General features: G+C 42.6%; 1 protein-coding gene across 1 annotated transcript; it reads left to right on the top strand.

Annotated features, from left to right (window-relative positions):
- Positions 1–15,515: 15,515 nt before the first annotated feature.
- On the top strand, positions 15,516–63,406 carry LOC115162158 (uncharacterized protein C15orf41 homolog). Its single transcript, XM_029713186.1, is given in 6 exon segments — positions 15,516–15,839; positions 17,439–17,488; positions 19,816–19,880; positions 21,663–21,726; positions 22,184–22,291; positions 62,081–63,406. Coding segments are annotated over 6 exon segments (573 nt in total). The 5' UTR covers positions 15,516–15,698; the 3' UTR covers positions 62,226–63,406.
- The last annotated feature ends 8,683 nt before the right edge of the window (positions 63,407–72,089 follow it).

The following is a 72,089-nucleotide window of genomic DNA, read 5'->3' as shown; positions in this document are numbered from 1 at the left end:
GTGAACTCAGGGGATGTGCCTGTAAAGGGTTGATGAGTAGGGGAGACTGGGGTAAGTTGAGCCAAAGGGGTAAGTTGAGCGACCCTTGTTTCAAGGGAACCACACACAAAATGTGTCAGTTTACCAAATATTTAGCGAGAGATCATCATTTCATGGAGTCTGTGAAGAAAAAAACCACATGGTAAAAGTGGTAACCAAGTTAAGTTTCTATGTTTTGTAGTAAAAAGATAAGTGTTTCCAATTACATCAACCATTTAGTAGGCAATGCCTGCTAATAATTGGTTAAAATCACAATGCACAACCGAGGATGTTATTGGAAACACTTATATCCCTCAATCTTTTTTTCCACAAAATGCTCCATTTTCACATATGCTGTCGTTGGGATGGTGCTGGAGATGCTTCATTTTCCCTTTAAGCCTGTGTTAAAGGTCCTTAAAATGATTAAAAGACAAAATAAATGATGTTTGGGAAATAAAGACATGCATGGTTTTAAAAAGGTTGTGATATTATTTCATTCAGTACAGACATTTGTAATTGGCTTAACTTACCCTGTCCTGCTGTTCAACTTACCCCATTCCCAGGGTAAGTTGTGCCGAGAGACCACTATTTTTGGACAAACATGAATTCAGATTATTTCAAGTGATACACAACATCCTAAAATAAATTCAGCAAAAAAAGAAACGTCCTCTCACTGTCAACTGCGTTTATTTTCATCAAATTTAACATGCGTAGATATTTGTATGAACATAAGATTCAACAACTGACACATGAACTAAACAAGTTCCACAGACATGTGACTAACAGAAATGGAATAATGTGTCCCTGAACCAAGGGGGGGGGGTCAAAAAGTAACAGTCAGTATCTGGTGTGACCAGCTGCATTAAGTACTGCAGTGCATCTCCTCCTCATGGACTGCACCAGATTTGCCAGTTCTTGCTGTGAGATGTTACCCCACTCTTCCACCAAGGCACCTGTAAGTTCTCTGACATTTCTGGGGGGAATGGCCCAAGCCCTCACCCTCCGATCCAACAGGTGCTCAATGGGATTGAGATCCGGGCTCTTCGCTGGCCATGGCAGAACACTGACATTCCTGTCTTGCAGGAAATCACGCACAGAACGAGCAGTATGCCTGGTGGCATTGTCATGCTGGAGGGTCATGTCAGGATGAACCTGCAGGAAGGGTACCAAATGAGGGAGGAGGATGTCTTCCCTGTAACGCACAGTGTTGAGATTGCCTGCAATGACAACAAGCTCAGTCCGATCATGCTGTGACACACCGCCCCAGACCATGACGGACTCTCCACCTCCAAATCGATCAATCCCGCTCCAGAGTACAGGCCTCGGTGTAACGCTCATTCCTTCGACGATAAACGCGAATCCGACAATCACCACTGGAGAGACAAAACCGCGACTAGTCAGTGAACAGCACTTTTTGCCAATCCTGTCTGGTCCAGCGACGGTGGGTTTGTGCCCATAGGCGACGTTGTTGCCGGTGATGTCTGTTTAGGACCTGCCTTACAACAGGCCTACAAGCCCTCAGTCCAGCCTCTCTCAGCCTATTGCGGACCGTCTGAGCACTGATGGAGGGATTGTGCGTTCCTGGAGTAACTCAGGCAGTTGTGGTTGCCATCCTGTACCTGTCCTGCAGCTGTGATGTTCGGATGTACCGATCCTGTGCAGGTGTTGTTACACGTGGTCTGCCACTGCGAGGACGATCAGCTGTCCGTCCTGTCTCCCTGTAGCGCTGTTTTAGGCATCTCACAGTAATGACATTGCAATTTATTGCCCTGGCCACATTAGTAAACTTTGGTGTCCTAAGTTTTCATAACTGTGACCTTAATTGCCTACCGTCTGTAAGCTGTTAGTGTCTTAACGACCGTTCCACAGGTGCATGTTCATTAATTGTTTATAATTCATTGAACAAGCATGGGAAACAGTGTTTAAACCCTTTACAATGAAGATCTGTGAAGTTATTTGGATTTTTACGAATTATCTTTGAAAGACAGGGTCCTGAAAAAGGGATGTTTAGATGTAGATATCTTTGTTAGAAAGAATACTATATTTCCCTTGACGGAGTGATGCTTAATGTAAAAAAGGGCTCAACTTACCCCACACTCCCCTAATATTCACCGAAATGAGTGAGCCGTGAACACCACAGTAATTGCTCTCCGTCCATCTCTGCTCCACCAAGCGCAACACAGCAACCCAGCACAGCAACCCAACACAGCCAGACCTCTGTATATTTGCGTTGTTATTTTGAGGATAGGGTCAAATATGGCTGTCTGTATTTCATCGTTTTTCACTACTTCACCCCCTGTGTAATGTTTACCTTTGCTGGCTGACAGTCTGCAAAAAAATCTCCCTTTCATTGATGCAGAGGAAAACACGACCTGCAATGCAAAACATTCAGGACATACTGTAGCCTACGTGTTTAGCAGGGTTATTTTTCTGGAGTATATCTACTTTCTCGTGTGGTTTGATGGTATTTTTCCCACTGTTTGATTCTGCGATCCTTTCCCTCACCTAATTCATTCAGATGAGTGTTCGGTGTTCATTTCCTTCTCATTTCTGTCATTGACTCTCTCTCTTTTTCTCTCTCTCTCTCTTCTCTCTATGTCACACACGCACTCTTACACAGACACTCATACAAATCACATACACACACAGAGAGAGAGAGATCCCATATCATTTCAATTGAAGCATCCTGGAAAGCATGTGCAAGTGGGATGCTTTATGAGTGAATCACATGGTGTCAAAACGCAGCGCCTTAAATTTAATCAAGAAAGAGATTAAAGTGGATGTGTGTTATTTTCAACTTCTCCACAGCACAGCCATTTGTCAAAGTCAAGTCTGTTATTGCTTTGGACCCACCGTTATCCGCTCCCTTTCAAAATAGTAGTCAGAGCATTGTGTTGAACAAGGCAGTCTTCCAGCAGACAGAGGCAGTCTCTCTCTGAGATGCTGCCTGGGAGACTGTCTGCAAAACCCACACACTGGAACTATCTGAGATTAACTTCTTGAAGGCTATACAGTACTAGGGAGGGTCATTTGAAATTATTTCACTTTTCAAATAATATCATATCATTTTTTCAGATATCCAACATAGTTGAAAATGCATACTCACACACGTGATCAAATACTAACGTCCGTTCGAATATTCAAAAACAGTAGCCATCCCTAGTGTACAGTATACACTGAGGGTACAAATCATTAGGAACACCTTCCTAATATTGTGTTGCACCCCCTTTTGCACTCAGAACAGCTTCAATTCTTCAGGGTATGGACTCTACAAGGTGCCGAAAGTGTTCCACAGGGACGCTGGCCCATGTTGACTCCAACTGTTCCCACAGTTGTGTCAAGTTGGCTGGATGTCCTTTGGGTGGTGGACCATTCTTTATACACACGGGAAACTGTTGAGTGTGAAAAACCCAGCAGCGTTGCAGTTTTTGACACACTCGAACCGGTGCGCCTGGCACCTACTACCATACCCCGTTCAAAGGCACTTCAATCTTTTGTCTTGCCCATTCACCCTCTGAATTGTCTCAAGGCTTAAAAGTACTTCTCTAACCTGTCTTCTTCTCTTTCATCTACACTGATTTGGATTTAACAGGTGACATCAACAAGGGATCATAGCATTCACCTGGTCAATCTGTCATGGAAAGAAAAACTATTTAATACATTTTAGAATAACGCTGTAACGTAACAAAATGTGGGAAAAATGAAGGGGTCTGAATACTTCCCAAATGCTCGGTACATACTTACACTACATAACCAAAAAGTATGTGGACACCTGCTCATCGAACGTGTCATTCTAAAATCATGGGCATTAATAGGGAGTTGGTCCCCCCTTTGCTGCTATTACAGCCTCCAGTCTTCTTTCCACTAAACGTTGGAACATTGCTGCCGGACTATGGCTTCCATTCAGCCCTAACAGCATGGGCTCCCAAGTGGTGCAGCGGTCTAAGAGGTGTCACTACAGTCCCTGGTTCAAATCCAGGCTGTATCACATGTGACTGAGAGTCCCATAGGGTGGCACACAATTGGCTGGGGTAGGCAGTCATTGTAAATAAGAATTTGTTCTTAACTGACTTGCCTAGTTAAATACAATTTTTAGTGAGGGCAGGCACTGATGTTGGACAATTAAGCCTGCCGCACAGTCAGCATTCCAATTCATCCCAAAGGTGTTCGATGGGGTTGAGGTCAGGGCTCTGCGCAGGCCAGTTAAGTTCTTCCACACCGGTCTGGACAAACAATTTCAATATTTATTTGCACATGAAATATGTAGCTTTGTGATTGAGGCCACAACAACAACAAAATCCAAATAGTAATGACAAAGACAAATTATTTGAAAATGAAAATGTGGATTTTTTTCAATCTATAGATCATAAAATTCTGAATGATGTGTTGGCTACACAAAATGTATACATGCACGCAGTTATAGCCTGTCTTCAAGCACAATATAGTTAGGCTGTAGCATCTATGCAGCTTTCCCATGCAGATAGATGGTTGTCTGCTGCTAGCCAGCTAGCCAACCTGTGTGAGGGTGACTTATTTGACACAGCCTCTCTCTCTCCTTCGCCTCCCCTCTCAGCAGTGACCTGCCTGGCCTTTGGCAATGAAGCGCTGCACACACAGGCTCCATGGTCAAATCCTGGAATCTCTCTGTGTGTATATTAGACGTCTTTAATGTGTTTCCATTATGAAACAATGCTAGTATAATTGTCTTTGCTGGCATTTAGCTAACAGGTTTGTTCAGGGCTATTGGCAGGCGTATCCATCATTGCCCCCCCCCCCCCCCCCCCCCCCCCCCCCGCCGGACACACTGTGAGCGTGTGGCAGGAGAGCGAGCGGTCTGCAAAGATCAATATACTTCTATATAAGGGACATTACCCCCAACTGGGTGAGAGACTTGCCTTTGCCTATCACCATCCTTTTTTAAAATTCCCATTCTCCCCTCTTTCCTTTGCATTTAAGAGACACAGAAATGGGGCCTTTGGGACTGTGGAATATATGTACATATTACTACAGCCAGATCGATGCAGACTTAAATAGTTCTCTTTACTTTTCATTGTTTTACTGGTGGTTTGTCCTCTTCCTCCTCTACCTCCCCTCCTCCTCTTCCTCATCTTCTCCTTCCTCTTCCTGTTAAAGGATTGGAAGGAGTATCACTCAGGCAGGACCATAGCAAGGCTATTTGGTGGCGCATGTAAATAAATCAATAGATTCAAAGCAGTGTCATCACGTATTGAATATGACATCAACATCCAAAATGCTTCTCATCTCATGAAGACAGACTGGCTGGTGGGGAGGGACAGGTAATACTGTTGTAGCCACACCTTTATTCCTAGAGAGACACCAGCACTTTGAGACAATAATATTCCCCTGTAATTATCTTTTTCCCCAATACATTTCTTCATCATGTTTTGAAGATGTCTGTATTTATGTAGTTTTACAAACCTACATCCATGCACACTAATATAAAAATATAGATTTTTTTTATTGGTCACCTTCAGAATTTCATAGATATTACTTTTTCGACCTGTATGTATGAGAGTGTCCCAGAGCCAATTGATGATGATAATGATCCTCTTAGCAGTCGCTTACTTGGAGATTAAAAAGGGACACTGAGGAAGTTCCTCCTCTTTCCATCTCTCTCTTCATCCCTTCTTTCTATTCAGCCTTTTTGTTTTGAATAGTAAGAGTCACGGCACTTCATTAGTAAGGAAGAAGTAAGGAGAGGAGGAGGCAGAGGAGGGGGGGGGTTGTGGGTGAGGTAAGCAGGCACGTGGCACTTCGCTTGACAAGTATACTAATTACTCCTGTTCAGCAGAGGATCTGGAGTCAGACCCTGCTGCAGTCTAATGGGCTGACCCATGGAGATCTCGGTATGGTAGAGCCAGCCTAGCCCTAATACACACACTTTCACACACACACTTTCACACACACACACTTTCACACACACACACACACACACACACACACTTTCACACACACACACACACACACACACACACACACACACACACACACACACACACACACACACACACACACACACACACACACACACACTCATTTCACTGCTATCAGGTGGAAGCGGATCAGTTCTGCCCCAGTAACCCCTTTTGGAGCTCTGCTCCTCACCACACAGCACCACCATACTTATAGCAGGAGGAAAGAAACAATTTAAGAAAAAAACAGATTTTTCTCTCTCTCTCTCCCTCTCTCTCTCTGTCTCTAGTCTTATTTTTAAAGCGGGAGGATAAATTTAAAAGGAGTAAATTGGAAAATCAAATGAGGGCTTTAGGCAACCGTGGAGATTTGCAGAGCTGTCCGCCGGTGTCTAGGAGGCTCATCCATCATGTCCCACAAGTAGTCAATTCCTCTAGTATCTGTAAATGTTTTCAGATATTAGCCAATTTATATGCTCCGAGATTCATCATGGAAAATCAGCTTTAGCAGTGCACATTATCAGGACCCGTCTCTCCCCTGCTCCATGAAGTTTGATAAATGAGAGCCCCTCCACAGCTCAATGGCTTGTGCATGGGAACGATGAAGGGGGGCTTGGATGAAGGTGGGGGGATATGCAGGGCTGGGTCGTCATGCGTCTCCCATCTCCCATGGAAAAAAAAATAAAAATTCATTAATAAACAAACTTACCGAGGAACTCATCAGTGTCGGGGGCAATAACGATCGTCATTGGTTATTGTGTATTACGGTCCTCCCTCAACAAATGTTGCCTTCTAATGAGCTTTACTGCAATTAATGACTTTTTCACCCTACTGGAAACAAGGGGGAGCGACGATACAATGACATGAGAGTAAGGAAAGAGAAATCAAGCAAGGTTACGTTGTTGTGTTTACAGCACCGATCTACTTTCCTGGTAGCGTTGAGCTTTTTGTTGTGTGTTTGAAGCTCTATTAAAAGGGATGGTGTGTTGTTTGTTAACACTAGCTGTTTTCTTTAGCAAATCCCAATGGGAGGTGAAGCGTTTGCTTCTAAATTCTCTTCTTCTCTCCTGCTCCTCAGATGTTGACAATATGATACCTCAGTCAGAATGTATGCCAACATGGGACAATTACAATACATTTGGTGTATATTTACATGGTGCAAAGGCATGCTGCAGGGCTTTGTTCTCTGCATGTGAGGCTGGAACATTGTGTTTGAGAGTGTGTAGTGTATGAATTTGTGTGTGTCTCTCTCGCTCGCTCGTCCAGTGCAGCGCACAGTGGAGTGCATTGTGAGGCAGGGGCGTCTTTAATAGCATGCTGATGTTAGAGGAAGGCTGCAGCGACGCGAGGCAGAGAGCCAGGGATGCTGTGCCATGTTGTTATTTACTGCCGTGTGGCAGGCGATTCCCGGCCTACAAATGGCATTAGGGCCTGTGATGAATGAGCATTAGGGTAAAGTCATTTTAAAGGCAGCCTGATTTATTAGCGGCCTGGTCTTCCATTTTCATCAGGTCAATGATTGGCTAAACTCCACAATGTCAGCTCCAAGGTCACGTGAGAAAAGGCCAAGAAAAAAACCTTTGCGCTTATCATGGCGACTCTAAATAATATAGAATAAACAACAAGATGGAGGGAGAGAGCGTACTAGTCCGTTCAGGGCTCAAGCTAAACTGTACACGTGTTAGTGTCGTGTTATGTGAGAGACCAGAATGTGGTGGTAGTCAACCTCCAATTATGAGCGCTAGTAAGACAAGCTTAATTGACGCTGCTTAATGTCAGCTTTATTACACACTACTGTTTGCAGAAGCAAACTCAAATCTATAAAACGACCATCAAATCTATAAAACTACCATCAAATCAATAAAACTTCCATCAAATCAATACAACTACCATGTAATCTAAAAGACCACAATCAAATCTAAAACAAAATACCATTAGAAGCAGCATCAAATCAATAAAACTACCATTACATCTTTAAAACTACCATAATCTAAAAACAACCATCAAATCTATAAAACTACCACCAAATCTGCAAAACTACCATTAGAAGCAGCATCAAATCTATAAGACTACCATCAAATATATACAAATAACATAAAATCTGTAAAACTACCATTAGAAGCAGCATCAAATCTATAAAACTACCATCAAATCTATAAAACTACCATTAAATCTATAAAACGACCATAAAATGTATAAAATTACAATCAAATCTATAAAACTAACATCAGAATGATTGTAAAATCTATAAAACTACCATTATAAGCAGCATCAAATCAATAAAACTACCATCAAATCTTAAAGATTACCATTAGAAGCAGCATAAAAAGTAGAAAACTACCATCAAATCAATAAAACTACCATCAAATCTTTAAAACTAACAACAAATCTATAAAACTACCATAAAATCTATAAAACTACCATTATAAGCAGCATCAAATCTATAAAACTACCATCAAATCTTTAAAACTACCATTAGAATCAGCATGAAATATAAAACTACCATTAAATCTATGAAACTACCATTACATCTATAAATCCAATATTAGAAGTAGCATCAAATCAATAAAACTACCATCAAATTTATACAACTACAATTAAATCTATTAAACTACCATCAAATCTAGAAAACCACCATTATATCTATAAAACTACCATTATATCCGTAAAACTACCATAAAATATATTAAAACTACCATCAATCTATAAAACTACCATCAAATATATAAAACTACCATTAAATCTATAAAACTACCATCAAATCTATTAAACTACCATCAAATCTACAAAACGAACATTAGATGCAGCATCAAATCTATAAGCAACCATTAGAAGCACCATCAAATGTACAAAACTACAATCAAATCTATAAAACTAGCATCAAATCTATAAAACTACCATTAAATCTATAAAACTACCATTACATCTATAAAACTACAATTAGAAGCAGCATCAAATCTATAAATCTACATTACATCTATAAAACAACCATTAGAAGCAGCATCAAATCTATAAAACTACCATTAAATCTATAAAACTACCATCACATCTATTAAACTACCATTACATATTGTAAAACTACCATCAAATCCATTCCACTACCATTACTAATATAAAACTAACATTGCGTCTATCAAATCTATAAAACTACCAACAAATCTATAAAACTACCGTTACATCTATAAAACCATCATCTAATCTATTAAACTACCATCAAATCTATAAAACTACAATTAGAAGCAGCATCAAATCTATAACACTACCATGAAATCTATACAACTACCATCAAATCTACAAAACGACCATCAAATCTATAAAACTACCATCAAATCTGTAAAACTACCATCAAATCTATAAAATGACCATTAGAAGCAGAATAAATCTATTAAACTACAATTAGAAGCAGCATCAAATCTATAAAACTACCATCAAATCTATAAAACTACAATTAGAAGCAGCATCAAATCTATAAAACGACCATGAAATCTATAAAACTACCATCAAATCTATAAAACTACCATTACATCTACAAAACAACCATCAGAAGTAGCATCAAATCTATAAAACTACCATTAAATCTATAAAACTACCATTACATATATTAAACTACAATTAGAAGCAGCATCAAATCTATAAATCTACATTACATCTATAAAACAACCATTAGAAGCAGCATCAAATCTATAAAACTACCATTAAATCTATAAAACTACCATCACATCTATTAAACTACCATTACATCTGTAAAACTACCATCAAATCCATTCCACTACCATTACTAATATAAAACTAACATTGCGTCTATAAAACTACCATCAAATCTATAAAACTACCAACAAATCTATAAAACTACCGTTACATCTATAAAACCATCATCTAATCTATTAAACTACCATCAAATCTATAAAACTACAATTAGAAGCAGCATCAAATCTATAACACTACCATGAAATCTATACAACTACCATCAAATCTACAAAACGACCATCAAATCTATAAAACTACCATCAAATCTACAAAACGACCATCAAATCTGTAAAACTACCATCAAATCTATAAAATGACCATTAGAAGCAGAATAAATCTATTAAAATACAATTAGAAGCAGCATCAAATCTATAAAACTACCATCAAATCTATAAAACTACAATTAGAAGCAGCATCAAATCTATAAAACGACCATGAAATCTACAAAACTACCATCAAATCTATAAAACTACCATTACATCTACAAAACAACCATCAGAAGTAGCATCAAATCTATAAAACTACCATTAAATCTATAAAACTACCATTACATATATTAAACTACAATTAGAAGCAGCATCAAATATATAAAATTACCATCAAATCTTTAAAACTAATATCAAATCTATAAAACAACTATTACATCAGTAAAACTACCATCAAATCTATAAAACTACCATGAAATCTATAAAACTACCATCAAATTGAAAAAATGACCATTACATCTGTAAAACTAACATCAAATCTATAAAACTAACATCAAATCAATAAAACTACAATTAAACCTGTAAAACTACCAACAAATCTATAAAACTACCGTTAAATCTATAAAACTACAATTACAAGCAGCATCAAATCTATAAATCTACCATCAAATCTATAAAACTAATATTAAATCTATATTACTACCATAAAATCTATAAATCTACAATCAAATCTATAAATGACCATTAGATGCATCATAATTCTATAATACTACCATTAGAAGCAGCATCAAATCTTTAAAACTACCATCAGAAGCAGCATCAAATCTATAAAACTACCATTAAACCTTTAAAACTACCATTAGAAGCAGCATCAAATCTGTAAAACAACCAACAAATCTCTAAAACTACCATTTCATCTATAAAACTACCATGAAATCTATAAAACTACCATTACATCTGTAAAACTACCATCAAATCTCTTAAACTACAATTAGAAGCAGCATCAAATCTATAAACTACCATTTGAATCACCATCATATTTATGAAACTACCATTAAATCTTTAAAACAACCATCAAATCTATAAAACTACTATAACATCTATAAAACTACCATCAAATCATTAAAACTAACAACAAATCTATAAAACTACTATTAAATCTATAAAACTACCATTACATCTGTAAAACTACCATCAAATCTATAAAACTACCATCAAATCTTTAAAACTACCATCAATCTATAAAACTACCATCAAATTTATAGAACTAACATTAGATGCAGAACCAAATCTATAAAACTACCATTATATCTATACAACTGCCATTAGAAGCAGCATCAAATCTATAAAACTACCATTATATCTATACAACTACCATCAAATCTATAAAACTAGCATCAAATATATAAAACTAGAATCAAATCTATAAAACTACCATTACATCTATAAAACTACCATTAGAAGCAGCATCAAATCTATAAATCTACCATTAAATCTATAAAACTACCATTACATCTATAAAACTACCAATAGAAGCAGCGTCAAATCTATAAAACTACCACTACATCTGTAAAACTACCATCAAATCTATAAAGCTACCATTGCACCTATAAAACGACCATCAATTCTATAAAACTACCAACAAATAAAAAAAACTACCGTTAAATCTATAATACTATCATCTAATCTATTAAACTACCATCAAATCTATAAATCTACAATCAAATCTATAAATGACCATTAGATGCATCATAATTCTATAATACTACCATTAGAAGCAGCATCAAATCTTTAAAACTACCATCAGAAGCAGCATCAAATCTATAAAACTACCATTAAACCTTTAAAACTACCATTAGAAGCAGCATCAAATCTGTAAAACAACCAACAAATCTCTAAAACTACCATTTCATCTATAAAACTACCATGAAATCTATAAAACTACCATTACATCTGTAAAACTACCATCAAATCTCTTAAACTACAATTAGAAGCAGCATCAAATCTATAAACTACCATTTGAATCACCATCATATTTATGAAACTACCATTAAATCTTTAAAACAACCATCAAATCTATAAAACTACTATAACATCTATAAAACTACCATCAAATCATTAAAACTAACAACAAATCTATAAAACTACTATTAAATCTATAAAACTACCATTACATCTGTAAAACTACCATCAAATCTATAAAACTACCATCAAATCTTTAAAACTACCATCAATCTATAAAACTACCATCAAATTTATAGAACTAACATTAGATGCAGAACCAAATCTATAAAACTACCATTATATCTATACAACTGCCATTAGAAGCAGCATCAAATCTATAAAACTACCATTATATCTATACAACTACCATCAAATCTATAAAACTAGCATCAAATATATAAAACTAGAATCAAATCTATAAAACTACCATTACATCTATAAAACTACCATTAGAAGCAGCATCAAATCTATAAATCTACCATTAAATCTATAAAACTACCATTACATCTATAAAACTACCAATAGAAGCAGCGTCAAATCTATAAAACTACCACTACATCTGTAAAACTACCATCAAATCTATAAAGCTACCATTGCACCTATAAAACGACCATCAATTCTATAAAACTACCAACAAATAAAAAAAACTACCGTTAAATCTATAATACTATCATCTAATCTATTAATTAAACTACCATCAAATCAATAAAACTACCATTATATCTATACAACTACCATCAAATCTATAAAACTAGCATCAAATATATAAAACTAGAATCAAATCTATAAAACTACCATTACATCTATATAACTACCATTAGAAGCAGCATCAAATCTATAAATCTACCATTAAATCTATAAAACTACCATTACATCTATAAAACTACCAATAGAAGCAGCGCCAAATCTATAAACTACCACTACATCTGTAAAACTACCATCAAATCTATAAAGCTACCATTGCACCTATAAAACGACCATCAATTCTATAAAACTACCAACAAATAAAAAAAACTACCGTTAAATCTATAATACTATTATTTATTCTATTAAACTACCATCAAATCTATAAAACTACAATTAGAAGCAACATCAAATCTATAAAACTACCATCAAATCTATAAAAATACCATAAAATCTATATTACTACCATAAAATCTATAAATCTACAATCAAATCTATAAATGACCATTAGAAGCATCATAATTCTATAAAACTACCACTAGAAGCAGCATAAAATCTTTAAACCTACCATTAGAAGCAGCATCAAATCTATAAAACTACCACTAAGTCTATAAAACTACCATTACATCTTTAAAACTACCATTAGAAGCAGCATCAAATCTGTAAAACTACCAACAAATCTTTAAAACTACCATTACATCTATAAAACTACCATGAAATCTATAAAACTACCATTACATCTGTAAAACTACCATCAAATCTCTTAATCTGCCAGTAGAAGCAGCATCAAATCTATAAACTACCATTTGAAGCAACATCAGCTCAATAAAACTACCATTAAATCTTTAAAACTACCATTAGAAGCAATATCAAATCTATGAAACTACCATTAAATCTATGAAACTACAATTAGAAGCAGCATCAAATCTATAAAACTACCATTAGAAGCAGCATCAAATCTATAAAACTTCCATTAGAAGCAGCATCAAATCTATAAAACTACCATTAGAAGCAGCATCAAATCTATAAAACTTCCATTAGAAGCAGCATCAAATCTATAAAACTACCATTAGAAGCAGCATCCAATCTATAAAACTTCCATTAGAAGCGGGAAAAATCTATCAAAATGCCATTACAGTGTGATAAGTTCCCAATAATGCCAATGTGGTATTGGGTCCTTTGATTTACCTTCTGATTATTAGGAACAGTCGAGTAGTAACTTTGTTAAGTGAAACAAGTGTTGTTGAGGAGTAATATACCTCCGGGCATCATAAAGTTTGCTGCCTCATATTTCCAGCTTTTTGATTATCCATTATCATTTGTCATGAGGTGTCCTAACTCGAGGAGAGAGAGAGCTCTCTTTTAGCACTGAGAAGAGCAAGCGAGTGCTCGGAGCACCATATTTGTTCTTCCTCTGCCAGGTGTTTGCGGGGAGGGAGGTTCTGGGCTTTTTATGTGTTCTAGCAAAGATCTCTTCATAATGAGTGTTTAGGTTTAATAGAGGCTTATAGTAAGTCAACTCTTAGAAAATAACAGTCCTTTTAAGTTGACTTTATTCCATTGGACACTGTTCACTCTTCTTTTTATAAATCCCTCAAATTAGACATCCTGTCTTCAGCACTATCTATCTAGCTACACATTGATTTATTGATTTATTTTATTTCACCTTTATTTATTAACCAGGTAGGCAAGTTCTCATTTACAATTGCGACCTGGCCAAGATAAAGCAAAGCAGAGTTACACATGGAGTAAAACAAACATACAGTCAATAATATAGTAGAAAAATAAGTCTATATACAAAGTGAGCAAATGAGGTGAGATAAGGGGGTAAAGGCAAAAAAGGCCATGGTGGCAAAGTAAATACAATATAGCAAGTAAAACACTGGAATTGTAGATTTGCAGTGGAAGAAAGTGCAAGTAGAAATATAAATAATGGGTTGCAAAGGAGCAAAATAAATACAGTAGGGGAAGAGGTAGTTGCTTGGGCTAAATTATAGATGGGCTATGTACAGGTGCAGTAATTTGTGAGCTGCTCTGACAGCTGGTGCTTAAAGCTAGTGAGGGAGATGTGTTTCCAGTTTTAGATATTTCTGTAGTTCGTTCCAGTCATTGGCAGCAGAGAACTGGAAGGATGGATGGCCGAAGGAGGAATTGGCTTTGGGGGTGACCAGAGAGATATACCTGCTGGAGCGCGTGCTACAGGTGGGTGCTGCTATGGTGATCAGCGAGCTGAGATAAGGGGGACCTTTACCTAGCAGGGTCTTGTAGATGACCTGGAGCCAGTGGGTTTGGCGACGAGTATGAAGCGAGGGCCAGCCAACGAGAGCGTACAGGTCGCAGTGGTGGGTAGTATACGGGGCTTTGGTGACAAAACGGATGGCACTGTGATAGACTGCATCCAATTTATTGAGTAGGGTATTGGAGGCTATTTTGTAAATGACATCGCCGAAGTCGAGGGTCGGTAGGATGGTCAGTTTTACGAGGGTATGTTTGGCAGCATGAGTGAAAGATGCTTTGTTGCGAAATAGGAAGCACATCTCAGGTAGAGATTCCCCAGCTAGCCATGTTTTTGAAGGGGATCCATAATGCCTGAAATATGAATAGAAATATTCCAAATATTGTCAGTAATGCAGTGAGTCTGTCACAACCGTATATATCATTAGAATGGCGCGCCTCAACCATTTCGTCACACAATGATACAATCCATTTAATCTGAATAAAAAAAATAAAAAAAATATTTAAAGAATTTTTGCTGTTGCAGTAATAGGGAATCAATCTAGCGGCTTACAGCTCACTGATTTATAATGCTAGTGGAGCTTGACTGGAGATGAGAGATGCAAAATAGTCATCATTCATAACGTAAACTACATGGGGCTCCTGTTCTCCAGAGAGAAAAATCTGTGGAAAAACTCAACTAGGCCAGGCAGGCCATGGACTAGGCTAGAAATACTGCAGTAACACTGGCAGCAGCATGGTCATTTATGGCAAACCTGTTCTTGGTGTCTATATACTCTGTTGATCCTCCATCTTTGTATCTCCCCAGTCAATGTTACATTTCTGAAAGGTTTGTGATGGATATTTGGATTGGAGCATTGCTGGGACTGGGATGACTTACCATAGCTTGTGTGTTGTGTTCTGTCCACTCTTTCTCTCTGCCCTACTCACAGCCTCCAAGCATGTCCTCAACAGCATGCTACAGGAGTCATCTTTGATTCCAGACCAGACTTTAGCCACTCACGTCTACCAGGTATTGGGTGAGGTACACGTTTGTATAGCAGATTACAATATAATTACTCACTGTAATATAAAAATGTAAACGCAACAATTTGAAAGAGGAAAAGGAACTCAGCCAATTGAAATAAATTTATTAGGCCCTAATCTATAGATTTAGCATGACTGGGAATACAGATATGCGTCTGTTGGTCACAGATACCTTAAATAAAAGGTATGGCCGTGGATCAGAAAACCAGTTAGTATCTGGTGTGACCACCATTTGCCTCATGCAGCGCGGCACATCTCCTTCGCATAGAGTTGATCAGGCTGTTGATTGTGGCTTGTGAAATGCTGTCCCAGTCCTCTTCAATGGCTGTGCAAAGTTGCTGGATATTGGCGTGAACTGGCACACGCTGTTGTACAAGTAGATCCAGAGCATCCCAAACATGCTCAATGGGTGACATTTCTAGTGAGTATGCAGGCCATGGAAGAACTAGGACATTTTCAGCTTCCAGGAATTGTGTACAGCAGTGGTTCCCAACTCCTGTCCTCAAGTACCCCCAACAGCACACATTTTTGTTGTAGTCCATAACAAACGTATTTGATTCAACTCATTGAGGACTTGTTGTTTAGTTAACAAGTCGAATCAGGTGTGCTTGTCCGGGGCTACGAGCACGCAGATGAGCTTCCCTAAGACGATTTGTGCAGACATTCTTTGGTTATGCAAACCCACATTTTCATCGGTTGTCCTGGTGGCTGGTCACAGACGATCCTGCAAGTGAAGAAGCCGGATGTGGAGGTGTGGTTACACATGGTTTGCAGTTGTGAGGCTGGTTGGACGTACTGCCAAATCCTCTAAAACGTTGGTGGTGGCTTATGGTAATGAAAATAAGCCACCTCTGGTGGACAGCTCTGGTGGACAGCAGGCCAATTGCACGCTCCCTCAACTTGAGACATCTGTGGCATTGTGTTGTGTGACAAAACTGCACATTTTAGTGAGGACTTTTATTGTCCCCAGCACAAAGTGCACCTGTGTAATGATCATGCTGTTTAATCACCTTCTTGATATGCCACACCTGTCAGGTGGATAGATTATCTTGGCAAAGGAGAAATGGTCACTAAAAGAGATGCAAACAAATGTGTGCGTATGAAACGTTTCTGTGATCTTTTATTTCAGCTCATGTAACATGGGACCAACACTTTACATGTTAGGTTTATTTTTGTTCAGTGTAAAAATGTGTTATTGGAAATGAATCCATACAGTACCTTTCTCATGACTACTGAGCTATTGCAGCCAAGTTTTGCATGTGTGGGTAAAAACTTTGAAATATTAAACATGACTCATTATTTGTATTATTTAGTTTGTCCTTGCCTTGTACTCCCAGGTTGTAAGGTGTTCATTCATAGTTGGCTCCTGAATGTTTGCAGTTTACCACTGGCCTGCAGACTAAGCATCAAGCTCACGTTTACTAATAAAGTCACGTCAGAGCCGCCGGTCACGCCTGCCAATCCGCCACTGTGTGTCTCCCGTGTTTTCTCCCCATCCAAGATTCCCCGACACTGTTTAACGGGTGTGTGGGTTTTTTCCCTCCCACTGCCTGCGTGCTGTAATATTTATTCCCCCTCTTTTCAGTGCACAATAAATGACTGCTGTTATGGACCACTGGTAGACTGCATCAAACGGTATCCTTTCCCATAAAATGTTAAGCCTGAAATTGACGAGGAGCTATTGAAGGGGATGAGATGTCTGGCTTCACCTGACATAAAAGTTCTGCTTCTGAGGGGAGGTGTTTCATCCTGCCTGCACCCTGCCATCCTCGTTGCAGGGGGTGGAGGAGAGGATGAGGCTGATGCAAATGTATCTCTCTTGTTCACAGAGTGAATCAGGCCCAATGTTCAATGCCACAGGAAGGGGATAGGCATGTTATTCACAGCCATTTTTATTTTCTTCAGGTGGGTTATGTGGCTCTTAAAATATGGCAACTCCAATCACAATAAAACAAAGGGATAGACAGGGGGTTGCTGTTTTTTTAAGTCTAAGTTTAAGATGCCTTATAAAGGTTTTGTGTAATTTCAGCCAGTAGTTTTGAAAGTACCGCTCACGAGCCAAAACAGGTCCCCAAAAATGATGCACAATTGTGTACAACATCACCCATTTCGTATGATATGTTGCATTCTCCAAACAACAAAGAATTGTATATTATGTTACGAATTCCAATTTGTACAATATGTAACGAATTTGTAAGTGCTTAAGATCCCGTTAAATGTCTTTAAGCAAAGTTAGAATTGTTTTGGTCCCCTGAAAATGTGAATGTATGAGTGAGCAGCAACGGACTACATTTAATATGGTTTAGGAAAATATTACTGTCTGGCATTAGAAAGACGTACTCTACTGCCATTATGCTCAGTTGACCATTTCCCTGTTAGCCTGTCTGCTCAGTGAAGAGACCAGTCTGAGAGTTATCAGCACCATGGAGAGTTCTTGGCATGTCACTGCCACATGAAATACAGCCCTCATAGCTACTACTCTCTCTACTCTTACTCTTTCTCGCTTGGTCACTCTCTTTTCTCGCAGGTCTCTCTCTCTCTCTCTCTCTCTCTCTCTCTCTCTCTCTCTCTCTCTCTCTCTCTCTCTCTCTCTCTCTCTCTCTCTCTTTCGGTCGGTCTAGCAGTGCAGACCTAGTGATCAGAGGGCTGGAGATGGGAAGTCATAGGCTGTCAATGCCAGGTCATCACCACCAGCACTTCTTCTCTCTTTCCCTCTCTCCCAGGTAGGAGAGCTTGGGTTGGGGCAGCAAGCAGCCGGAGCGGGGGTCTATTTGGCTATTTAGGGGCAAGCAGCTGGGGACTGCTATGTTAGCTGGGGGGCATAAATGGGGTTGTGTGAGAAGGGAGGGGTAGTTCTCTGTTCACGGGCAGTCAACCCTGTCCTACCTTGGCCTCCATCCTCATCCCCCTCTTTACCTTTCACAATCCTCCCTCCAGTGTCAACTCACATTCACTCAGTCTGCCACGGCCAGTTCATGAAAACCGCACCACTCCTATGTGCTTTTGGAACGGCTCCATGTGGACATCAGAAGATTGGCTCTGATGTGTGTGCCGCTCAGAGTATGCATGTATTAATCGCTAGTGTTTTTTGAGTGATTTGTGTGTGTGGGGTGGTTTAATGCCTGAAGGAGTTTTATCAGTTTTCCAAAAAGCAAATGATGCATGTTATCTGCCCCTTAATGAATGCAGAATGCTTTCCACGGTGTCTACCACAGTTTCCCTTGATTCACAATGGCATTTATTCACAAGGCACATTATTGTTTTTAGGTTTTTTTCCTTTAGGGAAATTAGCAACACAGTTCAGGGGCTGTATGCATTTTGACAAATTGGCAAAATTAGCATTTGTTCTACATTTTTGTTTTCTCTGAAAGTTCTGTCTCTTGTTGTTGTATTTGAATATGAAGATTTGTTGTTACAGTTGAACTTTGATGAATGATCTTAAAACCCCTGCTCAGATTATGTACTGGCTAATATTGTGATGGCAGGAGCATATGATATGCATATCAAGCACAGAGTTTAGCAGGAGAGACCTGATATTAGCTGTCTGATCTGTCATGTGATGGGTAACTTCCGTTCCTGTACCCCACACAGACACATACACGCGTGCGCTTTCTTAACTCCCGCACACACTCACATTGTTGCCACAGCAACCCTTTAAGCAAGGCTTGCCGTTTCTATAGCAACCCAATTGGCAGGTAAAAAAGTCCCTTTTGCAGTAGAATTTGATAGATTTGGAGGGAAGCTTTATTCACCCTCGAATGCCGTTTCATGTATCATTAATGAGCGGTGAATGCTGTATAAATACAATGTTTCAGGTTGTGAGTCATTCTTCAAAATGAGCTTAAGACTACAACACTATGTGCTTGATTTTATCTAGACTAGAGGGACATCAGTGTTTGTCCTTTGAAAAGTGAATGAAAGTTACTGAGTGTTAGTGGGTTTCCATAACCTTTCACCCATAGTGCTATTGGCCAGGAGGCCGACGTGCTCCAACGTGACAAACTGAAGGAGAGAAACCTGTCCTTAGGTAAAACTACACCTCTCTCACACACAGTCTCTCACACACCACAACAGTTAGCTAAGGTAATCTGTCCTTGCATTGATTCTGTTCTCAGGGGGAGAGTTAGAAAGGAAACGTGGACATGATTGATGTAGTGGGTGGTATCTCCCATTGATTTACTAACAACCAGAAGCTGTGTTATCTAATACCCTGTATGTTTAATTCATGCACTCACCCAGTATGAATATTTGATCAAATAAGAGCTTCAAATATACAGGCCTAATGTTTGATCCTCTCAGGTTTCCCCACTCAACCCTTTTCAATTACAACATTCTACAAAATGGTCCCTTTCTGCCCAGATAGATTTTACGATTGATTACCTTCACCTCCTGCCTCCTGAATGAGAGAGGAGGAACATGGAGATGTATCTGTTATTTTAATATTGATGCTGTTTAAATGGTCATCTGCAGTAGGAAGACATTATAGTCTTAAAAAGTAGTCAGTTGCAGTCTCATGAACAGATTATTAATCTGTTCATAAACACCAACACGTTGCTCAATTCATCTCTTGTAACATGTGGTTTTAATGTTCTAATAGCTAATAAGCTTAGTCAGTTTTTAGCCATAATCACGCGGTTGACCATGAGAATTGGTCATTTCCCCTCCAGCAACACTAGAGGCTTTTCAAACGTGTCTTCTAGGTTAGTGTTGCCCTCCCCCCTTAAACTATTGTCTTGTCCAGAGGCTTTATGTCAAGGTAGTGAGTGTCCAGGTGTGAAATTTCACCCCATCCCCTCGGTCAGATGAGTGATGAAGAAAACAAGTCATTCCCCCGTCATTAAGAAGATATTATTTATTTGGGCCGGCGGTGCTGACCTTTCTCCAGGCCTGCGTGGAGTACTGTTCTAAAACTGTCAGAGTTTGGGGGCCACGGAGGCAGCCCTGCCTCACGACACCCGGCCTGATAAATGGATTGGAAATAAGCTCCCCGACAGTGGGGACGGACCATTAATTTTAATCAAAGGTGGTGTAAAAAGGCGATCAGCCTCGCATGACAATGTCAACAGCCCGGTAGGTGTTAGGAGAGAGACCACACCACACAGCCCCTCCACCACCACTATGGACCTCTGGGTGGAGGCTGCCTGCCACAGACCTTCGCTTCTCCTCTTTCAACCCCCCCCACCCCACACCTTCCCTCTCCCCCTCTCTGGCCCATTAGTCGAGCTTGGCTGGCTACGAAGAGGCAGGCCTCCGGAATTGAATGACCTGGTCAGCCTGAGATTTAATGGAGAAATCAGGTGTTGGGCGGATAATGGCCGAAGCGCGCCAGGAGTCAAGGACAATGGCTGCGGCCCGTGCAGGCAGGGGTCAGGCTCACAGCGGCTATAATGCCAACCCTGTCTGTCCCCTTTATGCTTTATGAAGCTCCACCAAACCATCTACTGCTGAAGCTAGTGGAGAGTGGAGTAACTACCAGGCTTTATAGACATTGTGCAGTGGTTCCGCAGTAAGTGTCAGATATAGTTAATGGTTTCACTGTTTCCTGCTGTCCTAGGCTGTGTCTCGGTGCTTTTGCAACTGAGCTTTTGTTATCACTGCTGTGGTGGTAAAGAAAGGCATCTTGGGTAAAATATGCTGGTGAGTGTGAAATGGCTACTGGAGCTTTGAAGGGTCAATCTGGAGAAATGAGAATCTAAGGTAAAACATGTGAGTGCATAAAACATACACTGTAGGTTGTCACCAAATAAGTGCCCATGTTTCTTTATCTCTATGATATGGTCAAATGCCAAAATGACTGTGATTGCTGTAGATGAAAACCAACTGTAAACCAAAGGTTATGACAAGACGCCTGACATTATCCTGGAGGTGCCAATTGGTACGTATTTATTTACATTATAAATGTCAATGATTTTATTTCATTTTGATGTGTAAACACTATGGTCAGTTGGCTATGATAGCTAGTCTTTTACAGTTCTCTTGGATATTTACAAGGGTGTGAAGCCTTTCTCATAACAGTACACATTTCCTTCCATGCTAGTTGCCATTCTACTTGATATCACTGAAAAGCTTCAAAGTTAATTTAGCACAAAAATGTCACGTCTCCTCCAAATGCTAGTTGTGTGACTTGCCCGACTACACTGTCTGATTGTTGCAGTCTACAATATAATACGTTTATACACTATGCTTGTGTTTTTTATTATAATGGACCGATAGATACTCAAAAGCACTGTTCTCATTTGGAAACATCTTAGGCGTGATTGTAAATGCTAGGTTAGACCAGGGTAAATGCACAGATCTGACTATCCTACGACCTTTGTGTTTTCTTGTTTCTGCTGTGGATGGCCATATCGTCCACTGGATTGAGAGCAAGGCCTTGTTTGGGCATGACCACAGCCATTGCACCTACCCTAACAAGCAGTTCTGGATCTACTGGAAAAGGTGTGTCTTCTCAGTAGAATCCATTATGCATCACCAAACCTGCAGTATACTATGCTTGCAATACACTTTCTAACATCTCCCAAACATTCCCTTTTCATATCATTAGCCGCTCCCCCCTTTTAAAGTCTTCTGAAGGCAGGTCATATAGTTGTGTTTAAGACAACTTCCTTCCAATGCAGGCCATGTCCAGTACAAACCTCCACACAGTGTAACATGACCCACTTCCTCCCAAAAAGGCTCAACATATGAACATACATGTAGTAGGACAACATTACAACACTAGTCACATCCATCCTGGTCCTGGGGTCTGAATGAACATACATGTAGTAGGAAAACATTACAACACTAGTCACATCCATCCTGGTCCTGGGGTCTGAATGAACATACATGTAGTAGGACAACATTACAACACTAGTCACATCCATCCTGGTCCTGGGGTCTGAATGAACATACATGTAGTAGGAAAACATTACAACACTAGTCACATCCATCCTGGTCCTGGGGTCTGAATGAACATACATGTAGTAGGACAACATTACAACACTAGTCACATCCATCCTGGTCCTGAGGTCTTAATAAACATACATGTAGTAGGACTACATTACAACACTAGTCACATCCATCCTGGTCCTGGGGTCTTAATGAACATACATGTAGTAGGAAAACATTACAACACTAGTCACATCCATCCTGGTCCTGGGGTCTGAATGAACATACATGTAGTAGGAAAACATTACAACACTAGTCACATCCATCCTGGTCCTGGGGTCTTAATGAACATACATGTAGTAGGACTACATTACAACACTAGTCACATCCATCCTGGTCCTGGGGTCTGAATGAACATACATGTAGTAGGACTACATTACAACACTAGTCACTTCCATCCTGGTCCTGGGGTCTGAATGAAAATACATGTAGTAGGACAACATTACAACACTAGTCACATCCATCCTGGTCCTGGGGTCTGAATGAACATACATGTAGTAGGACAACATTACAACACTAGTCACTTCCATCCTGGTCCTGGGGTCTGAATGAACATACATGTAGTAGGACTACATTACAACACTAGTCACATCCATCTTGGTCCTGGGGTCTGAATGAACATACATGTATTAGGACAACATTACAACACTAGTCACATCCATCCTGGTCCTGAGGTCTTAATAAACATACATGCAGTAGGACAACATTACAACACTAGTCACATCCATCCTGGTCCTGAGGTCTGAATGAACATACATGTAGTAGGACTACATTACAACACTAGTCACATCCATCCTGGTCCTGGGGTCTGAATGAACATACATGTAGTAGGACTACATTACAACACTAGTCACATCCATCCTGGTCCTGGGGTCTGAATGAACATACATGTAGTAGGACAACATTACAACACTAGTCACATCCATCCTGGTCCTGGGGTCTGAATGAACATACATGTAGTAGGACTACATTACAACACTAGTCACATCCATCCTTGTCCTGAGGTCTTAATGAACATACATGTAGTAGGACTACATTACAACACTAGTCACATCCGTCCTGGTCCTGGGGGTCCTTGAGAACTTCTCAGAGCTGGCTGCCTCGCTGTGGCTGGATTGTTTTTCCAGAGTACACAACACGTTGTTTAAGATTGGAAACAGAGCTACATAAGGGTGATTAATCCCTTACATCTGTTGTCATAAGAACCCCTTGACAGGATCGAGAGACGGGGGGCTGGATGGTCCCACACTGGGGAGGAACAGAGGCGTGCTGCCCGTCTCATGTAATGGCCCCTCTGTCAGACCTCAAATCCAACGCACCATACATGCAGTACAGGACCTCTTGTCATTGTCTCTGAGTAGCACTTGCACTCCAGGCATCTGCCAGGGAGTCTCTGAGAAGGAAGCCAGGCCCACGACATCTCCCTCGAGGAGGATACAAAGTTTGAAAACAAACTGTAGCGGCAGTAAAGGGGAAGGGAAGTGAGGTATGTGGGGGTGTAAACAGCTGTTTGTGGATTCAGCTTTCTCAGAAGTGAAAAGTATTTTCTTATTTTATATAGCAAATGTACAAATGGTGCTCAAGGAGAAATCCTTAGTCCTTGGGTTGTACTGGTGAAATGATTGATGATGTGTACCGGAGCGTCATTCACAGTGTTGTGGCTCATATATCCCATAGCGTCCCTCTGAGTGCCCACTCACTCGCCCTGTGGCCATCAGAGGCTTCTCTTACTCCCTCACCTTGGTGATGGCTTCCGTAGCGCCTGGCACCATGGAGACCTCACCTTGCAGGTTTAGTAACTAGGCGACCGACACAACAACCAAGTGTGCTTGTGTCAGGGCATGGAAGAAGCGAAATGAGGAACCAAAGCGCTCGCGCGTGGCCTCTCTCCCTCTATCCTGTCCTCAACCATAGCTTCCAAACTCACTGAGCCTGAAAGGGCGATCCTACCGCCCCGCTCCTGATGCTGTGGCTGCTACAGCCCCAGCCCCCCTCAGCTGTGACGGCTGGCTGACACATAGTGACATGGCAGGCCAGTGCCGGAAGGTTCCAGATTCTCCATGCTGTGACCAGAGAACAGGCAGAGCCCGGCTGTGTGGGGAGGCTGCAGCAGGGAGAACATAGACACAGTTGTCACTTTGTCATAAGGTCATAATGGCAGAGTAATATGATTGGGCCTATCTGATTGCCAGTAGTGTGATGATGACAGTTATGATTGACAGCACTTTGTCAGTTTTGTACATCTATCACAAATATAATCACTTGGATTATGTTGATGATATTACTGATATTTATATTAAAACGTAAATTAGGCAATTGAGGTGAACGGCATGGATTGTTATACAGCAGGGGGGTGTTAAGCATGTTTATAGACAAATGACTTCCTGATTGACTTAACAGATGCCATTAGCCCAAACATCTGTCTTCCAGGGAGGATGATTCAACAAAGTACTGAGCAGTGAAATTAGAGAGACTAGCAGGATGCCAAGGTCATAACCAACAATGTGTTTTATTTTCTCAGTCTAATATAGTTTAATTTGGAAATGGCATGCAGGGTAGGGGGAAGCACTCTGCTGAGGCATTTGATAATATTGGGGACCCCAGGAACCCACTCACTGGAGTGTGACATTCAAAGGACCATCACCTTTGATGGCTGACATTTTTAATAGGCCACATTAAAGAAGCACCTTTAAGAAGGTTTGTTGACCTGAAAAAAGCTTCGCCCGGGATCCAGAACATTCCTAGACCATGAGGGGGTGACCAGCAATTAATAACAAAACACTTGAATGAGAACTGTCTCAGTCAATCAACTGAGACAGCATCATACACGAGTCAAAGTTGGATTCCTATTAGATCCTATGATTACTACCACAGGCAGCATGACACGGCAGCAATAACAACAGACTGAGACTCTGAGGTCCATGTACCCTAGTCTGTTGTTGTACGGACGAAAATAGCACATCTACCTGCTTCAACGGAAGCACATTGTATTAGACTAGAGTTATGGCATATAGACTGATTGGAAGATGGCTGCTCTAAGCCTAAGAACCTAAGAAATCTGTCCATTCCAATCTTCATTGGTATTCAGTGCAGCGGCCTTGTCGGGCTGCGTTAAGGAACTGACAGTGTAGATCCCATCATGTCAGCCAGAGGCCTGGTCAGATAAACGCTGTCGTGTCAAAAAAATGTCTGTCCCTTCAGACCCCACCTTTCCCAGCACCCTTGTAATTTTTAATTGACATTTACTGCTGACATTTTGTATGCTCTCCCTCGTATTGTTAGGCCTGCATCGTAGAGTCTGGGAAGCATGAGCTGCCCCTGCACTTGTGTGTGTTTGTGTCGAGGGAGGAAGGCAATGAATCTGGGGTCACTGCATTGTTTGCAGTCACAACCATGTCAAGCCACAGAGAGGGAGAGCAAACGAGAGAAGGGGAGGGAGGGAGGGAGGGAGGGAGGGAGGGAGGGAGAATGATGGGGTGACATCATCCTCCCTTCTCTTCTCATTAGCGGTATCATTTCATGTGACGGGTCCTGGAGAGCTCAGGGCCTTTGTTTGTCCATTCCTTCATTCCTTCATTCCTCCAAGACAGGTTCCAGTGGAGCCAGTCCCAGCCCTTTGGTTTCTCATCAACATGACCTTGTAATACCACCACCACATTGTTTATAACTTCACTACTCCTGACTGACGTTTACAGTGATTTGTTTATTTTTTCATGTATTTTACCCCCCTGCCTTTTAACCAAACTCCAGCACACAGAGCTCGCGTTAATTGTTCTTTGTTTGCCCTCCAGTCTTACAAAGTGAGCAACGGCTGTGTGTGTCCTCGAAACTAAAACGACATAACTAATTTTCCCTCCAAAGCCCTCACCAACAGCATTCATCATCCAAACAATAGTCTTGCCAACTCACTAACCTCATATTCAACCTCTCTTTAGTGGAGTGAGGGGTAATGATGCTGAGCCGAGGCTCCGCCTCCAAGAACAGAGAAGGAACTGCCTGGAAATAAAAAAAAGTGTTGTTCAGGCCCAGTGCCTGGATGAGATGGCACGGCATCTCCACGGCAGCCATTGGTCTCCTCTACCCATCAATCTCTGCTGGTGGTGTTTCAGACTCCGAGGCAGACAGAGAGGAAAGGCAGCCCTACTGACAGACGGGCAGATCATTGAGATATCCATCTCCCCCAACTATCAGAGTTGCATAAAAACGATTCACTTGCCGGTGAATATTAAACACATAATGAGCCTGCTGTGTGTTTTAGGAGAGGTGGGTAAGGTTAAACGGAACACGGCATGAAATGAAATATGGGCCCCATGTTGCCCAAGGAACTGCCCCACCTCTGCCCCTCAATGATGATGTAAATCATTTGTTGTCAAAGTTGCCCTAATAAATACTGGGTGGTGGTGATAACAGGAGAGAATATGTCTCTGTTGTGTAATCAATGTGTTTCTTCTAGACGTACAGTCATTTATTATGCAGACGTTGGTTGGCAATTAGCCTTTGTCTATCTGAATTAGGGCTGTAACGATTATGGTATTTTGGGTAACGGTTAAATGTCATGCAAATGGTCACAGTTATTGTCATTTTTGGTGAATTATTTTTTGAGCTTGTAATGTATCATAATGCATCTTTGAAAATGAGCTATGACATACAGTACCTAATGAATACAACACAGCTTTTGTGACACCCCTGTCAAAAAAACAAATGGATTTGACCGCTTGAAGCTTCTCCTCCCGACCGTGCCATTCCGCTTGTAAAATGATTACAAACTTTACCCACTTCCTGTAAAAATGAAATACTGCTATTGGGTGAACTATATCGACTTGCATATGAAGTTGAAACCCCCCTTCAAATAAAACAAATGTATTAAGACAGGTTTGGCAATCATTTTCTTTAGTTGATGGTTATTGTCCATAATTGGAGGGCGGTTTATTATCCTATACAGTGCTGTATTATAGGGGTTGTCATGATTGGGTTTGACTCGTTGATTTAGGCTTGTGCCGACTTGTTTGGTCTCTTTTGAATGAATGTTGTGTATGAGTCATGTCTTGGAGAGGGGAGGGAACAGGGGACTGGGCTGAGTGGCGAATGTCCGTCTGGGATGCCAGTCACTCTCGTCTGATCTGGACATTGGTTTTCCTTAATTGCAGCATTGCTGACTGGAGGATGCACTGTGCTGATACGTGGTTTCCCTCTGCAGTATCTGACTCTTAAGGTTCAGCTGTTCTTTAGGCCTATACAGTATGTTTAAGTACCACAATAAACTCATGCTCGTCAAGTTCACATTTTCCAATCATATTCCAAACACACAAGTAAATCTTAATGTTGCCTGGTTGTAAAAACACATCTCACTTTATCTCTAAATGATAATGCATCAGCTAAACAAATGAAAAAACCCTTCCATTCAGTGATATTGGTACAGATTAAAAGGGCAAGTGTAGAGCTAAATCATTTGTTTCCAGCTTCACCACCCCCTCCACACCACACCATACAGGACGATGGACGGCCTTTGTGGAAATGAGTGTGATCGCAGCCCAGCTCTCTCGCCCCTGCCCAAAGTTAATCAGCTGTGCAATTCTTAAACTGCAAATGTGTCAGAGTTGAAAATGTTAGCGCTCCTAATGGAGACTTGAAAAGGTTAGATCTGATAAAAAGCTGTCAGGCGTACACAAAAATGATTTATGGCATTATAATGGGACAACATGGCTCATTTCTCCCTCACATGAAATGGGGGTTAAGACTTTTGCGTTCGTCATATACATCATCGCACTTGACCACTTGGATGTTGTTTCTGTGGACACACACTCTCTCTTTCTCTCTCTCTCTTGACAGCTTGGCTAACGGACAGCTACAGAGTTGTTTTATGTAATATTTTATATTAGTTGACACAGCTGAAATCAAATCTTGAGTACTTTCAGAACTTTTTCCAATTATTTCAGACACTGTAGTGCATGGTATGGTTTCAACATCAGAAATTACATAATAATTATGTTATAGTCTTAGCCTGGTCAATCTGATTGCCCTGACATCAAATTAAAAGGTTGATGTAAGATATTGCTATAATGTATTAATTTTTAATGGATATGTCCATCATTTTGCGTTACATCCTAAAACACCAAGGCCAGGAATGTCTAATTAATAAATTGTAAGGACTTGCTCTCTTGTGGGCAAGCCTTATTGAGTTCAGCTGATTATACCTTTTTCTCTGTAGGAAGGTGTTCTGGTTGGACATTGTGTGAGATAGGATAAGGTGTGTTTGGTTTGGGAAGTATCCTTTGTGCTTTTGGGTGTGTACAGTATGCAGTGCCCATGCTTAAAATGCTATTATGTGGTGTGCGTATGTATGGTGCATGTGTGCGTGTGTGTGTGTGTGTGTGTGTGTGTGTATGTGTGTGTGTGTGTGTGTGTGTTTGTGTGTGTAGGCAGGTTATGGCTAAAGTGGAGTGTGCTTCTGGCCCAGTGGCAGAATCGAAGTGGGCCATCATAGAGCCAGAGCAGATAGAGGATGTCACCTAAGAATCGGTTGCCCAGGGGCCCCAGCCACAGCAGCCAGGGCTGATCCTATGAGGCCAGACATCACAGTGCCATCCTCAGGGACAGGGCCCCCGCGCCTCTGGGGTGACAGTGTGACAGGGACAAGACCTGTGACATGCTACACCGCACCTCGCCACGAGAGACGTGTGCAGAGAGGACAATGTGGCGATAGTGATGGGGATTCACAGAGGTGCATGGGATTAAATGCATCATTACCTCCAGAACTGGGAGACCATAGAGTAACAAGGCCTGGTGTAGTTTTCGGGGATGATAGACCGACGTTAAGAGGACATACTGAAGTGATTGGGCCACTTTTTTAAGGACAATATTTATGTAAACACCAGGTGTGGATTAGTTCATTTGACCCATTCATTGTGGAAAGTGTTGACATCAGCTTTCTGGGTAGAAGTGTCCGTAGTCCTCCTGACATTGTCTTTTCCTTCAATTCATTATGTTGTTGATACTCCATGTGGAGTTGGAACGTGCCTTCTTTTATTGTTTCCTTTGTTATAACATCCTCCTGGAGAATCTACCACAGCTAGAAAAATAGATCCACAATAGAGGTCCCCCAGGGCTCAGAGAGAGAGAGTGTCTATTTGGCAACAGAGGTAATACATCACACCGAGGTGGAAAGCTACAGCTACTCCCGTGTAACAAATCAAATCAAAAATCTAATTACATCTAATCAAATCAAACATCATTTGTCACATGCGCCGAATACAACAAGTGTAGACGTTACCGTGAAATGCTTACTTACGAGCCCTTAACCAACAGTGCAGTTCAAGAAGAGTTAAGAAAATATTCACAAAATAAACTAAAGTAAAAAATTATAAAAAGTAACACAATAAAATAACAATAACGAGGCTATATACAGGGGGTACCGGTACCGAGTTAGTGTGCGGGGGTACAGGTTAGTTGAGGTAATTTGTCAATGTAGGTAGTGGTGAAGTGACTACCGTAATTTCCGGACTATTAAGCGCACCTGAATATAAGCCGCACCCACTGAATTAAATGTATATATTTTTTTTTTAACATAAATAAGCCGCACATGTCTATAAGCCGCAGGTGCCTACCGGTACATTGAAACAAATGAACTTTACACAGGCTTTAACGAAACACGGCTTGTAACAAAAATAAATAGGCTTTAACGAAACACGGCTTGTAACAAAAATAAATAGGCTTTAACGAAACACGGCTTGTAACAAAAAATAATAAATTAGCAGTAAGCTTTAGTTGTCTTTTTGCACTGAGTCAATTCCTAACGCTGCTGTTTCCAACGTCTTGTCATCGACTCATTAAGACCAAGCTCCCGTGCAGCAGCTCTATTTCCTTTTCCAACAGCCAGATCAATCGCCTTCAACTTGAAAGCTGCATCATATGCATTTCTCTGTGTCTTTGCCATGATGAGGGGGACAAAATGACTACCATAATCAGAATGATGGGAAGTTTGAGAGCGCTCGATTTAATCTAAACAGTAAACAAAAAAGTTGTTTGACCTTAACCCGTTCGGCAATTTCATTGGTCTAATGAAAGCTTCATGCTTCCAAAAAACTGAGCAAGTCACAGAATGTGTTTTTTTGTAGAAAAAAAAATTGAAAGCGGGAAAATCCATATATTAGCTGCGTCATTGTTTAAGCCGCGAGGTTCAAAGCCTGGGAAAAAAGTTGCGGCTTATAGTCCGGAATTTACGGTATGCATAGCTAATAAACAGTGAGTAGCAGCAGTGTACAATCAAATGGGGGGGGGGGGGTGTAAATAGTCCGGTGGCCATTTGATTAATTGTTCAGCAGTCTTATGGCTTGGGGGTGGAAGCTGTTAAGGAGCCTTTTGGTCCTAGACTTGGCGCTCCGGTACCGCTTGCCGTGCGGTAGCAGAAAAAACAGTCTATGACTTGGGTGACTGGAGGCTCTGACAATTTTATGGGCTTTCCTCTGACACCATAGGTCCTGGATGGCAGGAAGCTTGGCCCCAGTGATGTACTGGGCCGTATGCACTACCCTCTGTAGCGCCTTACGGTCAGATGCCGAGCAGTTGCCATACCAGGCGGTGATGCAACCGGTCAGGATGCTCTCGATGGTGCAGCTATAGAATTGTTTTGAGGATCTGGGGACCCATGCCAAATCTATTCAGTCTCCTGAGGGGGAAAAGGTTTTGTCGTGCCCTCTTCACGACTGTCTTGGTGTGTTTGGACCATGATAGTTTGTTGGTGATGTGGACACCAAGGAACTTGATACTCTCGACCTGCTCCACTACAGCCCCTTCGATGTTAATGGGGGCCTGTTCGGCCTGCCTTTTCCTACAGTCCACGATCAGCTCCTTTGTCTTGCTTACATTGAGGGAGAGGTTGTTGTCCTGGCACCACACTGCCAGTTCTCTGACCTCCCTACAGGCTGTCTCATCATTATCAGTGATCAGGCCTACCACTGTTGTGTCGTCAGCAAACTTAATGATGGTGTTGGAGTTGTGTTTGGCCTCGCAGTCATGTGTGAACAGGGAGTACAGGAGGGGACTAAGTACACACCCCTGAGGGGCCCCAGCGTTAAGGATCAGCGTGGCAGATGTGTTGGTGCCTACCCTTACCACCTGGGGGCGGCCCGTCAGGAAGTCCAGGGTCCAGTTGGAGGGAGGTGTTTAGTCCCAGGGCCGTTAGCTTAGTGATGAGCTTTGTGGGCACAAGAGCAACTCAGAAATACTCATGCAAAAGACAAGTAGGCTTGATGTTTTAAAGATTTCATGCTTTAAGGATGCACATTTGGGTGCATTGTTTAAGGAGTCTAAGGTGGAATCCTCAACACTTCAGGTCCCCAGCAGCCTCAGGATTTAGTCGCTCTGCGCTAAGCTAAGCCTCCATGTCACCTATTTATTTTACTGCCTGCACATTTATCCACATCTGTCTCTTAACGTTGAGGGCGGCTGCGTGTGGGGCAACGGCAACAGCAAGCAGGAGGTGTGTACTGTATAAATGAGGAGCGGGACACAAAGAGGCACCCCAGCGTTAGGAGGATATCCTCGGCCTCACCATGTGACAGTCAGTTTAAGATAGAAAAGAAAGCCTTCAGTAGCCTAAATGGAGGAGGCAACGCGAGCTACATGCCTCACCCACAGATTCCTGTTTGGTTGCGGAAACTTCGTCTGAAAATGAGCTTACATATTTTTTGTCAGCCTTCAAGACTTGTAGAGGCACATGCTTGTTTTTCTTTTTTTTCTTCGTGTTCTACCCTTCCTTCTTTTTTCCTTTGGTTGACCTTCCGGGTTTCATTCCAGGCAGGAGTCAGCAGCATTTATCATCCCTGTGAGATCCTGTCTAGGGGCGCAGAACAGAGAGGAGTAGGCCTGGATTAGAATGGCTCTTTGTAAAACCCAATCGTACAGGAGAATTCTGATGGCTGGAATAGTTTTGAGCAGATGTGGGCCCCTGACCCCCCAAAGACATTGGGGCCCGGCCGTATTATAGCCGACATGACGGGAGATGTGCACTGTTATTTTTCTGACACAAAGATAGCCTTGTGACAAAAAGAGTGTTCACGCCGAACAGAACAACCACTCAATCCACTGTATCTCACATCACACAGGCCTGTTAGACATGTCCGCTGTATAAAGCATTACAAAGAGATGGCTGAAGATAGCAGGATAATTACAGGGGTGTGGGGGGACTGAGTGTTATCATTTGATGGCTATGCTATTCTAGCTTGCTGACTCAAGCCATTGTAAAGAAGGGCAAATGTGGTTTGAAGACATTTTATAGACACACACACACACACACACACACTAGGAGAGAGTTGTTGTTATAATGTAATGTATTTCTAAAGGCCCTCAGATAAACCCCCTCTAAGTGTCTCATCTTATGTAGCTCCACAGTGGGCTTTAATAGGAGCCTAAAGTCAGAACCTATTAAACAGCTTAATTATGGTCTCTAGGAGTGCAGAGGAGGGCAGAAAAAGCCCAGAAGTCATCAGATGATCCCTCTATTCAACACAGAGGGCTAAGGAGAGCGCTGGACCATGAGCCTCAAGCCTGTCAAAAGGAAATGAAGGAGGCTGAAAAAAGGGGATCCATACCCTGCCTGCTCCACAGCCTCCGCCACAGCTAAAATATACCCAATTGAACGGAAACAATCTGGGCTTTTGTTCTTCTATCAAGCAACATGCCGTGACATTTGGTTTTAAGGAATTGCATTAGGCGCAGAGGGAGAGGTTTTTCCACCCTCTCAACTCTCTTTCTTTCCGCATGAAATGGAGAGAAGTGGAATGCATATTTTAGTTCTGGTTGCGCTAGCTTCATGACATGGCAAGTGTTTAACAGCCTTTTGGGGAGGATTACTTTCCCCCTGGTATTTTTCTGATTTATTCATCTTTCCGTTGAGGCATTAAATACCCACTGGATATGGGCTCACTGTATATCCTTTTCCTCAAAATAGTACATGACTACTATAGGTCTAGTCAGTGTGCCTGCCCTCTCAAATGTACAGTTGAAGTTGGAAGTTTACATACACCTTAGCAAAATACATTTAAACTCAGTTTTTCACAATTTAATCCTAGTAAAAATGCCCTGTCATATGTCAGTTAGGATCACCACTTTATTTTAAGAATGTGAAATGTCAGAATAATAGTAGAGAGAATGATTTATTCAACTTCCACACTAATGTCTTGAGATGTTGCTTCAATATATCCACATCATTTTCCTACCTCATGATACCACTTATTTTGTGAAGTGCAGCAGTCACTCTTGGCGCAAAGCAACCCCCACAACATGATGCTGCCACCCACGTGCTTCACAGTTGGGATGGTGTTCTTCGGCTTGCAAGCCTCCCCCTTTTTCCTCCAAACATAACGATGGTCATTATGGACAAAAAGTTATATTTTTGTTTCATCAGACCAGAGGACATTTCTCCAAAAAGTACAATCTTTGTCTCCATGTGCAGTTGCAAACCGTAGTCAGGCTTTTTTATGGCGGTTTTGGAGCAGTGGCTTCTTCCTTGCTGAGCGGCCTTTCAGGTTATGTCGATATAGGACTCATTTTACTGTGAATATAGATACTTTTGTACCTGTTTCCTCCAGCATCTTCACAAGGTCCTTTGCTGTTGTTCTGGGATTGATTTGCACTTTTCGCACCAAAGTACGTTCATCTCTAGGAGACAGAACGCGTCTCCTTCCTGAGCGGTATGACGGCTGCGTGGTCCCATGACGTTTATACTTGTGTACTATTGTTTGTACAGATGAACGTGGTACCTTCAGGCATTCAGAAATTGCTCAAGGATGAACCAGACTTGTGGAGGTCTACCATTTTTTTCTGAGGTCTTGGCTGATTTCTTTTGATTTTCCCATGATGTCAAGCAAAGAGACCCTGAGTTTGAAGGTAGGCCTTGAAATACATCCACAGTTACACCTCCATTTGACTCAAATTATGTCAATTAGCCTATCAGAAGCTTCTAAAGCCATGACATCATTTTCTGGAATTTTCCAAGCTGTTTAAAGGCACAGTCAACTTAGTGTATGTAAACTTCTGACCCACTGGAATTGTGATACAGTGAATTATAAGTGAAATAATCTGTCTGCAAACAATTGTTGGGAAAATGACTTGTATCATGCACAAAGTAGATGTCCTAACCGACTTGCCAAAACTATAGTTTGTTAACAAGAAATTTGGGGAGTGGTTGAAAAACGAGTTTTAATGACTCCAACCTAAGTGTATGTAAACTTCCGACTTCAACTGTATATATTTATATATCAATCTGATATAGACAGAATACGAGATGCAAGTATTTAATTTAGTTTGAGTCAAATCTTATTTCATATATTGAATACATTTGATAATATAGAGAACATGGATATTTTCCCTTTTTTCTTGTGTTAAAGTAGCAACTCTCTGTCTAACACATCGTTGTGTCATTTGTGGTCTTCAGGGGCTCATCACTCATAGTGTGTTGTGATGCTGTGGGCTGGTGATAAGTCATTCTTCATAGATAACCCAGACTGCTTCCCCTTTCTAGACTGACTGTCTTGCTCAACCCTGTCCTTTTCTGCTCTCTATTTCCCTTAACCCCTCTTTCTCTTTCTGGGTGCCTGTACTCTACATTTTCAGAGTCCCACATCTTGCTGTTGTAATCGAGGACCAGAGAAATGCAGCTATAGACACTTCTTCCTAATCTGGGACAAAATTGGAACGATGTCATACGTACCACTCCTCTGTGTCCGCCCACACACTACTGTGTGTAGTAATTCGGTTTGTGATGTTTTCCTAGCTCTCTGTTCTGTTACAGTGTGACCTCTGCATGTACTGACCTCAGAGAGTCACACATGAAGGTCCTTGGCTTAGTTGTACCTGAAAAGAGCCTCCAACCTGAGGGCAATGCAGGGTCCAACAAAATGTTTTTTAAATAACCCATGGTCGCCTAAAGGTCTTCTTGAATATATCACAATTAGCAAGCAGCCTTCACTACGAATCTGCTCTAAGTAAATAACATGATGGTTATAAACAGAACTCTGAGAAAAGAAATGTCACCAAACACCGCTCTTCATGTCCAACCTTATGAACAATGTCAGGAGAATAAATGTATTTCAGGTTTTTGCAACCATTTTAGAAAATTAAGTTATTGTTATATTGTCTCCATTGCTCAGTATCCTTTCATCAGAATAATGTAAACGTAAGATTTTCAAGAAATTAGTATGCATACTTTAAGTCATCATAGTTAAGAGTGCAGTTTTTCATTATAGTCCCTCCTTCACCTACATTTGTTTAGGCTCTTTTAGCTTATCTGCATTTAAAATGTATAAATAAATATGTAGACATAATGTATGAGATTTATATCTGGTCACACTTAGTGGTAGCCCTGACTTTGTTTTATGGATGTACCAGTCTCACTTAGTGGTAGCCCTGACTTTGTTTTATGGATGTACCAGTCTCACTTAGTGGTAGCCCTGACTTTGTTTTATGGATGTACCAGTCTCACTTAGTGGTAGCCCTGACTTTGTTTTATGGATGTACCAGTCTCACTTAGTGGTAGCCCTGAAATATTTTTATGGATGTACCAGTCTCACTTAGTGGTAGCCCTGACTTTGTTTTATGGATGTGCCAGTCTCACTTAGTGGTAGCCCTGACTTTGTTTTATGGATGTACCAGTCTCAGTGGTAGCCTGACTTTGTTTTATGGATGTACCAGTCTCACTTAGTGGTAGCCCTGACTTTGTTTTATGGATGTACCAGTCTCAGTGGTAGCCTGACTTTGTTTTATGGATGTACCAGTCTCACATAGTGGTAGCCCTGACTTTGTTTTATGGATGTACCAGTCTCAGTGGTAGCCTGACTTTGTTTTATTTATGTACCAGTCTCACTTAGTGGTAGCCCTGACTTTGTTTTATGGATGTACCAGTCTCAGTGGTAGCCTGACTTTGTTTTATTTATGTACCAGTCTCACTTAGTGGTAGCCCTGACTTTGTTTTATGGATGTACCAGTCTCACTTAGTGGTAGCCCTGACTTTGTTTTATGGATGTACCAGTCTCAATGGTAGCCCTAACTTTGTTTTATGGATGTACCATAGGACAATATGTCCAGAAACTGATAAAAAGTGATATGTCGTGTTAGGATTTATGCACATTGCTGTATATTACTGTATTATTTCTCTAAAATCATATTAACAGGCCTGTCAGATAAATAGAGATACACTTTAGTACTCTTGTCTGTATTTCCACGCTGGCTTGGCATTTGCTGAAGAGATTTAGCGAAACCAAGTTCTCCCCCGACCCCCGACCGTGGCTGTTCCCACCGCTCTCCTCTCTAGTCTCTGGTTTGAGTTTCACGTCTCTCGGCAGACTGATTGCTTGATAGCTTAAACATCTCAGCCCTCATAGCCATCGTTGGGAATGGTGTGTAATCAAAGACACATGAGGAGCCGGCGTCCAAGCTCTGACCTGATTTCACTTATCAATTGTAGAGGACTAATGTACGATATCGATCAGGTCAACAGATTTGTCTCTTCAAAGCCTTGCACATATTTAAACGATTAGGGAAAAGGCATTCGGGAACTAACCTAAACCTCTTATGATAAATAGTGCCCTCCAACCAGAAGTCCTTAGCTGCGAATATGGTAACGTTCTTTATTATTTTCTGTGCCATAAATTAGGCCCACAGCGCAGAACTATGTGGCCGGGGCTTGAAAGGGTTAACAGTGTGGTATGATCCACATTCCAGACTGTCATCGATGTAATGTTTCATCGGAGGCGGGAGGTTGAAACGGACGAGGCAGATATCCCCTCCTCTTCTTTGGAGTGATGCAAGATAACAGGGGTGGACATTTTTTAGCAAGTAAAACATAAACTCTGTCCGAGTTTGAGCTTTGGGCCGCCTTTGAATGGCGGCCGCGGAGACGTCAAAGAAATCCATTTCTCATTTTGAGGGATATCTCTATCAGCCGGCGTGTAGGCCTTGGATCTTGGTCCATGTTAAACCCAGAGTCTGTCTCTTCAATGACGGCAGCGTGTTTTAAGTGACCAGTCTTATTTTTATTATGGCTGTCTGTGTCAGGGAGGTTAGAAATGAGGAGGCAGAGTAGAGTTGTCTGGTGAAAGGCCTCTGATAGAAAGTGCCACTTCAATTTGAGCCAGCTGCGGCTAGGCCAAGGCTGGCTCGCTGTCCAGCCCGACGGTTCATATTCTCTTCTCCTCGGACTGGAATGAATGTGAAAACTATTAACTTCAGACAGAGTTGCGCCCGTCAGTTTCTGATCCCAGCAGCAACTCCCACTCACTCAGCCATGCAAGTTTTACCATACTGTTGTTTTTTCATGAACTCAATATAAAGATACTGTTTTTCAGAAAATAAATGTTGTTCATTTTTTGGTTCACTGGCTCAATAGTTTTTCTCTTCAGGGTTGACAAAACATCCAAAACAAAAATCTAATTTTATGAAGAAGAAACCACAGGTAACCCATGACAACATTGACCTCAGAGATATTATTACATTCTTACTGTCCTGAAGGTTTCTTGATTGCATTGGCGTAGGAAAGGGCAGTTCACTACACCTCTCCTAATTTGGCGATGAGGGGGTTTAGCAGCTTGGGGAACTCTATCCTCTGAGTTGCTGACAGTCCACAGCCCCCTGAGTCCCCTTTGAGGGAGTCGCGGTCAGAGAAAAGACTACCGACTCCGTTTTGAGTAATCGTTGTGGTTTAAATTAGAAAGGGGATAAATTCTCTGAATAATGATCGCAAAACATTTAGCTTCAGCTGCCAGGGTGAAACTAAGCACACTCACTTTAAACCTTAAACTGCTCTTTTTTCCCTGCAGTTTTGTTTTGGTATTGTAGCACTGAGTTCATGGGAAACTCACTCCGAGGTTACCTGCGCCCTTGCAAAGTGATAGAAAAAAGTTGTCATGGCCACGAGAATGTTTTTCCAGTTAGTTGAAATATTACTAACCTTGTCAAATGTCATTTTGAATGACAAAGCAAACATATTTTAATCAGCGTTTTAGAAGCTGGGCATTTTAAACCATTGATTCTGGCAGAAAGGGGTCAGCTTATTGTGACATTTGATGTCATGTTTGGTCTCCCTCTCCATTTTGATGCCACTGCATGGAAAGTTATACTCTCACCCTCCTCCTCCTCCTCCTCCTCCTCCTCACACACACTGTCTCTTATACACACACAAACACAGGCAAATGTAAAACTACTAACATTGTCAACGCTGTAATCTTCCCAAAGTGTTTGCTGCTTTTTCCTGTCAGCCCTCCTCTCAACATCAACCTCCAAACCTGACATATCACTGCCACTGAAGCCGTCCCACACTGTTCTGACAAGGCTGGGCTGGAGGGGGGTTTAAGCCGTGTTCCTCAGGGCTCGGTCCTCAGTCTCAGGCTCCTGGCTGGCTCGCCACCACATGACCACACCATAGCTAAACACGAAGGGAGAGCTCCCTTTAAAGCCCTTCAACGGGCTCGGCTCAGCCTTTAACTACACAGCGGCCCGTATCGCTTTGGCTCTCATAATTACTGTTATAACAGCACAAGAGGGGGGGAATATACATTGTAAATTGTGTTTGACAACGTGGGATTAGTGGTTTTGTCGTGGCTTGTCTTTAGTTATTAGTCAGACTTCCTCCCGCCACAGATAAGTCCTGTTGCCGAACATACCAAGGTGAGCATTGTAGTAGTGATACCCTTATCACCAACATTGATTTAGGGCATGTACCCTGTGACAGAGGTCATTGTGCACAAGAGCTATCCATCATCCAGGTTTGATTTCTGTTCAGGCCTGCCTCCAAGTTGTCTACACGTAGACAGTCTGCTTGACGCGTGGGTGAAGGGTTTGGTTGGGAGGGTGGCGCAATGCGCAATGTATGGATCCCTCTATGGCGTTACACAAACAGCCTGTTTTAAGATGTACAAGTAGTGAGCTCTTAAAGGAACATGTTTATCGGCTGACTTGTGCATTGTGGTTTGAACATGTGAAGGTTGTGTTTGTTTAGTTGGATTTACCAAACACTGGACTGATCCACAGGGTCTCTAGTCACATTCAGACCAATGTTAGCATAATCCTTGATACCTCACAACAAGCTAATTGTAATGTGCTTCTTTTTCACGTATGTGTCATATTTGTAAATTATGATAATTTTGCAACAATTTTTTTCCCAAGGCTCCAAAGTTGTAGGTAGATATTTGCCTTGAGATCTTTGAGCTGTTCAGATTTTCCACTATTTAAATTCCAATGATAATTTTGTACCCGATGGTAAATAATCTTATTCATAAACACAGTAGTTCAGTATTTTTTCTTAGCAAGGTTTTTTTTTTTCACTAGTCTGGAGATTGGTATTTATTGCTGTTATTGTCGTTCATGGCCAGACTTGTAACCTCTGGCTTACATGTTGTATTTACTCTGGCATCGATTTAGGAAATCATACTTTCAAATATGTCATGCAGGTTATTTATTGCGATTTTATTTTCCACAACTTCTGCAGAAGTTTTTAAGCTGTCAAAGATTCTCCTGGAGCGATTGTATTTTTTTTGTACTCTTAGTGCTGTAAGAAGATGCATTGTGTTTTTGAGAATGGCTGGTGTTGGTTTTGTGGAAAATGTCTTTGTAGCCAACATGTTATGGTGCTGCTCTACTCACTCTCTCCCTTCAGAAGATGATTTAAGTAATTACACTTCAGTCTATAATCAAAACCGTGTCAGGTAGTTGGAGAAACCCTGGATTTATTCGGTGGATTCTTTTCAATACAAGGGCAGCTTTAAGCATTTTTATGGTTCTCTCCTCACATTATATTTTTTCCTCGAGCCTCTCTAACATGTCACATCCCATTACACAAATTTGGATACGCTAAATTAGCGAGGAGGGTTCTTATGCTGAATATGTTATGGAGCCTTTTTTTGTTATTATGTTTTTTCTTCAACTTTTTACAGTTTGCTGAGGTTCGCTTGTTGGTTGGGGGGAAATGTAGGTCTTCCCAACTCTGGGAAGTTGTCTCAAATTTTCTCCCTTTCGAAAGATGATGTGTTTTTGCAATTCAAATATTTGTTCATTCTCCTCTCCAGCGTTGAGCCCCTTTGAACCAGGGAAGTTCTATCAGGCCCAATGACAGTGTGAGTGTGCAGCGTGACAGTGCCAGAGGCAGAGCCACACTATTTCTAACCGGATATTTAAGTGGAAAGGATATCCCAAAAAATTACTACATGTTTTGCATGCTGATATTTTTGTGATTTGGAGTTTTGCATATTCAGTTGGTGTACAGTACATGCAGAGCCTAAACAACATTAATTTAGTTCATGTGGTTTGTACGTGCTTGTTATCTTTATGAAAACCAACATTTCTTGAGAGGGAGCCAACAATTTGACAGATTTACTTTTGGTGAAAGGGTTGGTTAATGTATTTATGGCCTGCGTTAAGTGGAAGGCGGCAGGTAGCCTAGCAGTTAAGAATGTTGGGCCAGTAACCCAAAGGTTGTTGGTTCGAATCTCTGAGAGTAGGTGAAAAATCTGTCTGTGCCCTTGAATAAGGCACTTAACTCTAATTGCTCCTGTAAATCGCTCTGGAGAAAAGTGTCTGCTAAAATGAAAGATGCTTTTTAGGTCCAAGGCTTTACATTACATTACATTACATCCATGGTCTCTTTCATAATAAAAAATAGGATATCTGTACAGGTTCCATTGATCTTCACAATCTTTATGTGCACTATCATTACTGTAGTGTCTGGATGGTTCTAGAGAGAAAGATTCCCCTACACATCCTATCAGTGCCTGTTCTTGCCTTTCACCACAAACCAAGCCCAAGACAAACAAACCATAAATCAGCCTCCATTGTCCTCCTCTCCCTTCTTAACGTACAGAATATATCAAATAATGAATCGAAGAATTGTCATCTCGAAGATGAGCAGCCCTTGCACTCCGCACCCTATAATTTCAACCCTTTTCTTCCCTTCTCCTCGTTAACAAAAAAACAAAAAACAGCAATTAATCTAATTTTAGGTCCAATTTCCATCCCGCTCCTGAAGTCAGAGCGAGTCTCCTGTTTTGTTTCTCTTTGGCTTGGTTCCTCTGCATAATCATTAAAGGCCCAATTAATGTCACCCTTTAGCTGAAGAGTGCTCATTTTTATTGGGGAGCTGACAGTCGCCGCCATGAGTGCCGCAGTGTAATATTCATTAATTGCCCCGTAACACTGGTAATTACCAGTTCTTCAAGCCTCTCAGTAAACTGTCAAGCCCAGACACGACTGCTTTGAAATAGATTACTCATTAAGGGGACCTGCCCTGTTTTTCAATGTGGGCTTGCTGTGTTGCCATAAAAAAAAAAAATGTTGTGCTCTTGAACAAATAGTTGCCAAGAGCAATTTCCTATTACAACTTCCTGGTGACGGGTCCTCTCTTTCTTTCTCTCTCTTTTTTACGTGGGCAAAATGCAGTTTCAGCCATCACTTGAGGTGAGGGGTCAGGGAGGTGGAGACGGGTGTCCATCACAGATCTTAAAGGAAAACGGTCAGCAGTTTCTCCCTGGTTTATTCATCATACATTCACCTGCTTTGATGTATTCACTTTCATGTTTTAGGTTGAGCTTAGTTCTCATTCTCCGCTACTAATACTGTCTTTTCTGTCCCATTTAATGAAATAAATGATATATTCCTATATATAAGGAATATATAGGAGTATTTTAGTATTTGTTTGATTTGTTGTGTTTCATCACCCCGGGTCCGTCTTTGCAGATCGGATCAAGGCTGTCTTGTTCAAATAGTGAGGTTGGCCTTACCTCTGTTGATTGTTCTGTCTCAAACCTAACGTCGTTGCTCACTTCACTAAATGGGCCCCACATCCCGTGATGGATAGAAAAGACTTGATACGGAGTACAAATAAATTATTGAAAAACAGAAGGGAAAACATGTTGGGATGGCGTGGGTGTTGACGTTGTGTCGTGATAAGATATTGTACTAGAGGAAGAACAGACTAAATCAAACAGGGCCAGCTATCGCACGTCCTCCACGGCTGAAGGCGTTGGCCTGTTTAGTCATGCTAGAAACAATATTTAGATTTCGCCAGAGCTTCGTAAATGCTCCAAGTGGTGCACTGAGCCGGTTTCTCTCCTCCCTATTGTTTTTACAAAGCACCTTTTTGTCATTACTAATTTAGCTCAGCAAAGGAAATCACAGAATGTGAAGACCATGAGAAAAAACCTCCCCTGTACACACACACACACACACACACACACACACACACACACACACACACACACACACACACACACACACACACACACACACACACACACACACACACAGACCACTTTTGTTTTATCTCCCTTATAGCACCTGCTTCAGGCAATCTGCTCCCACTCCTCTCAAATGAATGTTGTCACGGCCCTTCAGATTCTCACCCGGCTATGTACTAATGAAAGGAGATGGTACAATTTGAAGAGACCAGGTAGGAGCCAACAGTGCACAGCTGAACCAGAAAGAGGGGTAGGGGACACTGCAGTGAGACAAAAGACATGCCAACTGTTAGTCCTCTCGCTCGCTGATATACCCATAACACTTCTCAAATATCACCCAGACCTCTCTGTGTGTCTGTGTGTCTTTGTGTATGTGTGTGTTGGTCGAGCACTTATCGAATTGTTTATGACAGGCTTAATTGGGATAATTGAAGACATTAAGATTACCTGTCAGCTATGTGTATCCAAACTCCCCATCCGTCTGACAACTAGTGACAAGTGAGGGACCCCGTAACATCTTTCATGATGGCGCCTTCCCAAGTGGTAATAGTGACAATAGAGGCCGCTCTAATTTGATGTAGACAGCCTCTATCACGTGTAGTGGCCGGTGGGGGGGGGGGGGATAGGGGATAGGGGATAAGGGATAGGGGATAGGGGCTTTGGGCTTGGCTGGCCTAATGGAGTCCCCTTTGGCATCCTGACAGGCCGATGAGGGAATTTGAAGTGGAAAAGGGCTCCAGCGTTTTCAAATGTTGAGGAACACGAGTCAAGACGCTTGGGGCAGTGGCCTTAAAGAGAGAGAGAGACAGGCGAAAGAGGAGGGGAGAGGGAGATGGGTGTGTGTTTGTGTGTAGGGGTAATGGCTGGCCACCCATGGTTGGAGATAAAGGCAGTGTCCTCTACCATTAAGATAATATCACCAGTGATCCCATACATTTACATTTTAGTAATTTAGCAGACCCAATCCAGAGCAATTTAGAGTAGTGTGCATATGTTTTCATACTTTTTATTTATTTTACTAACCAGGCAAATCAGTTAAGAACAAATTCTTATTTACAGTGACACCTACCCTGGACAACGCTGGGTCAATTGTGTGCCCCCCTATGGGACTCCTAATCACGGCCGGATGTGATACAGCCTGGAATCAAACCAGGGACTATAGTGACACCTCTTGCACTGAGATGCAGTGCCTAAGATCACTGCACCACTCGGGAGCCGTGGGTACTGGTCCCCCATGGGAATCAAACTCACAACCCTAGCGTTGCATGCACCATGCTCTACCAAGTGAGGACACAGTGACCATAGAGCAGTACGTAGGATGCAATATCTTTGTCTCAGGACTGACAATCATCATTTCTTGGAGCTAGTAAGTTATCATCAACATATATCAATGTCAATGTCTGAACACTGCACCAAAGCAATGCCTGTATTTAATTCCACAATATTACATATTTGGCACTTACCAAAGCTTGGTGCGCTGCTTTTGTATGTTAGTCTTTTAGCCATAGAAATGAAGGACTTTCCACACATGAACTGTGAGCAAGCTTTGGTTGCCAGGTCTTGGCCAGAGAGCTCCCTATCCTTCCAGTCAGGGAATGTGCTTCTGTATGTCTTAAACTGCCCCCCTCCTGTCCCCTCTGTGAGAATTGTGTGTTTGGGGTGCTTTGTTGTGTGGTGTCATCGCTATGACAGATCAACACTGTCATCCCCGGAGATCCCACTGTTTGTTTTTCCTTCTTTCCAAAAGGGTTAAACTGTCAGGTTGACAACTCTCTAGACCCTCAGACCTTCCTCTCTCTCTCTCTCTCTCTCCCCCTCCCCCTACCATCTCCAAACCAGTGAAAATCAATACCAGATTGCCAAAGGACCACTGTTTTGGCGTCTGCCTGACCCTTGGATGTCCCCCTTCTTTCTCTCTCTCGATCTTTCATTACATGTAGTGGAGTATTTAACTTCCAGTCCTCGCCTAATTAGTTTTGCTGAGTCCAGGTCGAGGAGCCTCCCTCTTTCCTTCCCTTGCGCACGCTCTCTCTCTCTCTCTCTCTGTCTCTCTGTCTCTCTCTCTCTCTCTGTCTGTGGCCCATTGAAGGGACAGGTCTGGGAATAATAAAAAGGGCAAATCCCAGCACACACACGGACTGACGCACACACACGGAATGACGCACAGACAGAAACCCCTGGAGTTGCTTGTATAGGGATCTTTGTTTTGTTTTCTTAGCAAATTTTTTAAAACTACAATGAAATTTGATTTGCACCCCTGATCATCAGAGAAAACACTGGTGGTATCCCATGTAGCCCATCGCTAATGGAGAGTTGTGCTTGGACTACTCCCAGGCCTGCTCTCTCTTCTGGGCTAGTGCTGCATCCCTCCTGATGACCTCAGGTCCAACTGGCTCAAAGTTAACCTACATGGAGTGGCCACCATCCTTTTACAAAGTGGACATGAACATATATTTGTTTAATGAAGTTATCTCTTAGAATGTCTTTGTAATATTTCAACTTTTGTTATTGTAGATAATATGTATCAGGTTGCTATTTAAGGTAAATCATTGATTTGGCTAAGCCACTGACATTGGAGTACTTTCTGTGGCTTGTCTGCTGGAGCTGTGTGTGTGTGCGCCAGTGTGTGTGTGCGTCCCGGTGTGTTTGAGCCTCTGTGTGTGTGTGTGTGTGTGTGTGTGTGTGTGTGTGTGTGTGTGTGTGTGTGTGTGTGTGTGTGTGTGTGTGTGTGTGTGTGTGTGTGTGTGTGTGTGTGTGTGTGTGTGTGTGTGTGTGTGTGTCTGTGTGTGTGACTGTATGTGTGCCACCCACATGTCCCTGTTCCGCCAGTTCGCCGACCGCTGGAGAGACCCAGCGACATGTAGCCCCCTGGCCTCCTCTCCCTGGGGCTAAAATGACCCCACAGGAATGTAAACACAGTGCAGAGTAAGCAGACTACTTTCTGTAGACATTTCGCCCTGCATCGTCAGTCTCTAAATACCCAGGCTAACCAACCTAACCCGGGCCTGTCCCACATGGAACCAGAGACGAGGGTTGACACTTAGCATGGTGGTTCTGTGCAGAATCTGGGCTGACTGCTAACTCCTTTCGAAGCTAGCCAGACTAGACCACGTTCCAAAGCTTACTGTCAAGGAGTGGATGGATGATACCACTAGAATATCTGTTGAAGAAACGGTTGAAGAAGAAGTCCCCTTTTTCTTTTCTCTCTCTCTCTCTCTCTCTCTCTCTCTCTCTCTCTCTCTCTCTCCTTCTCTTTTTTGTCTCAGAAATGGGCTTGCTCGCAGCACCAATTCATTAGCTGTGTGGAGTAGCTGTAAGCAATAGGGGCTGGAAGGAGAAGTTCAGATGGCTGAGTGCTGACATGTTGATTTAGTAGTGGTAACGCGATTGTGCACTTCCAAAGGTGCTGACTAGGACGAAAGCCAGGCCTGGTTTCTCCCAGGGAGACTCTAGGAGGGCTGCACTCTAATTTTGGGTTCCCCTTTCTCAGAGATGGAAAGGCCTCTGGGCCTCCAGACAACAAACATTCACACCTCCCTATATGCTGCTATTGATTCAGCCTTCATGGAAGCAACAGAGGGGGATTGAATATGTGACACGCTTACCTTGATGCTGGTCTGACAGGGGGCTTAAAGGGATACTTCGGGATTTTGTCAATGAGGCCCTTTATCTACTTCCCCAGAGTCACATGAACTCCTGGATACCATTTTTTATAGATAATCTTCAAGCATGAATAAGTAAAATACTGACCTTTTTACTCAACACAAAATGTAAATAAATGCTAGTAGATAGCCATAGACATCCAGTCTTTGCACTTACGCTAGTAAGCAATGGCTCACAAAACTACCTCAAACTACCTTCATACTGGAAACATAAAAATTGTATCCACAAGTTCATCTGGGGATGTAGATAAAGGGCCTTATTGCCAAAATCCAGAGGTATCCCTTTAAGCTCTGTGTATTGTGCATATTGTTTCACAGGCAAGGAAGGAAATGCAAACATCCAAAGCAAGCTGAGTGAGTGGCGTGGTGAGGCTCAGGCGGATAGATCTATTCCATGTGTGTGATTTGTCTTGAGTTGCTATCAGCAGCACGAGGTCAGGTCAGGCCCTCTGAGACCAGACCAGGGCTAGACCATGGACGCTGTGTGTTTATCTCTGCAGATTAGTGGGAGGTAGAGGACACACACACATGCAAGTACGCACACAGCCATATAACCTCATATACACACACCTATACCCTCTCTGCACCCCACACACACACACACACACACAGACACACACACACAGTTACCTACTTTCCTCTGTTGGAGCCATCAGTGGTGTGGTGCCCAGGCAGCCCCAGCAGGGCCAGATTGGGTTACAGTCCAAACTGTTGTTGATTAGGGCCGTAGCTGTAGAGGGGGCTCATCCCAAATTGAAAGCACATTAGAAGGCAGGGTTAAGGGCAGGATTAGGGCCGGGACCTAGCGCCGTGCTGGAGCACAGCAGAGCTGACACAAAATGGACGCCCTTTCACTGGGTTTCCCCAGAGAGGGGTGGTAATTATCGTCCGGGGCTGCTGGGAGTTCACAATAACAGGTTAAAGGAGTGTGTATTCCCCTGACACTGTCATCCTCCTCTCTGTCTGCAGCGCTCCCCAGCCTGTACCACGGGACACTTCCTGTCTCTGAGCGGGGCTTAGAGACATGGGGATTCATCAAAGAGCCAAGGGGGGACTGTATACATCTCACAGTTAGCACAAGGGTCTGTGTTTGGTTTTGGAGCTTAACAGGCCTTGTCTGAAAACAGCTTTTTTTAAAGGCATATTCGTCTTCTGTTTTCATACTTGATGTTATTGAATATTACAAATTTATGAATAAGTAAAATACTGACACTCAACACAAAATGTAAGTGTGTGTTCAATAAAACAACACTCCGGCACACAGATTAAATTGGTCCTGGCTTTGTTACATGAGACACCATTCATGGAACAAAATGAGGTCCTGTAATAAAATGCAATTTAAACGCATCATCTCCTAATGAATTCCTCCTGAGCATGTCATAATGGAGGGGGTTGGTCCATTCTGGTGATGTAGAGAGCCATTCAGAGGTGATGGGGAACACATCCCTGGGAAAGATCAGAACTCTAAGTCACCTGACACTTGATCCAGTGACTGAGGGTGAGGAGAACAGAGCGATGAAAAGAGAGACCGAGAGAGAGATGAATAGAGAAAGATGGAAAGGGCGAGGGAGCGGGAAAGAGATGGATGAAGGTGCAGCCACAGTGGATGGATGAAGGACTGTGCTGTAGCTATAGCCCAGCAGCTTGAGTGCTTTGTGCTTTCTTTTTTGTAGTTGATGAAAACATCATGGTAGATTGTTGTATGACGGTGTTTTTAGGGCCGGCCCTGCTGCTCTGAACACAAACCAGCCAGGACCAGGGCCAGACCGCCAGTTGTTTGGTTTTGCTCCGCAGCCAAAACAGGGGAGTGTGTGTCAGAGCGCATCGGACCGTAACGCAGCAGATCTGAGAATGATCCGACCCACACACACACACACACACTGGTCGCCCTGATATGCGACTCTACTTGAGGTTGAGTATGTGCTGAGTTAATGGTCGCACTAAGCATTAAACATGCACTGAGACCTCTTGACTATGTTTGGTAAGCATGATATTACACATGCTGTGCTAACACACCAAATGTAGCAACATTTGAAATTGTGTTTTTTACATTGGATTAAAGTAGAGACTAAGAGCTAGGAAATTGCATATCATACACTGCAGTTGAGGAACAATGGGAAAGTAATTCTGCTTTGAAAGTCGATAAACTTGTAACCCCACTTTTGAGAAAATGGCCCTTGAATATTTTGGTACACCTACTAAAGAGCTCTTCTTTGTCTACACCCATTCAGCATCATTCACATCCTCTTAAGCCTTAGCTCCACCCATCTCTTTAAGGATTCACATGTGAGGCCATGTGGTAAACACACATCCAAGTGTATTTGTCACATGCACAGGATACAGAAGGTGTAAACTGTCACGTCTGCTCCCGCTCTTCCCTCCCCTGGCTCTTGAGGGCGCCAGGCTGCCCTGCGTCACGCACTCCTGCCATCAATTACGCACACCTGCCTTCCCTCGTCACGCGCTTCAGCAATATTGGACTCACCTGGACTCACTTATCATCTGTTTATTACCTCCCCTATATTTGTCAGTTTCCCTGCTCTGTTCACTGCTGATGCATTGATTGTTTTATGTCTTTGTTTTCTTGTATGCTGACGCTGTTCCTGTCTCGTTCCATGTCCGTTCCTCATTAAATATTTGACCTGCTTCGTCTCTCCAGCGTCAAGTCATGTGACAGTAAACGGTACAGTCATTGTACTTGCATACTTGATTTGTAGCAATTTCAAAAACAGAAAGTGTCCAGATACAAATATTTGATAAATATTTTATCGTTATTAGACAACGCTTACCCGACACAGTTGTCTAAAATGATGGGTTGTGAAGGAAATGCTATAACCACCCCTCACCCACATTGTAACGGCTGTCTGAGGAAGAAGTGGACCAAAATGCGGCGGAGTTAGGGTTCGTCATATTTAATACACGAACACTATGCAATTCACAAAAAACAACAAAACTGACAGCCAACACAGTCCTGTCAGGTGCAACCACAATGACAAGAACAATTACCCACGAAACACAAAGGAAACGTAGGCAACTTATGTGTGACTCCCAATCAACCACAACCCTCTACAGCTGTGCCTGATTGGAAGTCACACGGCCAAAATCAATGAAACAATAAAACACACACTCCCTTCTGCCATGTCCTGACCCAACTACACCCTCTACTGGTCAGGACGTGACACACATCTAGCTAAGTGGATGGGTCACTATCCACTATCCATGTCTAGACATGGCCGTAATCAGCCCCAGACACACCTGCTAATTTGATGGGTCATGCAATAATCCGGCCGAAGTGGAGTCTTTTGTTCAGATAGGTAGTTAGCTAGGTAGCTAGCTACCTAAACAATGAACTGGCATAACTCCAACTCATACTACTACCAAAACAAACAATGTCCTAGCTGTAGCATGAATCTGCAGGTAGATGAATATAAACATTCTAAGTACAATGTTCACTAGCTAACATTAGGCTATAACTAGCAATGCAAATATATTTCTGATTCGAATAATATTACTACACAGATCATACACGTAACGTTATCTAATGAGCCAGCAAGCGGACATTTGCTGGCTAACAAACAGTATGTTTTAACTTGCAATAAAAATGACAAAATTAGACACTTTTATCTGGAAAATGTAGCTAGACTCTTACCCGTGTACATGGATGAACACTTCACGGCAGACTGGAACCGTTGAACTCCATATTGTTTGTAGCTACATCTTGTTTGGCCAGCTTTGTGTCAAGTCACTCCGGTTCACACTGACCGTGGCGTGTGCAGCCCGTCCCTTTTTCCTACTGATCTGTCGATAGCGCCTGCTAAATTCACACCAACAATGTTGTTGAGAAAAGTAGCAACACTTTTGTAGTTCTCGATGGCTAACGTTATATCTTTAAAAAAACAGCGCGGTAGAAAGGACTGTCAACACATACTGAACAGCTCACATTCTAGACAGAAGCACGCTACATGGCAGACCAATCCAAACTCATCTCCCGGCATGTCCAGCCCATACACTATCTCAGCCAATCATGGCTAGTTGGAAGGTTCCTGTCTTTTTCCATGGCTAAACCAACTAGGCTCATAATTTAACAATTTCATTTATTTTTATGGATGGAATACAAGTTTGTTATTAAGGCACATAAACATTCACATGTTCCAGAAGGCATTTCTGCCAAAAAACACATTTGATAAAAAAAATGTATGTTGCTCCTGTGAAGTAGTGACGTGCGACATACGCCTAGTTTCCTGAAACAACTCACAAACGGTCAGAAAGTACAGCTACAGTATAGTATGGTTTTCCACTGCACCATCCATACTGCAGAAAACACATCTATAGGAATATGCGTTCGTTTTGCACATGATTTCATGCAGTGGTCATTAGGGCTCTCATCCATAGGCAGACAGGTCCTGTGTATCCATTAATAAACCTCATAGAATCATCATCATTACGATCATCCACTGAAGGAGCTCCACCTCCATCCACTTCTCCCCAGCTAGCACCGTGCCAGCTTTACTAGATGAGAAGTCTAAATCTGGCCCTCCATCTCAGTTATCACAGACATGCCTGGCCTGCTGGTCATTACATGTCTTAGTCCCACTCTCACCCATAGAGGCCAAGTGATTAATACACCAGAGCAGGGTAATGAGCTTTAGCAGTTTGATACAATTATAACATCCAGAGTGGACTGAAGATGAGCCTCTGTACTCTCCGTGTATTAAGCAGGTTATCAATACAGCTGCTTGATAGGCTTTAGGGTTGTGGAAGGTGATCATATTAGAACACGCAGCTAGTTGGTGTCAGAAGTGCGATTCTTTTAGGTAGGTGATAGGGTTGTGAGGAGTGGTAGGGGTCTATAAGTGGCCTAGGGTTCAACATGGTGATGGGCTGGTGGGAAGATGACAGTTTTAGGATGGTGATAGTGCAGTGGGAGTGTGAGAGGACAGGGAGGGGTTCTAGAGTTAAAGCAGATAGTGGGTTTAGATTTGTGTAAGGACAAAAGGAGGTCTTGAGTGTTTTTTCTGTCAGAAGTGGGATCCTGGCTGTCGGAACGTGGGGTAATGGGAAGGGATTTGAGGTTCTAAGGTAATGAGGTTGTTTGCTTACAGGACATGATTGTTTTTTGGGGTTGACCATGTTTCATGTGTTTGAGGCTATAGAGCAGGGGTCTCCAAAAGGTCTAGCGCGTGCTACCAGTAGCTGGCAGCTCACCTACTTTATGTGGAACTTGCCAAACTATTCCGAAAGCATATGCAATTTGACATGTGTTCCATCGCAAACTGTTATAAACAAATCTTATAAGTATCCGGCTCCCAGATATTATCTAATCAATGAAACATTTACATTATCCCACCACTGGTTAGCCACTATTGGCTTAAAAAGCCAAACCTAACACCATATCTGTCAATTAATTTCCAGCAATATTGCCCATCTGCGCAAATTTTTTGTCTATCACTCCTGCATTTGTCCATCACTCCGTGTAGCCAGTTGATGTGATAACTGTCTTGTGGGTTGACAAACACTTTCCCCAAAACCTTCTCAATTAAATGTTAACTGCAAAGTAGGCTTACCTGGCAGAAGTATACCATGAGCAAGTACATCATTTATGTCTATTATTTAATATTTGCCATGAAATGAGCAGCAGCAGTACATAACCATTGCTAGAACAACACATTTGACTGCACATTCCTCACTCGCTAGACGCACAATGTGTGCATGAACCGCTAGTGGGACACCTACGACAACATCCGGTGAAATTGCAGAGCGCGAAATTCAAAATACAAAAATCGTAATATTAATAATTCATGAAAATACAAGTGTCATACATCATTTAGAAGCTTAACTTCTTGTTAATCCAACCGCGCTGTCAGATTTCAAAAAGGCTTTACGGCGAAAGCATACCATGCGATTATCTGAGGACAGCACACCACATCAAAATACTTTTTAAACCAGCACAGGCGTCACAAAATCACAAATAGCGATTCAATAAATCATTTACCTTTGAAGATCTTCCTCTGTTTGCAATCCCAAGGGTCCCAGCTACACAATGAATGGTCATTTTGTTCGATAAAGTCCTTCTTTATATCCAAAAACGTCTGTTTAGTTGGCGCCAATGATCTCAGTAATCCACTCGTTCAACATGCATACAAACGAATCCAAAAAGTTACCGGTAAAGTTTGTTCAAACAAGTCAAACGATGTTTCTAATTAATTAACCTCTTACATCTAGATGTTCCGCTAGCGGAACACCTCGCCAATATCCAATGATAGAGCGTGGCGCGAATTACAAACTCCTCAAAAATCCAAAAACTTCAATTTTTCTAAAATATGACTATTTTACAACATTTTAAAGACAAGACTCTCCTTTATCTAACCACATTGTCCGATTTCAAAAAGGCTTTACAACGAAAGCAAAACATTAGATTATGTTAGGAGAGTACCCAGCCAGAAATAATCACACACCCATTTTTCAAGCTAGCATATATGTCACAAAAACCAAACCCACAGCTAAATGCAGCACTAACCTTTGATGATCTTCATCAGATGACACTCCTAGGACATTATGTTATACAATACATGCATGTTTTGTTCAATCAAGTTCATATTTATATCAAAAACCAGCTTTTTACATTAGCATGTGACGTTCAGAACTAGCATACCCACCGAAAACCTCCGGTGAATTTCCTAAATTACTCACGATAAACGTTCACAAAAAACATAACAATTATTTTAAGAATTATAGATACAGAACTCCTTTATGCAATCGCGGTGTCCGATTTTAAAATAGCTTTTCGGTGAAAGCACATTTTGCAATATTCTGAGTAGATAGCCCGGCCATCATGGCTAGCTATTTTGACACCCACCAAGTTTGGCACTCACCAAACTCAGATTTACTATAAGAAAAATTGGATTACCTTTGCTGTTCTTCGTCAGAATGCACTCCCAGGACTTCTACTTCAACATCCAATGTTGTTTTGGTTGCAAATAATCCATAGTTATATCCAAATAGCTGCGTTTGTTCTTGCGTTCAAGACACTATCTGAAGGGTGACGCGCCGGTGCGTATCGTGACAAAAAAATGCAAAATATTCCATTACCGTACTTCGAAGCATGTCAAACGCTGTTTAAAATCCATTTTTATGCGATTTTTCTCGTAAAATAGCGATAATATTCTGACCGGGAGACCTTGTTTTCGTTCAAACACTGAAAATGTAAAATGGACACTTCACATGCGCGGCCGTCTCATTGTTCTCAGATCGACCACTTTCCAAATGCCCTACTGTTTTTCGCCCAGGGACCGCAGAGTCATCATTCCCCGTTCTGGCGCCTTCTGAGAGCCTATGGGAGCCTTAGAAAATGTCACGTTACAGCAAAGATCCTCTATTTTCCATAAAGAGGCTATAGAAGGAGAAGAAATGGTCAGAGAGGGCGCTTCCTGTATGGAATCTTCTCAGGTTTTGGCCTGCCATATGAGTTCTGTGAGTTTATACTCACAGACACCATTCAAACAGTTTTAGAAACTTTAGGGTGTTTTCTATCAAATAAAATAATTATATGCATATTCTAGTTTCTGGACAGGAGTAATAACCAGATTAAATCGGGTACGTTTTTTATCTGGCCGTGAAAATACTGCCCCCTATCCTAAACAGGTTAATCCTCAGGTACTCTAATATCTAAATAAATGATAATATTTAAGACAGAGAATAGTATGTTCAATAGGGTAGATAAATAACGAAGAGCGTGCACCTCATTCACGCGCTAACAAGACTGCTTTTCTAATTAGAGACACCTTGGAAAAACTACTTGCTCATTTTGACATCTAGTGGAGCCATAGGAACTGCAATCTGGGTCCTATCTATTTGTATATCCCATAGGCTAGCATTGAAATGGCCTGTGACCTCAAACCCAAAAAAATCCAGATGGATTTTCCTTGGGTTTTTGCCTGCCATATCATTTCTGTTATACTCACAGACATTATTGTTAACAGTTTTATAACCTGCAGAGTGTTTTCTATCCAATGCTACCAATTATATGCATATCCTGGCATCTGGGCCTGAGTAACAGGCAGTTTACTTTGGGCACGTCAGTCATCCGAAATTCCGAACAATAACCAGTATGCTAAAGAAGTTAAAGGGCTAGATGCACAATTAAAGGAGAATTGCACTCAAAAAGCTATTTGTTAGTTTTCCTCCACACCTAAAGAAATTGTCTCTGTTGTGATTTAACCATTGACATGGACTCAGAACATCGAATTTCGTTGTTTGTCTATGAACAATTGTAATTTTCAGAGTGAAAAACTAAAAATATATACAAGGAGGAAAAAAGAGAACTGAGAACATAATTTGGAAAAAGTAAAGCATAATTTTGGAAAAAGATAGATTTTATAGGGTTCCCCCATAGAGTTGTTTAGTAGTCATTATTTGACCAGGTATATTGACAGATCATGGTGCTCTATTTTCTCTGGTACACTAAGGACCCGGGGAGAGTTACAAGGGAGAAGAGAAGAATGGGCCTGTTTGAAAGCTAGAAAAAAAATAGTCAATCACGACATGTCTTTTTTTTACGTAGATCTCAATGCTAGAAAAGGTTGGAGACCCCTGCTATAGAGCATGAGCAGAGCTTTGACCAATGACAGGCAGGGTCAGAGGGCCCAGGGCAGGGGTCAGAGGTTTGTGTGGTTTCCTGATAAAACTCCATAATCCCCTCTAATCTCCGTCGCTCCTTTTGGCATCCTGCGCCGGTGGGCATAAATGACCCTTTCATCCCTCCATCCCCCTCTCCACCACCAACAGCCATAGAAGAAAAAGATCCACACCCGTGTCACGTCCCATTTCCAAACCCCATCGACACCAAGGGAGAGAGGGGCATAAAAACATCTAGGAGAGTTACACCTGGCGGAAGATGTTTTATACTTTATTACCCTCTATTCCGCCTTAATTGCGGTGCTTGCATAAGTTCGTGGGGTTCATTTGGAGGCTGATCGTTGGCTATGGCCACCTTGTATTTTATATACCTGGGTGGAACTGAACGTTTCCAGCAGCATAAAGGAGGGAGGAGGAGGAGAGAAGAGGTGATTTGTGTTGTGTTATGTTCTATTCTTAGTTGCAGTGATGTTAATAACCAGGCTGGTGGTTGGCTGACTGTTCTGTTCACCTTGTGTTATTTATGAACAGTCGGGCAGCAGGACGTGGGGTGGGGGCTTTTTATTTACCGCCTGCTTTGTTGGAGGCCACCTCAATTGGCAGAATCAGCCCTAAATGTCCTGTGGATAGGCTGGCGGAAGGGCCTTTTTTATCAGTACTGTGCTTATCATCGGGCTGGCTGACGCAGGCAGGCTTCCAAACTGGGCCATTGAAATATGCAGGCAGTATGTACTGACAGATGCAGGCCGTATCGGCTCGCTTGCAGGCCTTGAGTCCCCCCCCCCTCCCCCCACCACCTCCTGCAACCCAGTTCAAGCCCTATAAATAAACAGCTATTAATCAGCCACCCACAGCAACAACTGACCATGGCTGTGACAGCTAGGACCTGGCTGGCCATCTCTCTATTGCAACCTCTACCTCTCTCTACCTTTCTTTCTCATTCTCTCTCTCTCTCTCTCTCTCTCTCTCTACCTCTGTCCCCCCTGTTCTCTCTGTCTTTGCCTTAGTTACTCTCTCACTCTTTCTCTGAAGTGGTTGAGCAGGTTCTAGACCTGTATTTCAGGGGAAAGAGAAAAATAAAATAATCCCTGTGCCTTTACCAGTTTACCTTGCGACCCGACGTATGGACCTGCGAACAAAGACGTCTTTATGGAGAGAATCATTGCAGGGCCATTTGTTGAAAAGGTTTGGATGGTGATGTAGAATTAGGTAAAGGTGTGGTAACGTCAGGGGTAATTTTGTCTCCATTTCATTTACACTGCAGCAGTAATTTATAAATAAAATAGTGTTGAATAAATATTGTTTTCTTGCCCAGATTTTTCAGAGCACCGTCTCACTGTTCTTGACACATCAAATGAACCTTGACCTTTCTTTTCTTTTGGAATGTTAAATGCTGAAATATAGGCCTTGCTCTCTGACATCCAGGGACATTCACAGAGTGTGTGCTCACTGTGCTGATGAGAACTGAGAAATAAAAGACAGATTTCTTTACCTTTCTATTAGAGCTACTGAGGAGAGGCTGAAACTGACACTGTGTAGGACTACAATTAGTATTTTAATTATGCTACGATTGTGTGTGTGTTAGTATTCATGTGTGTTATGTGTCCGTGCTATTATATGTGCCTGTGTGCGTGTGCCTGTGTGTGTAACTGTGTGTGTAACTGTGTGTGGCAGGCAGTGCTAATAGTACTCTGTACACCTCCATTTTGGTCTTTTTTGTTCCTGAGTGCCGTGCTCTCATTAAGCTGTCGTTCTAAGCAGCATGGCACCTGCTTTAAGAGAGAACCGTTAGCACTAACGACAGACAGCGCGCCTGGCAGCCTCAATCTTTGCCTTTCCCGACTCGTCCACTTGCTGAAATTAGCTACATTTCACAAACAATTTCACAAACTCGTTAGGCAGTAGGGGTTTATTGGAAGATGGCAGACTTTCCCTTGAGCGGAGTATAATACGCACCCGCTAGGTTAAGGAGAGAACCAGCCCACATAATAAGCCACAATTACAGAAAAACTAGAGGCTCAAATTGGTTTCTAATTCATCACCAGACTCCTATTAGAGGAAGTTTTTTATGGTTTATACGTTTACAACAGTTTTCTGTTTCTTTTGATTTGGTCCATTGAAAATACTTGGATCCCTTTGTGCTATCCAACCTTACTTGCTTAACTTCAACCCCACCTTACGACCCTTGACCCTTTGCTTACCTCACCACCTATCCTCTGTCAGCACCAGTGTTAATGTGCTAGGACTAGGCCTTGCTCTGTGATTTTACTTTAAGGTCCCCCACTATTATTGACTCTTATTTATTCAGAGTAGGATTCAAAGCCCATTTATTTTCTTTACGGTATGGTGACACTACTGCCCCTGTGTTTATAATTTAGCTTGTTTCAATTTCTGCCTGGCCTCCCCTGACAAGCCAGGGCCTTGATGTATCGTTCGCCGCTGTACACCTTATCTGTTGATGTACAGTTTTAACCTTTTCAGAAGGTTGCCTCTACAACCGTTCCCCGTCTCCTCCCTCACCCCACCCCCTTCCCAAGCAAGGAATACATATTGTACAGGAAAGAGGAGCATAACCCCTTTTCCAAAGTCATCTAATGTAAATGTTTAGGTTTTGTTTCCATAACATTTCCATAAAAAGAGTTGTGGCCGTACAGTGGCTGGTTGAGATATGAGAGGGAAATGGAGGCCTGTGACTGTGACTTTGTGGTGAACTTGCAGTGTGCATCTGTGGTCTTTTTCCATTTGTTCGCTCACAGATACAAGGCCGTAAATCACACACTGTAAAACAGGGAATGCAGGACGGTGGTGCAGGAGTATGTACTGATTTTAGGGGCTGGTACAGGAAGAGGGAGGGTGTGTGTGTGTACTGTATGTGTGTGTACTGTATGTGTGTGTACTGTATGTACTGTATGTGTGTGTACTGTATGTGTGTGTACTGTATGTACTGTATGTGTGTGTATGTGTGTGTACTGTATGTACTGTATGTGTGTGTACATGTATGTGTGTGTACTGTATGTGTGTGTACATGTATGTGTGTGTACATGTATGTGTGTGTACTGTATGTGTGTACTGTATGTGTGTGTACTGTATGTGTGTACTGTATGTGTGTGTACTGTATGTGTGTGTACTGTATGTGTGTGTACTGTACTGTACATGTCAGGTGGGATACATCATACATGCATTCCTTGAACATGTAGCTGAAGGCTGAAATCATGACACCTGACTACCGCTGCAGGTTGTGGTTATTTACGTCGTAAAGATGCCTTGTTGTCACGCACATGTCAAAGGTCAACAAGAAGATTCATAATCACACCTATACAGTATCACCACCAGTATTGGGGTTAACGTGGTACAAAAGGAATGTTGGGTAATATTTACTTAGTCAAACAACGCTTTACTTTCAGAATCATGTCTCTACCGGGTGCGTGTTTCCATGATCCGATTTCAACTTGTTTCCTCATTTAGTTCTTAAGCGAGCGGAGAAAGGCTGTTCGAAGAAATGTCATGACAGCTGCTGTCCATAGAAATGTATAGAGGGCGCACCTCTGATCTTTGCCATTGATCGCTTCTGAGATAGCAAAGCCCATATGGAGGGCTTTCCCGTCTAGTGGCAAGTGTGCCCTCTATACATCTTTATGGGTCAGTGTACGTGCGGTCTATAACCAGAACTTGCGGCTCGAGAGAAAGATTTTGAATGAAAAGTCTGGCTTACAGTATATATGGCTAATTAAGCAGCTCATATATAGTGCAGCACGTGTAGACGAGCACAGGAAAGAACCCCCACAGATGAAAGGAGGAACTAGTGATCCAACCTGAGTTAGTAAGTAGCCTGTCTTTGGTAGAGCGGGTGTGGCTCGCCTTGCTCCCTCCAACAGTCAAACAAATGGTGAGATTTATACCACCGTATACCACGGGTATGACAAAAACTGTATTTTTACTCTTCTAATTACGTTGGTAACCAGTTTATAATAGCAGTAAGGTACCTCAGGGGTTTGTGGTATATGGCCAATATAACACGGCTAAGGGCTGTATCCTAAGAACTTAGCCGTAGTATATTGGCCATATACCACACTCCCTCTGGTTTATTGCTTAAATATAACGCGTTACTTTACACACAAAGTAGTATTGTAAAGTAACATGTTACTTTTGTTAAATGTAACAAGGATTATTACTTTTCCAATTAACTACCGTAATTTCCGGACTATTAAGCGCACCTGAATATAAGCCTGAATTAAAAAAAATATATATTATTTTGAACATAAATAAGCCGCACATGTCTATAAGCCGCAGGTGCCTACCGGTACATTGAAACAAATGAACTTTACACAGGCTTTAACGAAACACGGCTTGTAACAAAAATAAATAGGCTTTAACGAAACACGGCTTGTAACAAAAATAAATAGGCTTTAACGAAACACGGCTTGTAACAATTTTTTTTAAATGAGCAGTAAGCTTTAGTTGTCTTTTTGCACTGAGTCAATTCCTAACGCTGCTGTTTCCAACGTCTTGTCATCGACTCATTAAGACTAAGCTCCCGTGCAGCAGCTCTATTTCCTTTTCCAACAGCCAGATCAATCGCCTTCAACTTGAAAGCTGCATCATATGCATTTCTCCGTGTCTTTGCCATGATGAGGGTGACAAAATGACTACCGTAATCAGAATGATGGGAAGTTTGAGAGCGCTCGATTTAATCTAAACAGTAAACAAAAAAGTTCTTTGACCTTAACCCGTTCGGCAATTTCATTGGTCTAATGAAAGCTTCATGCCGCCAAAAAACTGAGCACGTCACAGAATGTGTTTTTTTGGAGAAAAAAAAATTGAAAGCGGGAAAAATCAATATATTAGCCGCGTCATTGTTTAAGCCGCGATGTTCAAAGCCTGGGAAAAAAGTTGCTGCTTATAGTCCGGAATTTACGGTAATCCCAACTCTGATCACCACACACATAACATGTAAAACACACACAAACACTCCAGAGAACCCCAAGATCAAACCCATACAGTATCACCACAGACATAACTTATAGTCTCTACTATACTTAGCATGAATGTTCCTATCCTTCTAATGTACCGGTGTTGGTTGTGGTCGTTACTTCTAATAGGCTGTGATTAGTGATTGATCGTGGACTCTTCCAAGTTTATGAAGGTTTTATGAACTTCCTGGTTCTCACTCTGCAGCCCCTGTGTGCAGCTTCCTGTCTGGCTCTTCAGAGACGTCTTCAGAGACCCCAAAACACCCTTTACTGTCTGAGGATAGAGTGTCGGGAACCAGACAGCCTTACTTCACTGTTCGCTCCCAATCTGTTTTTGTGCACGAAGGGGGCTCCTCTCCCGAGCCCAGAAATTCAACTGTGACATGACTTTATGCACGGCAGCTAGAGTTCAAAGAATAGGTATGATCTGCGCTACACAGAGGGGGCTACTGGCGGATCTTTGGGGTGTAATAAATAGCTTGAAAGATGATTTATCACATGTCAGGGAGAAGCAGTGAAATAACGCTGTGCTTCTCCAGCAAAACTGCCATTTTAATGGGGCTCAGCATATATGATGGATTTAATACATATATATTTATATATATATATATATATATATATATATATATAGAGAGAGAGAGAGAGAGAGAGAGAGAGAGAGAGAGAGAGAGAGAGAGAAACACCTTACATTTGAATGTTGTCTGAACTTGACTTTTCTTAGGCAGCTTGGCGAGTCGTTATTATTCATATTGCTTTAGAACAACACTGTGAGCCAAGGCAAAGTGTCTGTCTGTCTGTCTGTCTGTCTGTCTGTCTGTCTGTCTGTCTGTCTGTCGGGACCTGGGGAGTGAAGCACTGCGAGCCAAGGCAAAGTGTCTGTCTGTCTGGCTGGCTGTCTGTCTGTCAGGACCTGGGGAGTGAAGCACTGTGAGCTAAGGAAAAGTGTCTGTCTGTCTGTCTGTCTGTCTGTCCGTCTGTCGGGACCTTGGGAGTGAAGCACTGTGAGCTAAGGAAAAGTGTCTGTCTGTCTGTCTGTCTGTCTGTCTGTCTGTCTGTCTTTCTGTCAGGACCTGGGGAGTCAAGCATGGAAATGAAACAGCTGGTCTAGCTTAGCTAGCTTTAGTGGTGCAGTTTAGTTTATAATAATCATTTTGTGTGTTCTTATATTTGTCCTATTTCACACATGTACAAGTGTGTTTTAACATGCAGGTGTGAATTGGAAATGTCATTTTTGCATATCCCACTCTCGCTGAGACACCCTGGAGCACGTCGACAGATTTCTCTCCTTGTCGGATCAGGGATTCAAACTAGCAACCTTTCGGTTACTGGCCCATCACTCTAACCGCTAGGCTACCTGCCGCCTGTGAACTCTCGCTGGGCACTGTGCACTGTACAGGACCCTTCCCATGATAGATAGGTTTCTGGGGCTGCCTGGGGCTTTGTTGCTACTATGATTATTGTTATTTCAGTGCCATTGTAAGGTGATCCGGTGTGTATATCACTGTGTCAGTGGGATCTTATCGCACCGGCAGCTTTTTGTTTGATTCAGCACAAGTTTCCTGGACAGGGATCAAAGGAGTACATCTCAGAGAGCTTATCTCCTCCTTTATATCTCTCACTCTCTAATTCACTGTCTCTGCTGCAAATGTCATGCTCCCCAAATCCAAAGTAAACAGCCATAAGCATATGGGATTTGGATGGAAAACTATCTGAAAGCTACTTTAGTATCTCACTATGATGTCACTGTTCTGTTGATGATTGCCTTGCTTTGATAACATGAACATTAATGTATTTCTGTCTTCTCCCCCTCCATAGGTTTGGTCCAGGACTGGTCATCTACTGGCATGGTTTCATTGAAGAGCTGGACACCCAGAAAGACAGAGGCATTCTGCTCAAAGACTGCTTCCCCTCTGACATCGTGACCCTCTGCCACGGGACCAGCACAGTCACAACTGACTGACTGACCGGCTGACACTGACCTGAGCAAGGGGAGGGAGGGGAGAGGGCAGGGGGAGAGGTGGGGGAAAGGAAGGGTATCCCAGAGCAGTGCAGAAGTGAATACGTGGATCCGGAAGCAATTTAGCTTTCCTGCGGCGCGAGACTACTGGCAAACATCTGCCCTGAACTCCAGATGAACCTCCCTCATCCCCTCCCCCTTTCTCTCTCTCCGTCAGCCAGCCCAGAATCAGCCTCATACCTCAGTGCGAAAACAAGGCTGGGAGGTCTGTCCTAGTGCTGGTCAGCCTGTGGCCCCAACCGTGGCCCCAGAGGCCCCTGGAAGAGGACAGGAACAGAGTTAGGCCAGGGCAGGACATGCCCTTACCAAACAGTGATCCCTGGCCCTCGTCACTCACTCCTTTGCTCTCCATGGGCAGATGAGGGAGGTGGGTTTTGGGGAAAATGGGGGCAAACAGTCACCCTGCAGCAGGCAAACAGATCACTTCTGATTGGTTTGGGACTTTTCTCTGACCTCTTGTCCTCTTGTTTTGAAAATGTTGTCTTTATGTTATGATATGTCACGTTGATAGGAGTGTTGTCCCGCTCAAACAGGTTTATAAATGTGAACATGTGTATTTGAATCTCTTATGGACTATATGTTCAGTCCTGTTGTTTGTCATTCTAAAACATATGGAATGCTCTGATTGTACACATTTAGAATTATGAAATATTATCCAAGTTTAAGAACAGGCACTCACACAAAGCACACTTCCATGTGCAGAATGTCCTGTAGGGGATAGAATGGTCTTGGAGCCACAGCACCAAACCGTGTAGACGTCTAGGTACATGCAGACACCTGATGTCAATGGAGTGGCTGAGTCTCTCCAGGTGTCGTTGTCTTTTGCTCATCTTTCCAGCCTGAGAGAGATCCTTTTATTTACAGCTCCTAATGGAAGAAACACAGCTGAGCCAGGAGCAGTGGAGATAGCAGCGTAAAGTTGAATTATGTTTTTAGAGGCATATATATTCACTACCAATAAGGGGTCCTTCTCGTCTCTGAAAAAGAGTATGAAGACAGAAAAGGGGGTGGCGAGTGGGGTGCATTTACCCAAAATAGTAATGCATACAGTACAGTACGTGAAGCATCTTGGAGTGAAAGTTATTTTTGAAGTCTTGAACCCAAAATACATTCATAAAACAACCTTTAAATGTATTCTTTATTTAATTTGCCATAGTATTTCCCCATTAAAATATAATTTCACAGTGCAAAGAACGCAGATCAAACCAAGGCACGTGATACATATGGCCACCAATTCACCAGCCTGTGCAAGGTTTGAGGATTCAGCTCCACTGACACTGCTTAAAGTCCAGTCCTGCTGAAAGATCGAGAGGAGCAGGCCTCTGAGTGAAGGGTCACCGTGGGATATGAGTGAGATCAAAAAATTTATTCTCTCTCTGCTCTCCTAATCATGCCCAGACCAGTCCTGACCTGGTCCTCAGCCTGACTGGCTTTACTGGTGACTGTTTTGTCAGAATCCTGTACTTCCCTCATACTGGGGGGATATATGTGTGTGTGCGCAAGAAAGAGTGGGGGGGGGATAACAGTAAAGTGTTGCATCATGTGTTACCCTTAAACCTTTAGCTGGCTCCCATTTAGGCCTGGGTCCCACCATGAGGAGACCAGGGGATCGTGGCTGGGTCAGTCAGGCCCTCTGCACCAAGCCCCCTGCTCCAACCTCAAGCCCCGGTACAAAACAACTGTCCCCAATGTCCAGTTAAACACTGCCTTATGGCTGGGGCCGTGGAATGCTTAGACATCACTTTATGGCTCCTCTCAGAGACAAAAACAAGGGTTTTCTGAACAGAGGGGGGAACATTTCAGTGAGTGGCGAATAAAGAAAGAAAAAATTTGTCAACAGCAGATTCAGTTCCTCTCAGGTTTCAAGCCTTCCTGCCATTGTTTTCTAAGATGGCTGTCTTACATAGAGGAGCCGGGGTCAACCCTTATAAATTATTTTCTGCACACAATGCTAAACCAAATAGGGATTTTTTTAAACCCACTTCAAAGGTTCTGGGTCAACCCATGCGTCAGCTGGAGAGATTTCCGTGATGTGAGAGCAAATTTAGAAAAAGGTTCCATCGGATGATTTTGTGAAAGTTGACGTCTTTATTTTGTGTTTTCCTTGTCCTCCTCTTGTCTGCTGTCTCTTTTTAGATTCATTGTTCTTGTCACAACAATGGGGCAGTGAAACGGCTCTCCAAATAAGGATGGTCTGGAGTGGAGTAATTACAAGCCTCTATATCAATACAATCCAGTTTATAAATACAATCCATTGACACTGGTGATCTATAAAACTATAGAGTGGAGGTTCAGGGACTTTTTTGTAAAAGTGGTCTGTCAACACCTCTGCATTAGCTGTGTATTATATACTGAAATTATGACACTTTGTATGAAATGAAATGCCAGAGCTATAAGTTCGATCCTTCCAGTAGAGCAGACGTTCAGAAAACTAAACCAACTTTCTCAGAGGTCTTGGTTATTTATGGTGAGGAAGCCCTGGCCTGTATCTGCCCCAGGCATCATCTTTATCTTCCATGGGAGTCTCCCTGCCTGCTCAGCCTCTCCCCACCACGAAGACATCCACCGACGGGTGGAAATATATAAAAGTTCAGACTGGCCAGGCCCAGATTAAACGCATGTTTTGGAGATGGGTCGAGTAACATCAAGGGGAATCGGTTCTCTCTGCGCAGGCCTCAAGTGGAAACCGATATGTTAAGCACATTGTTTTTCATATTTTTTGTTCGGTAACAGTAATCAAAGTTTATGATTCAAAGAACAAAAATGAATCATGGGAAAAGCAGGATTTTTTTATTGTCAGTGTGGTGGAATTCTGACTGACAGGATAAGGGCTTCAGTGTGTGTTTGAAGGGAATATGGACAACTAGCACATCCAGGCCTAGTGGTTGAAACTGAAAGGGGGGTAGAATGACTCATTGGCAGTGTGGGACAAGCAGAGGCAGTCCTTAACTTTAGGAGAGAGAGAACTTCAGAGGGACGCTGATCGCCCTCCAAAAATGATTCCTGACGTGACCGGAGATCGCATGCGCCTCAACATTAGGCTTACCAACGCTCGGCAAGCCATTCAAATATCCCAAATTCTGTGACGACCTTAAATGAGCAGCATGGAGTATCGGTTTAAGCCCTTCTGGTAACACAAGTCACTTCCCGTTAAAAGTGACTGCCAGTTGGTGGAAACCCAAATATCTGGGATGGGGATACTATGTTGGAACGTTGGAAGGTGTTGACTGAGGATTCTTACTAAGTGAGGCATTGCATTTTAACTCATGTGCCCATTTGTAAAAACAGTGTGCTTGAGGTGTACCCATGGCTTCAAATAAATCCTAAGCACATATTTGGGGTTCCTCCGTGTGCGACGTGATACGCTGTGTGTCTGTAGGCATCGTTTAGGACCATGAACTTCTTCAGGGTGAAGCTGATAGGCTATACATGAGCCATATCTACAGTGGCTATATTTGCGTGTTGGCTTTGATTTATTCACTTTGCTGTAAATTGTATTGATGTTGATGAAAGAAGTAGAAGAGGAGAGAAAGAAAGCAGTCTTTGAGTGAAGTGGAGGAAGGACTGAGGGTTGGTTTAAGTGGAGTGGAGGAAGGAGTGAGGGTTGGTTTAAGTGGAGTGGAGGAAGGACTGAGGGTTGGTTTGAGTGGAGTGGAGGAAGGAGTGAGGGTTGGTTTAAGTGGAGTGGAGGAAGGAGTGAGGGTTGGTTTAAGTGGAGTGGAGGAAGGAGTGAGGGTTGGTTTAAGTGGAGTGGAGGAAGGAGTGAGGGTTGGTTTGAGTGGAGTGGAGGAAGGACTGAGGGTTGGTTTAAGTGGAGTGGAGGAAGGAGTGAGGGTTGGTTTAAGTGGAGTGGAGGAAGGACTGAGGGTTGGTTTGAGTGGAGTGGAGGAAGGAGTGAGGGTTGGTTTAAGTGGAGTGGAGGAAGGAGTGAGGGTTGGTTTAAGTGGAGTGGAGGAAGGACTGAGGGTTGGTTTAAGTGGAGTGGAGGAAGGAGTGAGGGTTGGTTTAAGTGGAGTGGAGGAAGGACTGAGGGTTGGTTTGAGTGGAGTGGAGGAAGGAGTGAGGGTTGGTTTAAGTGGAGTGGAGGAAGGAGTGAGGGTTGGTTTAAGTGGAGTGGAGGAAGGACTGAGGGTTGGTTTAAGTGGAGTGGAGGAAGGAGTGAGGGTTGGTTTGAGTGGAGTGGAGGAAGGAGTGAGGGTTGGTTTGAGTGGAGTGGAGTGGAGGAAGGAGTGAGGGTTGGTTTAAGTGAAGTGGAGGAAGGACTGAGGGTTGGTTTAAGTGGAGTGGAGGAAGGACTGAGGGTTGGTTTAAGTGGAGTGGAGGAAGGAGTGAGGGTTGGTTTAAGTGGAGTGGAGGAAGGAGTGAGGGTTGGTTTAAGTGGAGTGGAGGAAGGAGTGAGGGTTGGTTTGAGTGGAGTGGAGGAAGGAGTGAGGGTTGGTTTAAGTGGAGTGGAGGAAGGACTGAGGGTTGGTTTGAGTGGAGTGGAGGAAGGAGAGAGGGTTGGTTTAAGTGGAGTGGAGGAAGGACTGAGGGTTGGTTTAAGTGGAGTGGAGGAAGGAGTGAGGGTTGGTTTAAGTGGAGTGGAGTGGAGGAAGGAGTGAGGGTTGGTTTAAGTGGAGTGGAGGAAGGACTGAGGGTTGGTTTAAGTGGAGTGGAGGAAGGACTGAGGGTTGGTTTAAGTGGAGTGGAGGAAGGAGTGAGGGTTGGTTTAAGTGGAGTGGAGGAAGGACTGAGGGTTGGTTTAAGTGGAGTGGAGGAAGGAGTGAGGGTTGGTTTAAGTGGAGTGGAGGAAGGACTGAGGGTTGGTTTAAGTGGAGTGGAGGAAGGAGTGAGGGTTGGTTTAAGTGGAGTGGAGGAAGGAGTGAGGGTTGGTTTAAGTGGAGTGGAGGAAGGAGTGAGGGTTGGTTTAAGTGGAGTGGAGGAAGGAGTGAGGGTTGGTTTAAGTGGAGTGGAGGAAGGAGTGAAGGTCGGTTTAAGTGGAGTGGAGGAAGGAGTGAGGGTTGGTTTGAGTGGAGTGGAGGAAGGAGTGAGGGTTGGTTTAAGTGGAGTGGAGGAAGGACTGAGGGTTGGTTTAAGTGGAGTGGAGGAAGGAGTGAGGGTTGGTTTAAGTGGAGTGGAGGAAGGAGTGAGGGTTGGTTTAAGTGGAGTGGAGGAAGGAGTGAGGGTTGGTTTAAGTGGAGTGGAGGAAGGACTGAGGGTTGGTTTAAGTGGAGTGGAGGAAGGAGTGAAGGTTGGTTTGAGTGGAGGAAGGAGTGAGGGTTGGTTTGAGTGGAGTGGAAGAAGGAGTGAGGGTTGGTTTGAGTGGAGTGGAGGAAGGAGTGAGGGTTGGTTTGAGAGGAGTGGAGGAAGGAGTGAGGGTTGGTTTGAGTGGAGTGGAAGAAGGAGTGAGGGTTGTTTTGAGTGGAGTGGAAGAAGGAGTGAGGGTTGGTTTGAGAGGAGTGGAAGAAGGAGTGAGGGTTGGTTTAAGTGGAGTGGAGGAAGGACTGAGGGTTGGTTTGAGAGGAGTGGAGGAAGGAGTGAGGGTTGGTTTAAGTGGAGTGGAGGAAGGAGTGAGGGTTGGTTTAAGTGGAGTGGAGGAAGGAGTGAGGGTTTGTTTGAGTGGAGTGGAGGAAGGAGTGAGGGTTGGTTTGAGTGGAGTGGAGGAAGGAGTGAGGGTTGGTTTGAGAGGAGTGGAGGAAGGACTGAGGGTTGGTTTAAGTGGAGTGGAGGAAGGAGTGAGGGTTGGTTTGAGTGGAGTGGAGGAAGGAGTGAGGGTTGGTTTGAGTGGAGTGGAGGAAGGAGTGAGGGTTGGTTTAAGTGGAGTGGAGGAAGGACTGAGGGTTGGTTTAAGTGGAGTGGAGGAAGGAGTGAGGGTTGGTTTGAGTGGAGTGGAGTGGAGGAAGGAGTGAGGGTTGGTTTAAGTGGAGTGGAGAAAGGAGTGAGGGTTTGTTTGAGTGGAGTGGAGGAAGGAGTGAGGGTTTGTTTGCGGTGGTGGTGGAGACGAAGGGGTTAGGGGAGGTAGAGAGACAGACTGCATGGAGGCTGCAGCATTGCCCATCTCAAAGGTCAGACCCCTTGAATGGTATTTTGACTCTGACAGAGTTGACCCAGATACTGTGTGATTTCCCCTTCCCAGCGTGGGTCCAGCCCAGGCTCGGTGACATCCACCGGCCCACGCCAATGCACTGGAGGGGGGTGTAACACTAACAGGGGTACAGCAGGTGTGATGGGGAGGGGAGGGGAGGGGAAGTAGGGTGTGTGGGGTATAGGTATTTCTGACATTCTAAAAGAGGTAGGAAAATGTGATTATTGGAGGTGGAGGGAGAGGGGTTTGGGGGGGCGTGGAATCTGATACAGGAAAAACAAATGCTGGTGCACCCTCCCACTAGCCCTCCGATTGTGAGCGCCACCGACCTGATGAGAGCTGTCACTGGCTTGTTATTATGAAATAAATGTACTTAGGAGCTGGCGGAGCGGAGGGGGTGGTGGAGTGATGCTAATGCTGATGGTGGCCATGGAGACAGGGAAGGGGGGTGGTAATATTATGGGCTGTCTCAACCACAGGCTGTGATTAGTGATGAGAGTGCAGAGCATAGCCTCAGACCCGAGACGGAGCCCAATCGGAACCCACTAATGCTGCTGACAGCAATGGGCCTGGTTCTCTGTACATGCTGCATACTGCACCACACTCAAGTTCATTCGTAAATACATTGCCCGGCTTTTGTCAAAACAAGCCCAATGATCATTTATTAGTGTGTAATAAATCATGGCCTGAGATCCTAACAACACTGAGATGAGACGACCAGCCATTATGTACTGCCCCTGCTTCTTTTGGAACTGTTTGAAAAGGCAGATGTGATTGGTTATTTTGTTAAATTGTTGCCACAGGCAACATAATATTTTTGTCCTGGAAAATTGTGGAAGGGCAGGGGTGGAGGGATGGAGGAGCGATGGAGCTAAGCAGGATGCTAGCCGGATGAGTGGAGAAATGGAGGGATGAGGGGTTGGACTTGTTTTTTTCGTGATGTTTTATGAGCATTTTGTTGGGCCTGATTGTGGCGAGCAATTAACTTTGGCGAGCAATTCACTTTGGCTGTGAGCGTCATGTTGGCTCCTGTGCTCCCCGTCTGAGAAATGGGAGCAGTTTGTCACTTTTACAATTCATTTTCACCCAGAACCTTCCAACACCGCTGGATTCAACCTGGCTGCCATGCACTTGTGTTCCATATGACAGGTAAATAAATATACACCACCACACCAACACATCCTCGATCCACTATAGTTGATGGGAGGTCACTCTGCAGAGGCATTGATGATGGCGTTCGTTTTTAGAGATGCAATGATGTCAGATTGTGTTGGACAGTTACGGGCCTAAAAAGGCATGTTGCTGAGATGAAAAGATTCACCATTAATAATGTCTACATATTGGTTTGTTTACATATCCGATCATGTAAACAATGGACAAATAATGACGTGATGTACCGTAAAACTTCAATTAATCGCAGTCTCAAATAGCCACCTGTCCCTTTTAATAGCCAGGCATCGGCACACAATTCAGATAATAAACGCCTGTTTCAAATAAACCCCGGGTCTAAATGAATAGTTTATGAGTGAACTTCAGTGAGTACCATAAAGATTGCGTAAAGTAACAAAAGGATAGCAACATCATTGCCATGGATGAAGCAGCATGGATCTCACGCAACAAGATCTCGTGGTCTCACTTCAGTATTCGACATTTGTCCATGGGGGCAATTTCGTCTAGGGTTGAAGTGAAAGTAGGTAAATATTCTACATTTGTCCAGGGGGGCACAAACGTTTGTGGGTGAAGGGAAAGTAGGTAAGGGTTAAGATTGTTAAAACAGAAAAAACTAGATGGCTAAGCATAAATAAACTTGACTAGTGGACAGTATTGAAGGCATCTCCCGATGTCTTGGGGACGTAGACAAACATGGAATACTGAAGTCTACGTTTGCCCGACCTAGGTTGGGCAAAACTAAACATGGCGGTGTTCACCTTAGCAATCTCACTAGAATAAAGACCTCCTCCATTCCTGCCATTATTAAAAGAGATCGTGATATCGCACATCACAAAATAGGGCTACTTAATGTTAGATCCCTCACTTCAAAGGCAGTTATAGTCAATGAACTAATCACTGATCATAATCTTGATGTGATTGGCCTGACTGAAACATGGCTTAAGCCTGATGAATTTACTGTGTTAAATGAGGCCTCACCTCCTGGTTACACTAGTGACCATATCCCCCGTGCATCCCGCAAAGGCGGAGGTGTTGCTAACATTTATGATAGTAAATTTCAATTTACAAAAAAAACGACCTTGTTTTCGTCTTTTGAGCTTCTAGTCATGAAATCTATGCAGCCTACTCAATCACTTTTTATAGCTACTGTTTACAGGCCTCCTGGGACAAAAATCAGTTAACCACCTAACTGAAGAACTCAATTTAACCTTGCGCAATACCCTAGATGCAGTTGCACCCCTAAAAACTAAAAACATTTGTCATAAGAAACTAGCTCCCTGTTATACAGACAATACACGAGCTCTGAAGCAAGCTTCCAGAAAATTGGAATGGAAATGGCACCACACCAAACTGGAAGTCTTCCGACTAGCTTGGAAAGACAGTACCGTGCAGTATCGAAGAGCCCTCACTGCTGCTCGATCATCCTATTTTTCCAACTTAATTGAGGAAAATAAGAACAATCCGAAATGTATTTTTGATACTGTCGCAAAGCTAACTAAAAAGCAGCATTCTCCAAGAGAGGATGGCTTTCACTTCAGCAGTAATAAATTCATGAACTTCTTTGAGGAAAAGATCATGATCATTAGAAAGCAAATTATGGACTCCTCTTTAAATCTGTGTATTCCTCCAAAGCTCTGTTGTCCTGAGTCTGCACAACTCTGCCAGGACCTAGGATCAAGGGAGACACTAAATTGTTTTAGTACTATATCTCTTGACACAATAATGAAAATAATCATGGCCTCTAAACCTTCAAGCTGCATACTGGACCCTATTCCAACTAAACTACTGAAAGAGCTGCTTCCGGTGCTTGGCCCTCCTATGTTGAACATAATAAACAGCTCTCTATCCACCGGATGTGTACCAAAGCTGTTGCTCTTCAGTCTGGTTTTAGACCCCATCATAGCACTGAGACTGCACTTGTGAAGGTGGTAAATTACCTTTTAATGGCGTCAGACTGAGGCTCTGCATCTGTCCTCGTGCTCCTAGACCTTAGTGCTGCTTTTGATACCATCGATCACCACATTCTTTTGGAGAGATTGGAAACCCAAATATGTCTACACGGACAAGTTCTGGCCTGGCTTAGATCTTATCTGTCGGAAAGATATCAGTTTGTCCTCTGACAAATCAACTGTACATTTTGGTGTTCCTCAAGGTTCCGTGTTAGGACCGCTATTGTTTTCACTATATATTTTAACTCTTGGGGATGTCATTCGAAAACATAATGTTAAATTTCACTGCTATGCGGATGACACGCAGCTGTACATTTCAATGAAACATGGTGAAGCCCCAAAATTGCCCTCGCTAGAAACCTGTGTTTCAGACATAAGGAAGTAGATGTCTGCAAACTTTCTACTTTTAAACTCGGACAAAACAGAGATGCTTGTTCTAGGTCCCAAGAAACAAAGAGTTCTTCTGTTGGCTTTCTCCTATAGAGCTCCATTTTTATGGAATGGTCTGCCTACCCATGTGAGAGACGCAGACTCGGTCTCAACCTTTATGTCTTTACTGAAGACTCATCTCTTCAGTAGGTCCTATGATTGAGTGTAGTCTGGCCCAGGAGTGTGAAGGTGAAC

This window comes from Salmo trutta, chromosome 25 (assembly GCF_901001165.1).
Source record: "Salmo trutta chromosome 25, fSalTru1.1, whole genome shotgun sequence".
Classification (NCBI taxonomy): Eukaryota; Metazoa; Chordata; class Actinopteri; order Salmoniformes; family Salmonidae; genus Salmo; species Salmo trutta.
This window is presented reverse-complemented; position numbering and strand designations above follow the sequence as displayed.